This window comes from Coregonus clupeaformis, chromosome 21, assembly GCF_020615455.1.
Source record: "Coregonus clupeaformis isolate EN_2021a chromosome 21, ASM2061545v1, whole genome shotgun sequence".
NCBI classification, from domain to species: Eukaryota; Metazoa; Chordata; class Actinopteri; order Salmoniformes; family Salmonidae; genus Coregonus; species Coregonus clupeaformis.
In genome coordinates, this window is record NC_059212.1 from 38,688,445 (window position 1) to 38,760,533 (window position 72,089).

The 72,089-nt window shown below is 43.9% G+C and overlaps 1 protein-coding gene across 1 annotated transcript; it reads right to left on the reverse strand.

Moving 5' to 3' along the window:
- Positions 1 to 36,524: 36,524 nt before the first annotated feature.
- LOC121535543 (carbonic anhydrase 4-like) lies at positions 36,525 to 51,004 on the reverse strand. The gene is made up of 8 exons (XM_041842719.1): positions 50,938 to 51,004; positions 50,820 to 50,846; positions 50,461 to 50,631; positions 48,717 to 48,865; positions 40,523 to 40,618; positions 40,332 to 40,410; positions 40,007 to 40,170; positions 36,525 to 36,731 (listed from the first exon to the last, which is right to left on the reverse strand). Exons 1-8 carry the CDS (start codon positions 51,002 to 51,004, stop codon positions 36,525 to 36,527), a joined length of 960 nt encoding a protein of 319 aa, XP_041698653.1.
- Positions 51,005 to 72,089: the final 21,085 nt, after the last annotated feature.

The following is a 72,089-nucleotide window of genomic DNA, read 5'->3' on the forward strand; positions in this document are numbered from 1 at the left end:
TGGCAAAACCCTTGTTGGCAATCACAGAGGTCAGATGTTTCTTGTAGTTAGCCACCAGGTTTCACACATCTCAGGAGGGATTTTGTTCCACTCCTCTTTGCAGATCTTCTCCAAGTCATTAAGGTTTCGAGGCTGACGTTTGGCAACTCGAACCTTCAGCTCCCTCCACAGATTTTCTATGGGATTAAGGTCTGGAGACTGGCTAGGCCACTCCAGGACCTTAATGTGCTTCTTCTTGAGCCACTCCTTTGTTGCCTTGGCCGTGTGTTTTGGGTTATTGTCATGCTGGAATACCCATCCACGACCCATTTTCAATGCCCTGGCTGAGGGAAGGAGGTTCTCACCCAAGATTTGACGGTACATGGCCCTGTCCATTGTCCCTTTGATGCTGTGAAGTTGTCCTGTCCCCTTAGAAGAAAACTTCAATGAGTATGTGTGTATACTAAATACTGGTAGTGCATACTAAATAATATATGTGTGAAATTTGTTTTGATTTAGAATGGACAATTATCATGCCCCTATCTCGAAACAGGGGCAGCAGAAAGAATGCATGTCATCTATGCACTTAAATAGCTAATGGAGGACGCTTTTCCCATGGTTCATTTTCATTCCAGCCAGTTAGGCTATACTCCTGTTGTAAAGATAAGCAATGTGCTTAATATTAGGATAGTTGAGAAATAAATCTATATTTTCATTTCAGCCAGTTAGGCTATACTCCTGTTGTAAAGATAACTAAACTGTAACATGGAATTTGACTGCCTTCATGACTCGTGACCGCCGATGTGGCGGTAATGCGGTCACCGAGACAGCCCTAGTCTGACCCCAGATTCTATGGGATGCCACCAAAGGTTTTATTTTATGCAACTGTATTTGCATCTGGGTGAATAAATCACAATTAAAGAAGATATAACAATTGAAAATGTTGTTAACTGCGTTAGAGCGTTCTCCACAAACACATTTTTTCAGACCACGTAGCTATTACTCTTTCCAAAGTCAAGACAGAACTTAATTTATTGATAAGACAGAGAACAGGTTTTGCCTCAACCATCACTTCTGTTACAGGAGTGGGTCGCAGTTCCGGAGCGACCCACTAGGTGTCCTCCTCCGACAACCTTAGGCACCTCCTCACTAACAGTTTGGACTAATCAGTATCCTATTGGTGTCACCTGTGTCTACCTGTTCACCTTTGTATTTATGGCCTCACTTCCCTGTGTTCCCTTGCTCAGTTTTCTCTGTTAGTTTCTCTATGTCCAGCAGTACTACTCAGTGTCTGATCGGAGACCTATGTACAGGTACTTGAGAAGTGTTCGCCCTGTTTCGTTATTTGTTTCAGTCGTAGGTAGTGTTTTGTATTTTGGCTGTCAGCTGGTTTTTGGAGACTTATTTGCTCCGCCTTTCTTTAATCATGATAAGTCCGTTATTTTGTATTCTGGCTTCGGGACCACCAGTAAAGATCCTTGTTTCACCATCTCTGCCTACTGCCTACTGTATATCGTGCACTGCACCTGGGTCACACCTCACACCAACCTTTACACACTTCCATGGTAATCGTCCCTGTCAAGGGCTGAGCGTAGATGTGGTGCAGAATTCAAGCGCAGGACAACAGAGGCTCTTCAACAGTCTTTAGTGAGGATCAAACAATACAAAAGACTCCCGGCAAAATCCCAGCCGGAGGGCAAGCGAAACAATTACGCACACAGGGAACAGTGCGTAACCCAAACTGCGCACACAGTGCGGACACTCTCTCAAAACAACAGAACGAGAGAGAACAAACTGACGCCTAGCTGACACGAAACAATTACACACATCACATGACAAAACCTAAGAGAACTTATAGGGCACATAATCAACACTAACAAAGAACAGGTGTACAAACAGACCAAACCAAACGAACATCGAAACATAGAACGGTGGCAGCTAGTACTCCGGAGACGACGACCGCCGAAGCCTGCCCGAACAAGGAGGAGAAGCAGCCTCGGCCGAAACCGTGATAGTACCCCCCCCCCTTGACGCACGGCTCCAGCCGTGTGCCGACCCCGGCCTCGAGGACGACCAGGCGGACGCAGAGCAGGGCGCGTAGGATGACCACGATGGAACTCGGTCAGAAGAGACGGGTCTAAGATGTCCCTCCTCGGCACCCAGCACCGCTCCTCCGGGCCGTACCCCTCCCACTCCACGAGATATTGGAGCCGACCCATCCGGCGTCTCGAATCTAGGATGGACCGAACAGTGTACGCCGGAGCCCCCTCGATGTCCAGCGGGGGCGGAAGAGTCTCCTCTATCTCAAAGTCCTGGAGTGGACCAGCTACCACCGGCCTGAGGAGAGACACATGGAACGAGGGGTTAATATTATTGTAATCAATAGGCAATTGTAACCTGTAACACACCTCGTTCAACCTCCTCAGGACTTTAAAAGGCCCCACAAACCGCAGACCCAGCTTCCGGCAGGGCAGGCGGAGGGGCAGGTTTCTGGTCGAGAGCCAGACCCGATCTCCCGGTGCGTACACCGGTCCCTCACTGCGGTGGAGATCGGCGCTCGTCTTCTGTTGACGGATGGCCCGCTGCAGATGGAGGTGAGCAGCGTTCCACGTCTCCTCCGAGCGCCGCACCCACTCATCCACCGCAGGGGCCTTGATCTGGCTCTGATGCCAAGGTGCCAGAGCCGGCTGGTATCCTAAAACACACTGGAACGGAGTTAGTTTGGTGGAGGAGTGGCGGAGAGAGTTCTGTGCCATCTCGGCCCAGGGAACATACCTCGCCCACTCCTCCGGCCGGCCCTGGCAATATGACATCAGAAACCTACCCACATCCTGGTTCACACGTTCGACCTGCCCATTGCTCTCCAGGTGGTACCCCGAGGTAAGGCTAACTGAAACCCCCAAGCGCTCCATAAAAGCTCTCCAGACTCTGGAGGTAAATTGGGGGCCTCGATCAGACACTATATCCTCGGGTACCCCGTAATGCCGGAAGACGTGGGTGAATAGTGCCTCAGCGGTCTGTAGGGCAGTAGGGAGACCCGGCATGGGAAGGAGACGACAGGCCTTCGAGAACCGGTCCACAACGACCAGAATGGTGGTATTCCCCTGTGAGGGGGGAAGGTCTGTAACAAAATCCACCAAGAGGTGCGACCCGGGTCGTTGTGGAACGGGCAGGGGTTGTAACTTACCCCTGGGCAAATGTCTGGGCGCCTTACACTGGGCACACACCGAGCAGGAGGAAACATAAACCCTCACATCCCTGGCTAACGTTGGCCACCAGTACTTCGTGCTAAGGCAGTGCACTGTCCGACCAATACCTGGATGGCCAGAGGAGGGTGATGTTTGAGCCCAATAAATGAGTCGATCCCGAACCTCGAGCGGAACGTACGTCCGACCCACCGGACACTGGGGAGGACTAGGGTCGGTATGTAACGCCCGCTCGATTTTAGCATCGACCTCCCACACCACCGGTGCCACCAAACAAGACTTCGGTAGTATGGGAGTGGGCTCAACGGACCTCTCCTCTGTGTCATACCGCCGAGACAGGGCGTCTGCCTTTCCGTTCTGGGACCCAGGAATGTAAGTGATCTTAAACACGAACCTGGCTAGAAACATAGTCCACCGCGCCTGGCGAGGATTTAGTCTCCTAGCTGCCCGAATGTATTCCAGATTACGGTGGTCAGTCAAAATGAGAATAGGGTGTTGAGCCCCCTCAAGCCAATGCCTCCACACCTTTAGGGCCTGTACAACGGCTAACAGCTCCCTGTCCCCGAGTAAAAGGCACAGGGGTGGAGTTTAGGTGGCGTGCCGGACCGTTGCGAGAGAACGGCTCCGATACCGGCTTCTGACGCGTCCACCTCCACTTGGAATGATAAAGCGGGATCCGGGTGCGCCAGCACCGGCGCCGAAGTAAACAGGTCCTTCAGTCTCCCAAAAGCCCTGTCCGCCTCAGTTGACCACCGCAGGCGCACCGGACCCCCCTTCAGAAGGGACGTGATGGGAGCTGCCACCTGTCCAAAACCCCGGATAAACCTCCGGTAGTAATTCGCAAAGCCGAAGAACTGCTGCACCTCTTTAACTGTGGTTGGGGTTTGCCAATTACGCACGGCTGACACACGGTCAACCTCCATCTTCACCCCTGACGCAGACAACTGATAACCCAAAAAGGAGACCGACTCCTGGAAAAACAGACATTTCTCTGCCTTGACATACAGGTCGTGCTCCAACAGTCTCCTCAATACTCGGCGCACCAGGGCTACATGCTCGGCTCGGGTAGAACTGTACACCAGAATATCGTTTATATACACGAACAGTGCGTAACCCAAACTGCGCACACAGTGCGGACACTCTCTCAAAACAACAGAACGAGAGAGAACAAACTGACGCCTAGCTGACACGAAACAATTACACACAACACATGACAAAACCTAAGAGAACTTATAGGGCACATAATCAACACTAACAAAGAACAGGTGTACAAACAGACCAAACCAAACGAACATCGAAACATAGAACGGTGGCAGCTAGTACTCCGGAGACGACGACCGCCGAAGCCTGCCCGAACAAGGAGGAGAAGCAGCCTCGGCCGAAACCGTGACAGTCCCAGTCGTTTACTGGCCAACAAGCTACGTAGTAATGATCAATTAGCTGATATAGCAACTATTGAATCTGAAACAGGTGATCAAATTAATCAATCAAAGATTATCCCACTTCTATAAAGAACTGTACACCTCTGATTGTAAATTCCCACCAAGCCAGTCTGTCCTTTCGAAAATACAGTGAAAAAATTAATAAACGCAACATGCAACAATTTCAGACTTTACTGAGTTACAGTTCATATAAGGAAATTAGTTAATTGAAATACATTAATTAGGCCCTAATACGTTTAGCCTCAGCCCAAACTGTGTCGCCATTAACAGCTGTTGTCTTAGCTCTCTCAAATTACACCTGTGATTGCTTTATGCCTCTCTCCCATGTCAATATGGTTTGCTTATTGCTGTTTCGGTTATTTATTATTGTACTATTTCACTGTAGATCCCCCAGCCCAGCTAAACCTGCCTTAGATAGCTCCTTTGTCCCACCCCCCATACACGCGGAGACCGACTCAATCGGTGCCTCCAGTGATGCTATCTCTTTCATTGTTACCCAACGCTTAGGTTTACTTCCACTTTACTCATATCCTTCCATATCCTTGTCTGTACATAATGCCCTGAATTTTTTCTACAACGCCCGGAAATCTGCCCACTTTATTCTATGTACCCAACGCACTAGAAGACCAGTTCTTAAAGCCTTTAGCCGTATCCTTATTCTAGCCTCTGTTCCTCTGGTGATGTAGAGGCTAACCCAGGCCCTGCAGCCCTCAGTATCACTCCTACTCCCCAGGCGCTATCATTTGTTGACTTCTGTAACCGTAAAAACCTTGGTTTCTTGCATGTTAATATCAGAAGTCTCCTTCCTAATGTCACGGTTTCGGCCCGAGGCTGCTCCTTCTCCTTGTTCGGGCAGGCTTCGGCGGTCGTCGTCTCCGGAGTACTAGCTGCCACCGTTCTATGTTTCTATGTTTGATTGGTTTTGTCTGTTTGTTACACCTGTTCATTGTTAAGTGTTCATTATGCGTCCTATTTAATTCTCTTGTGTTTGGTCAGGTGTTGTATGTAATTGTTCGATGTCACGTGTAGTAGTTGGTTCGCTGTTCTGTGCTCTCTGTATTTCGTTTTGTTTGAGTGAGTCCTGCACGTTGTGCGCATTTACTTTGGTTCTTACCAGTGTGCGTATGTTTCGCCTGTGGCCTGTGGCCGTGTTTGGCTTGTATTCTCGGACTTCACTAAAGACATCTGTTTCGAATCTCTGTGTGTCCTGCGTGTGATTCCACGTTACCTCTACACTCAACCCTGACATAATTACACACCATCTCTATGGAATCAGCAGGAGCACCCGCACCCACAGAGATCATCGAGGAGCGCCTTCGTGGACAGGAGGACAGGATCAACCAAATCGGGCACGCCCTGGACCGAGTGATGAACACCCTCCATCGATGGGAGACCAGCGGGGTACCCACACCCCCACCTACCACACCATCACCATCGGTCAGCCCGCCTGTCCAACTTCCGGAACCCAGTGGGATTCGGCTCTCGCTCCCGAGGGCGTACGACGGCACCGCTGCCGGGTGTCAGGGGTTCCTGTTGCAAGTTGAACTCTACCTCGCCACCGTACACCCGGCGCCCTCGGGACACGAGAGCATTTCCGCCCTCATCTCCTGTCTCACCGGCAAGGCGTTGGAGTGGGCCAACGCCGAATGGAGGAGAATAGACGCCGCTACTATCACCTATGCAGAGTTCTCCCGCCGCTTCCGTGCAGTGTTTGACCATCCACCGGAGGGGAAGGCGGCGGGGGTGCGTCTATTCTACCTCCGGCAGGGGATGAGGAGCGCTCAGGAGTTTGCACTGGAGTTCCGGACTCTAGCGGCAGATGCGGGGTGGAATGAGCGGGCACTCATAGACCACTTCCGCTGCAGCCTCCGGGAGGACGTCCGCAGAGAGTTGGCGTGCAGGGATACCACGCTATCATTTGACCAATTGGTTGACATGGCCATTCGGCTGGACACCCTGCTCGCTACCCGCGGGCGTCCCAGGTGGGGGTCGCCCATTCCACCCTCCAGCACCTCCGAGCCGAGCCCTATGGAGCTCGGAGGTGCTGGCGCTAGAGGAAGGAGGAGAAGGAGCCCGAGGGGGGCCGTCCCCTGCACCAACTGTGGCCGTGGAGGGCACACCACGGCTAGGTGCTGGGGAGGGTCTCCTGGTGGAGGAGAAGGCAGGCCACACATTGGGGAGTCCTCCCAGGTGAGTAGGCGCCCCACTTACCCAGAGCTTTCTGTCGTACACATAACCATACCTGTTTGTTTTCCACAGGTTGCACCTCGTTCCCAGCATAAGGCGCTAGTAGATTCAGGCGCAGCTGGGAATTTTGTAGATCGCAAATTCTGTGTAGAGTTAGGGATTCCCCTCCTTCCGGTAAATAATCCTTTCCCTGTACATGCCCTAGATAGTCGTCCGTTAGGATCCGGGTTGATTAGGGAGGTCACGGTGCCACTTAGGATGGAGACGCAGGGGGTCATGAGGAGACGATTCAGCTCTATCTGATCGACTCTCCTGCGTATCCGGTGGTGCTGGGGCTTCCCTGGTTGATTACCCATGATCCTACTATTTCGTGGCGAGAGAGGGCTCTTAAGGGGTGGTCTGCTCAGTGTGAGGGGCTATGTCTGGGTGTTTCCGTAGGGGCGACCTCGGTGGAGAGTCCGAACCAAATGCCCGCATTGCACATTCCCCCCGAGTATGAGGATTTGGCACTCGTGTTTAGCAAGACGAGAGCGGCGCGGTTGCCACCTCATAGACAGGGGGATTGTGCGATAGACCTCCAGGCAGGAGCTGCGCTCCCGCGGAGCCATGTGTATCCTTTGTCACAGGAGGAGAAGAGGGCAATGGAGACATACATTGCCGAGTCTCTGAGACAGGGATACATACGGCCCTCCACTTCACCCGCGTCCTCGAGCTTCTTTTTGTGAAGAAAAAGGATGGAGGTTTGCGCCCGTGTATTGATTACCGCGGTCTCAATCAGATTACTGTGAAATATAGTTATCCACTCCCGCTGATTGCGACTATGACGGAGTCATTACACGGGGCACGGTTCTTCACAAAATTGGACCTCAGGAGCGCATATAACTTGGTGCGCATTAGAGAGGGCGATGAATGGAAGACAGCATTTAGTACTACCTCCGGTCATTACGAGTATCTCGTCATGCCATACGGGTTAATGAATGCTCCATCAGTCTTCCAATCCTTTGTAGATGAGATTTTCCGGGACAAGCAGGGGCAGGGAGTAGTCGTGTACATAGACGATATTCTGGTGTACAGTTCTACCCGGGCCGAACATGTAGCCCTGGTGCGCCGAGTATTGAGGAGGCTGTTGGAGCATGACCTGTATGTCAAAGCCGAGAAATGTCTGTTCTTCCAGGAGTCGGTCTCCTTTTTGGGTTATCAGTTGTCTGCGTCAGGGGTGAGGATGGAGGTTGACCGTGTGTCAGCCGTGCGTAATTGGCAAACCCCAACCACGGTTAAAGAGGTGCAGCAGTTCTTGGGTTTTGCGAATTACTACCGGAGGTTTATCCGGGGTTTTGGACAGGTGGCAGCTCCCATAACGTCTCTTCTGAAGGGGGGTCCGGTGCGCCTGCGGTGGTCAGCTGAGGCGGACAGGGCTTTTGGGAGACTGAAGGACCTGTTTACCTCGGCTCCAGTGCTGGCGCACCCGGATCCCGCTTTACCATTCCAAGTGGAAGTGGACGCGTCTGAAGCCGGTATCGGGGCTGTTCTCTCACAACGGTCCGGCACACCACCTAAACTCCGCCCCTGTGCTTTTTATTCGAAAAAGCTCAGTCCGGCGGAGCGTAATTATGACGTGGAGGACAGTGAGCTGTTAGCCGTGGTACAAGCCCTAAAGGTGTGGAGGCATTGGCTTGAGGGGGCTCAACACCCTTTTCTCATTCTGACTGACCACCGTAACCTGGAATACATTCGGGCAGCTAGGAGACTGAATCCTCGCCAGGCTCGGTGGACTATGTTTCTAGCCCGGTTCGTGTTTAAGATCACTTACATCCCTGGGTCCCAGAACGGGAAGGCAGATGCCCTGTCTCGGCGGTATGACACGGAGGAGAGGTCCGTTGAGCCCACTCCCATACTACCTAAGTCTTGTCTGGTTGCACCGGTGGTATGGGAGGTCGATACGGAGATCGAGCGGGCATTACGCACCGACCCTTGCCCTCCACAGTGTCCGGTGGGTCGGACGTACGTCCCGCTCGAGGTCCGGGATCGGCTCATTTATTTGGCTCACACGTCACCCACCTCTGGGCATCCAGGTATTGGCCGGACTGTGCACTGCCTTACCACAAAGTACTGGTGGCCAACGTTAGCCAGGGATGTGAGGATTTATGTCTCCTCCTGCTCGGTGTGTGCCCAGTGTAAGGCGCCCAGACACTTGCCCAGGGGTAAGTTACAACCCCTGCCCGTTTCACAACGACCCTGGTCTCACCTCTCGGTGGATTTTGTTACAGACCTTCCCCCCTCACAGGGGAATACCACCATCCTGGTCGTTGTGGATCGGTTCTCGAAGGCCTGTCGTCTCCTTCCCATGCCGGGTCTTCCTACTGCCCTACAGACTGCTGAGGCTCTATTTACCCACGTCTTCCGGCATTACGGGGTACCCGAGGATATAGTGTCTGATCGAGGCCCCCAGTTTACCTCCAGAGTCTGGAGAGCGTTTATGGAACGGTTGGGGGTTTCGGTGAGCCTTACCTCGGGTTACCACCCGGAGAGTAATGGGCAGGTCGAACGTGTCAACCAGGATGTGGGTAGGTTTCTGAGGTCATATTGCCAGGGCCGGCCGGAGGAGTGGGCGAGATATGTTCCCTGGGCCGAGATGGCACAGAACTCTCTCCGCCACTCCTCCACTAAACTAACCCCTTTTCAGTGTGTGTTAGGGTACCAGCCGGTTCTGGCACCATGGCATGAGAGCCAGATCGAGGCCCCTGCGGTGGATGAGTGGGTGCGGCGCTCGGAGGAGACGTGGAACGCTGCACACATCCATCTGCAGCGAGCCATCCGTCGACATAAGACAAGCGCCGATCTCCACCGCAGTGAGGGGCCAGTGTACGCACCTGGAGATCGAGTCTGGCTCTCAACCAGAAACCTGCCCCTCCGCCTGCCCTGCCGGAAGCTGGGTCGGCGGTTTGTGGGGCCTTTTAAAGTCCTGAGGAGATTGAACGATGTGTGTTACAGGTTACAACTGCCCATTGATTACAAGAATATTAACCCCTCGTTCCATGTGTCTCTCCTCAGGCCGGTGGTAGCTGGTCCACTCCAGGACTATGAGATAGAAGAGACTCCTCCACCCCCGTTGGACATCGAGGGGGCTCCGGCGTCACACTGTTCGGTCCATCCTAGATTCGAGACGCCGGATGGGGGTCTCCAATATCTCGTGGAGTGGGAGGGGTACGGCCCGGAGGAGCGGTGCTGGGTGCCGAGGAGGGACATCCTAGACCCGTCTCTTCTGACCGAGTTCCATCGTGGTCATCCTACGCGCCCTGCTCCGCGTCCTCCTGGTCGTCCCCGAGGCCGGGGTCGGCGCAGCGGCTGGAGCCGCGCGTCAAGGGGGGTACTGTCACGGTTTCGGCCGAGGCTGCTCCTTCTCCTTGTTCGGGCAGGCTTCGGCGGTCGTCGTCTCCGGAGTACTAGCTGCCACCGTTCTATGTTTCTATGTTTGATTGGTTTTGTCTGTTTGTTACACCTGTTCATTGTTAAGTGTTCATTATGCGTCCTATTTAGTTCTCTTGTGTTTGGTCAGGTGTTGTGTGTAATTGTTCGATGTCACGTGTAGTAGTTGGGTCGCTGTTCTGTGCTCTCTGTATTTCGTTTTGTTTGAGAGAGTCCTGCACGTTGTGCGCATTTACTTTGGTTCTTACCAGTGTGCGTATGTTTCGCCTGTGGCCTGTGGCCGTGTTCGGCTTGTATTCTCGGACTTCACTAAAGACATCTGTTTCGAATCTCTGTGTGTCCTGCGCGTGATTCCACGTTACCTCTACACTCAACCCTGACACCTAAGTTTGAGTTATTCACTGCGTTAGCACACTCCGCCAACCCTGATGTTCTAGCAGTGTCTGAATCCTGGCTTAGGAAGGCCACCAAAAATTCTGAAATTTCCATCCCCAACTATAACATTTTCCGTCTACATAGAACTGCCAAAGGGGGTGGAGTTGCAATCTACTGTAGAGATAGCCTGCAGAGCTCTATCATACTATCCAGGTCTGTACCCAAACAGTTTGAGCTTCTACTTCTAAAAATCCACCTTTCCAGAAATAAGTCTCTCACTGTTGCCGCTTGCTACAGACCCCCCTCAGCCCCCAGCTGTGCCCTGGACACCATATGTGAATTGATTGCCCCCCATTTATCCTCAGAGTTCGTACTGCTTGGTGACCTAAATTGGGATATGCTTAACACCCCGGCGATCCTACAATCCAAACTAGATGCCCTCAATCTCATACAAATTATCAACGAACCTACCAGGTACAACCCTAAATCCGTAAACATGGGTACCCTCATAGATATCATCCTGACTAATTTACCCTCTAAATACACCTCCGCTGTCTTCAACCAGGATCTTAGTGATTACTGCCTTATTGCCTGCGTCCGTAACGGGTCCGCGGTCAAACGACCACCCCTCATCACTGTCAAACGCTCCCTAAAACACTTTAGCAAGCAGGCCTTCCTAATTGACCTGGCCCAGGTATCCTGGATGGATATAGATCTCATTCCGTCAGTAGAGGATGCCTGGTTGTTCTTTAAAAGTAATTTCCTCTCAATCTTAAATAAACATGCCCCATTCAAAAAATACAGAACTAAGAACAGATATAGCCCCTGGTTTCCTCAGACTTGACTGCCTTTGACCAGCACAAAAATATCCTGTGGCATACTGCATTAGCATCAAATAGCCCCCGCGATATGCAACTGTGGTGTCGAGAAAACGTTGCTAATTATGCTGTGAAAATAAGGAAATCCGCTGACGCTGTACTTTGATTATAAAGGTTTATTTATATCAAAGGGTTCCAGCATCAATTTACAGATATCTGCAGACATTTGGAGAATAATCGCCCAATCTCAAATATGATTATTCTGTCCTCCTTTGTCTTAACTGTGGTATTTATATCCTATGCCCTATGTAACATAATATGGGTGGTTTTTCCTACCGACTAATCCCAGGAGGCCACCTAACAGACTTCCTCGGCTTTAGGGTGCCCCTATAGAACTCCTCCCCAGATGCTCCCTTTAAGCTGAGTCAACATCCTCTAAAACCATTTTAAACCATTAGCAAAGTCATAAATTACTCAGATACCACATATTCCCCCCTTCGAGACAAATTAAGTCTCGAAAACAAAAAGAAGAGGTTTATGACAAATAACAATTTTTCTCTTATTGAGTAACTTTTAACAATAAACCAAAAACTCATTTTTCTATGGAGTGTAAATAAATGTCTATGAAATATGCACACATCTTTATGGAGTGTGAGAGCGAAAAACCTGTCTGGCAGCCTTCTTTCCAAATATCCATCAATCAATCAAGACAGTAAAATTCTCTCACGGCCCCTCTGCCCCAGGCAACCACTTAAGTACTCCAGATCAATTCATACATCTTTATCAATGCATTTTAAACTATGATGCAATTAAATACACATGAAAGCTTCAGCAAACAAATTACAATCAAAAATGTCCACATTTAGGCTGGTCAACCCATCGGACCCTCATGTGGATTCTCTCTATCCCTGCCTAGACCCAATATCCCTAAGCTTCAACAAAATAAACAAAAACATCTGAGATCCCCACATGTATCCCATAACAGCAAATATCATTCTACAAAAATTAATACATAAAGAATATGACACAAATTATGTATTACACATGCAAATATGTCTATATATCATTGCAGACACTGGAATGTAGTCCACTACACTTCATCTCCTCAGCAGTGTCGACTTTCAATGCATCGTTGATGATGGAATCGGAACATTTCCACACCTTCCTTGTTCCACTTCCTCCAGTCCATTCATATTGTCCCTTCATTTTGTCCCTTCATATTGTCCCTGTTTGAGTATTTGAATCTCCTCTACACTTTCCCCCATATGCTTCTGGAAGAAAAGAAAAGACCAAACAGTATATTTTGCAAAACAACACATTCAAATTAAAACATAAATATCAACTAAAAATATAAAAATGATATATAAAATGAATCACATACCATTTCCCCCCTTTGATTCATCACAAAATACTAACTATCACCATAATATTTAAACCAATTTGAAAAATTCAAAATTGATATCTATCTATCAATACTCCTTTGAGTCTTGACAGAAGGTTAAACCCTCTTATCGTTTCATTTGCAACACCCTTCAAATTATAGGTAATATTATCTATGTTATCTTCCAAAATTTTACACCATACCATGGAAAAATCCCCACTTCTCTCCTAGACTTATCCTCCAATTGTAGGCTTCCCAGACTATGAAACTTCTCTCTTTCAGAATCAGATTTATCTCTTTCCCTGTGCTTCCCCTCTTTTAATTTTAAAACCCTCATATGGAAGCTTCAACTTCAACATGTAACAACATCCTATCCATCCATAGGGTAAGAATATATTCTCTCTCACCACAAACCCCTAAATATCTCTAAAATCCCCAATAGTCACATTACCATGCAAAACTTCTCTCTCCATCAAAGTCCTTCTCTTCTTACTAACTTAAACATCAAAAGTTACATTATATTTCTCATTACTAACCTTATGTTCCTGCTTACCCCAAAGTCATCATATAATCATCACCATCTGATATTCCCCTAAACATCCTCTTTCCATCATATGTTTTATTTCAACAAAAACAGCTTTTAGCCCTCACTGGTTTCCCCTCCAATGCTTCATGAAGCGCTGTTAACTGATTTTCCTTCCCATCTAACAAATTCACATAGGTTAATTCACTTAACCAATAACACTTAAACCTAGGCCTAAACAAATGTTTCCACAACAACATTATTATCTCTTAATGATTGTTGCTGATACAACAGCCATTATAAAGCATTAGATTGACACATACTTGATAGAGGTTGAGCTACCTTCTAAGATTCAACCCCATGTTCCTTATGCTGAAATTCTCAACAGACATTTACCCTCAAGACTCCTCACTGATCTTACAGAATGAGTTAACTTCTTGAACCAAAGATTCCTACCTGCCCATCCATCTTTAATTTCCAAACAGAATAATTAAATCCATATGCCTTCCATTTAGTTTCTCTCTTCCCTAACGAACTGTATTGATCAGATATATCTTCTTGTCTTCCATTAAAATCAAAGAACTCATCCTGTACCTCCATGGTAGTATTCTCCCTCTAACATTACTCAAAATAAGTTAGCAATCACTCATAACCCTCTTCCACTTCATATCATTTTACAAAATATACTTCCTTTCACTAGGTGAAACAGCTTCTACTTCTTATCCTCATAACAACACTTCTTCTCCATAATTATCTCTCCACATGGGAGGAATCTCACCTCTACACATTCCTTCTCTCACATCTACAAGGAAGATGAGCTGTACCATCCATCCTAACCCTAATGACAGTCTTTTCCTCTAAAATTGGTGCTGGAGCAATTGGCTCCCTTGTAATCAAATGTGATACATTTATAGCTTTAATAACTGTCAATGTTGAAAGAGTTGAATTGCTTCTCACTGTTGTCATAATAGGCTGAAGTGTTGATGTCATTGTTGTTGATTCATCCATTCTCCCTAAAGCTTTGAACTCTTTACTTGTATTTCCATCTATCACCACTAGTGTCACTACATTAACTCTCAGTCCCAACTCTAATCCCTCACTTTCAAACTGTTGATTATAAAAAATACATTTACAATCACCTGCTGGGAATTGTAAACATAGATACTACAATCATCCTCAATCTTCACTCTTCTCTTATCATTCAACAACGCATACTTTCTCAATGCATCTGCTCCTAACAGATCTAAACTCCTACCATATCTATCTATCTATTCCCACTGAACTCTAAATTTTCCTTCACCACTGTTCTCTCTCTCTTACTACTAACATTGAAGCTTAGCTGACTGTCCTAGAGTTCCTTCAACCCTAGTTTTCTTAACTTTTTAGTCTGACTTTTCTCCAAATTTTTCCCAAAAACCATTTCACTGATTTATCCACAAATTCCTCTCCTACTAATTAAAAAAAAACAATTTAACTGATTTATCCACAAAATCCTTTTCCACTAATTTTAGGATATTTAATCCGGAAGTCCCCACCTGCTTATGACTTCTTTACACAAAAACTTGGCAAACGATTGAGCATTTTTTAGCTTAGTTTGAAATCTTATTCCCCTCTTGGTGTAGGAATGTAACCAAGAATAACAGTCACCCCTGTAAACATCACTTTTCAGACAGATTGTCCTCCTTCCTATGATATAGTCAATATTTTCAAGCAAATCTGATTCCCAAAAACCCTACTCCTTTGTAATCTTTCTCCTTGCAACATTAGCTAACCCCTAGCTTCCTAAATCATCAGACCTAATAGGTCCAGAGGCACTACTATCAACCCCTCATGGTTTCTCCCCAATAACAATTGATTCCTACTCTAAGGATTTTTTCTATTGTCTTCAAAACACCTGATTTTGAAAGTTCTTCAATTTCTTGTTCAATCCCTTGGATTGCTTCATCTTTCAATGGATACTGATTCTTCCAAGGAGGTCTGCCTCCTCGTCGAAGTTCAACTTTCACCTCAAATGGGCTGATTTCACAAATCCAATATCAGTACTACTTTGATATCACAAACATTCTTGAACTTTTTGCAACATCTCCTCTTTAATAGATTCTCAATCCATCTTCACACTTCAAATAGATTCATTTGTCTTCCGTACAGCTTATGACTCTCCTTGTCCTTGAGCCAAAATCATCATTTTCAGAAATCGCTGAACTTCACTCCTCCAAATCCCCCTCCTAATTAGTTGATTTGACATAGTGAGATGTGTAACCTCTTCAGGCTGAACACAGATAAAAGCTGTTCCGCTATTCACCATCACTTCTCATAGTCCTTTGTTTTCACTTCAATTGTTGGATCTTTTTTCCCTAACTGGTGCTACCAGCTGACACCCCCCTTTCGGATCTTCTAGGCACCTCTACAATCCTTGCTCCTTGCCCCTATAAGGGTTCACCTGTCCTCCAGATGATCTTCACTTGCTCCTGTATCTTCCTCTGAAATTCCCTCTTGTGTTTCCTTCTGGCCCATTACACTCACAGCAAAGTCACCAACCTGTCCACAATCATAACACACTTCTTAAGATTGTTGGAAGTATGGCTTAAATGTTCCTCCTCTTCCTCTTCCTAAGTCTTCTCGTCCTCTTCCTCTCCAATTCTTTCTCAGTCCAGAAACTATCTATGGATATGAAACAACTTGTACCACTAGTTGTGGCTGGTACAATTGCATTTGACCTTGTTCAGTTGAAGCTGTGGCAGTGATTGTTGATTTGGTGCACACTGATTCTTCATAACGAAAGCTTTTCTTCTCCTTCTTATTCTCCCCCCAGTTGTATTTCGTCAAGTTTTCGGAGAGTTTCTTGGTCCTGTTCTTTCTAGTTGTTGACATATCGGTATTCTTCAAAGGCTTATATTCTAAGTTCTGTCCTCGAAATATCATCTTCTTACTGGTGCCCTCTTTCCTTTCCTCAATGTATACTTCTTCTCCTCCAATTCTTGGGATCCTTTTCTCAGCAGTTTTCTTCTCTTCTGTATCTTCAGCTTCTTGAGTTGTTCTTTCAGTTCTCTTTGTCTCTTCTAAATTATTCCCCTTATCCAGGCATAATACGCATCAGTCTATATCTCTTTCTATTTCTTCTGTGCTAGTCATTGTAGGATAAAATCCTCTTGAATATGAAGCACCTTTAATCTCCAAATCTTCATTGCTGTCTCCATCTTCACTTTCATCAAAGATCGAATCTCTAGTATCCTTCTTCTTCCTTCAACTTCCATCAGAGATCAAATCTCTAGTATCCTTCTTCTTTCCTCTCTTGCCAACTTCCTTCTAATCACAGAGTCATATCCACCCATGATCTCCTCTCAATCACTCTGATCATCATCATCATCATCATCTTTATCTTCAAGTTCCATCTTCCTTAACCTCACTCCACCCTTAGTTTCCAGACATCTCGTTTTCTTCCTACTTTTGGAGTTTTGATTCATCTTTATGGTCATTTCTGCTTCTCCTCTCTCTATTATTCAATCACTTTCATCATGTTGATGACGTCAGGGTTAAGAAGTCCCTTCCACTAGCCATGGTTGTTCAATGTCAGGCCAACGTTTATTCCCTTTTCCAGAAAATTTGCAATACCATTAACTAAAGGATTACTATTTTCTACTACATCAACAGGAGTAATTACTTTCATAGTTTTTATGTCCTTTTCCCCCCTTGTAACAACTATTTTATATTCCTTTATTGTAAATTATTTCATTATTTTAGACTATGTAGCCTATTGTTCCCTCTTTTCTTTTTCTTCCCCAAATTAATTAATTAATGCATTTATTTATTAATTTATTCATCAATTTACTTATTTATTCATTTTATTTTATTTTACCAAATTATGGATTAGTGGCAATCTTACCACATCCAATCAGGAAAGTAAATAAAAGTAGTCACCTTCAGAGCAATCCAAAAAATAAAGACCTCTAATCCTGCAACACTACAGCACTTACAAATCCCTTGCTTAATAAGCACCCAATTACCTTAGTTTTACAGAATAATGTCAGTACTCGATTCCCCCTCAACTCTAATCAAACCCACTCATGCACAAAAACTCCAAAATGCAATTCTTATTTTCATCAATTGATCAGTCTGTTGCCAAGTCCTTGTCAAATTGTCATAACATCAAATATGCTAGGCACACAAAATATCCTGTATGGGAAGGTAAGTTTTGTAAATAGAACAGTACTGGCCTTAGTTTGACATGATCCTGTTGCAGCACACCCTGTCGCATCCTCCTCCTTCTCGTCTCTCATATGACAGAATAACAAAGAAACAGACAATAATTTAGTAGTTTATGCACTCACTGGGTTATTACAACCATTCAATACCCCTCTAGTCACATTCACTCTAAGAAATAAGCAAAGAACTTAACTCAAGAATAGTATAAATAGCTCAATAACATATTTTTTTTTTTTTTTTTTTTTTATCCGTCAACATATCTCTCTCATTTATCAATTCAATAGATCTCAACAAATAGTTTCATCATTAAGCAACAGCCTATTTAACAAACAGAACACTATTAGTGTCTAAAATCTCCCCCTCTGTCTGTTTTGAGTCTGCGTCACCCAGCAACTCAGTGCAGGCAGAGGAGTGGCACATTTGCTCTTACGGAACTCTAAAGTCATAAAATCACACGCATGCGTAGTACATTCACCAGTGCGATTTCAGAGTGGAGGGAGCTCTCTCCCAGCTCTCTCCAAGCCTAAACAACAGAAAGTAGACAGTCCCGCTGTACTTCCTCTCTTTTACCCCTCATAGACAAACAGTAACAATTTAACAGAGCTCACAAACCAACATAAAACATTGAACACAAATCCTACTTTCTTCTACACACATACACATACATACATACAGTTTAAGAGGCTTATCCCATTCCTATGGACCCCTAAGGCAGTATGCTACCTCCATTGCGGCGTATAATTCCATTGTTCCTAAATTTCTGCTACCACTATTTCCGCGGACATCCGATGAGCGGTCACATCAATCATATACTTCGTCAACCATATGTTGAGCAGTAACTTGCAACCGAATATATATACCACAACCTCAAGCCCCCTAGGACTTACCTAAATACACCTAACGTGCTTTTAGGATTTTCGGCCCATCCTAATGATCGCCTCCTTAGAGGGCTTCCATAGATTCGCAATGTCCTAATTTGTATACATTTACCTTAGTTCCTGGCCTTATTCCTTCATTGTATTCTTTTTGAATTTTATTCAAGCAAAATATCCCTATAGACACTCCCCCCTTTTTGCGTTGTTTACCAGCGCAAACAAATTTAGAACGGACTCCTATCCCACAGCAAATAACAGCAAAGCACACACGCAGGTTCTTAACGGTGCATTCATTCAACGCACACACACAGACACACGAACTGACCAGTGCCCAAAGTAGTGAGAAAACTCACCCTTATCTGCCGGACTCTGGAGCTAGAGTCAGCTCGGCGCCCATGAATGGAACGCTGAGAAAAGATGCATCACGACAAAATACCTCGTCGCCATTTTGTGGTGTCGAGAAAACGTTGCTAATTATACTGTGAAAACAAGGAAATCCGCTAACGCTGTACTTTGATTATAAAGGTTTATTTATATCAAAGGGTTCCAGCATCAATTTACAGATATCTGCAGACATCTGGAGAATAATCGCCCAATCTCAAATATGATTATTCTGTCCTCCTTTGTCTTAACTGTGGTATTTATATCCTATGCCCTATGTAACATAATATGGGTGGTTTTTCCTACCGACCAATCCCAGGAGGCCACCTAACAGACTTCCTCGGCTTTAGGGTGCCCCTTTAGAACTCCTCCCCAGATGCTCCCTTTAAGCTGAGTCAACATCCTCTAAAACCATTTGAAACCATTAGCAAAGTCATAAATTCCTCAGATACCACACAACTTTTCAGGGAAGTTAGGAACCAATATACACAAGCAGTCAAGAAAGCAAAGGCTAACTTTTTCAAACAGAAATTTGCATCCTGTAGCACTAACTCCAAAAAGTTTTGGGACACTGTAAAGTCCATGGAGAATAAGAGCACTTCCTCCCAGCTGCCCACTGCACTATCACCACCGATAAATCTACAATAATCAAGAATTTCAAAAAGCATTTTGCTACGGCTGGCCATGCTTTCCACCTGGCTACCACTACCCCGGCCACCAACTCTGCACCCTCCGCTGCAACTTGCCCCCCGCTTCTCCTTCACACAAATTCAGACAGATGATGTCCTGAAAGAGCTGCAAAATCTGGACCCCTACAAATCAGCTGGGCTAGACAATCTGGACCCTTTCTTTCTAAAATTTCTTTCGAAATTGTCGTAACCCCTATTACTAGCCTGTTCAACCTCTCTTTCGTAACGTCTGAGATCCCCAGAGATTGGAAAGCTGCCGCGGTCATCCCCCTCTTCAAAGGGGGTGACACTCTAGATCCAAACTGTTACAGACCCATATCCATCCTGCCCTGCCTTTCGAAAGTATTTGAAAGCCAAGTTAACAAACAGATCACCGACCATTTCGAATCCCACCGTACCTTCTCCACTATGCAATCCGGTTTCCGAGCTGGTCATGGGTGCACTTAAGCCACGCTCAAGGTCCTAAACGATATTATGACCGCGATCGATAATAGACAGTACTGTGCAGCCGTCTTCATCGACCTGGTCAAGGCTTTCGACTCTGTCAACCACCGCATTCTTATTGGCAGACTAAATAGCCTTGGTTTCTCAAATGACTGCCTCGCCTGGTTCACCAACTACTTCTCAGATAGAGTTCAATGTGTCAAATCTGAGGGCCTGTTGTCTGGACCTATGGCAGTCTCTATGGGGGTGCCACAGGGTTCAAATCTTGGGCCGACTCTTTTCTCCGTGTATATCAATGATGTCGCTCTTGCTGCTGGTGACTCTCAGATCCACCTCGATGCAGACGACAACATTTTGTTTACATCTGGCCCTTCATTGGACACTGTGTTAACAAACCTCCAAACAAGCTTCAATGCCATACAACACTCCTCCAGTAGCCTCCAACTGCTCTTAAACACTAGTAAAACTAAATGCATGCTCTTCAATCGAACGCTGCTGGCACCCGCCCACCCGACTAGAATCACTACTCTCGACGGGTCTGACCTAGAGTATGTGGACAACTACAAATACCTAGGTGTCTGGTTAGACTGTAAACTCTCCTTCCAGACTCACATTAAGAATCTCCAATCCAAAGTTAAATCTAGAATCGGCTTCCTATTTCGCAACAAAGCCTCCTTCACTCATGCTGCCAAACATGCCCTCGTAAAACTGACTATCCTACCGATCCTTGACTTTGGTGATGTCATTTACAAAATAGCCTCCAACACTCTACTCAGCAAATTGGATGTAGTCTATCACAGTGCCATCCGTTTTGTCTCCAAAGCCCCATACACTACCCACCACTGTGACCTGACACTCTTGTTGGCTGGTCCTCACTACATGTTCGTTGTCAAACCCACTGGCTCCAGGCCATCAATAAATCACTGCTAGGCAAATCCCCGCCTTATCTTAGCTCATTGGTCACCATAGCAGCACCCACCCGTAGTCTGCGCTCCAGCAGGTATATCTCACTGGTCATCCCCAAAGCCAACACCTCCTTTGGCTGCCATTCCTTCCAGTTCTCTGCTGCCAATGACTGGAACGAATTGCAAAAATCTCTGAAGCTGGAGACTCTTATCTCCCTCACTAACTTTAAGCATCAGTTGTCAGAGCACCTTACCGATCACTGCACCTGTACACTGCACAATATAATAATATTATTATTATTATTATGTTATTACACAGCCCATCTGAAATTAGCCCACCCAACTACCTCATCCCTATATTGTTATTTATTTTGCTCTTTTGCACCCCAGTATCTCTATTTGCACATCATCTCTTGCACATCTATCATTCCAGTGTTAATACTAATTGTAATTATTTTGCACTATAGCCTATATATTGCCTTACCTCCATAACTTGCTACATTTGCACACACTGTATATATATTTTCTGTTGTATTTTTTGACTTAATGTTTTTTTACCCCATATGTAACTCTGTGTTGATGTTTTTATCGCACTGCTTTGCTTTCTCTTGGCCAGGTCGCAGTTGTAAATGAGAACTTGTTCTCAACTGGCTTACCTGGTTAAATAAAGGTGAAATAAAATAAAATAAAAATCAATGGATTTCACAACTGGGAATACAGATATGCATCTGTTGGTCACAGATACCTTAAAAAAATAAGGTAAGGGCATGGATCAGAAAACCAGTTACTATCTGGTGTGACCACCATTTGCCTCATGCAGCGCGACACACCTCCTTCGCAAAGAGTTGATCAAGCTGTTGATTATGGCCTGTGGAATGTTTTCCCACTCCTCAATGGCTGTGCTTTGTTGCTGGATATTGACGGGAACTGGAACACGTTGTCGGAAACGTCGATCCAGAGTATACCAAACATGCTTAATGGGTGACATGTCTGGTGAGTATGCAGGCCATGGAAGAACTGGGACATTTTCAGCTTCCAGGAATTTTGTAAAGGTCCTACCGACGTGGGGCCGTGCATTATCATGCTGAAACATGAGGTGATGGCGTTGGATGAATGGCACAACAATGGGCCTCAGGATCTCGTCACGGTATCTCTGCGCATTCAAATTGCCATCGATAAAATGCAATTGTGTTCTTTGTCCGTAGCTTATGCCTGCCCATAACATAACCCCACCGCCACCATGGGGCACTCTGTTCACAATGTTGACATCAGCAAACTGCTCGCCCACACCACGCCATCTGCAGGTACAGTTGAAACCTGGATTCATCCGTGAAGAGCACACTTCTCCAGAGTGCCAGTGGCCTTCGAAGGTGAGCATTTTCCCACTGAAGTCGGTTACGACGCCGAATTACAGTCAGGTCAAGACCCTGGTGAGGACAACGAGCAAGCTTCCCTGAGACGGTTTCTGACAGTTTGTGCAGAAATTCTTTGGTTGTGCAAACCCACAGTTTCATCAATTGTCCAGGTGGCTGGTCTCAGACGATCCCGCAGGTGAAGATGCCGGATGTGGAGGTCCTGGGCTGGCGTGGTTACACTTGGTCTGCGGTAGTGAGGCCGGTTGGATGTACTGCCAAATTCCCTAAAACAACGTTGGAGGTGGCTTATGGTAGAGAAATGAACATTCAATTCTCTGGCAACAGCTCTGGTGGACATTCCTGCAGTCAGCATGCCAATTGCACGCTCCCTCAAAACTTGAGACATCTGTGGGATTGTGTTGTGTGATAAAACTGCAAATTTTAGAGTGGCCTTCTATTGTCCCCAGCACAAGGTGCACCTGTGTAATGACCATGCTGTTTAATTAGCTTCTTGATATGCCATACCTGTCAGGTTGATGGATTATCTTGGCGAAGGAGAAATGCTCACAAACAGGGATGTAAACACAATAGTGCACAACATCTGAGAGAAATAAACTTTGTGTGCGATATTGCCCCTGCTATTTGCCATATCTTCAATCTAAGCCTACTAGAAAGTGTGTGTCCTCAGGCCTGGAGGGAAGCAAAAGTAATTCCACTACCCAAGAATAGTAAAGCCCCCTTTACTGGCTCAAAAAGCCGACCAATCAGCCTGTTACCAACCCTTTGTAAACTTTTTGAAAAAATTGTGTTTGACCAGATACAATGCTATTTTACTGTAAGCAAATTGACAACAGACTTTCAGAACGCTTATAGGGAAGGACATTCAACAAGCACGGCACTTACACAAATGACTGATGATTGGCTGAGAATAATTGATGATAAAGAGATTGTGGGAGCTGTTTTGTTAGACTTCAGTGCGGCTTTTAACATTATTCATCATACTCTGCTGCTGGAAAAACATATGTGTTATGGCTTTACACCCCCTGTTATCTTGTGGATAAAGAGTTACCTGTCTAACAGAACACAGAGGGTGTTCTTTAATGGAAGCCTCTCCAACATAATCGAGGTAGAATCAGGAATTCCCCAGGGCAGCTGTCTAGACCCCTTACTTTTTTCAATCTTTACTAATGACATGCCACTGGCTTTGAGTAAAGCCAGTGTGTCTATGTATGCGGATGACTCAATACTTACACGTCAGCTACTACAGCGAGTGAAATCACTGCAACACTTAACAAAGAGCTGCAGTTAGTTTCATAATGGGTGGCAAGGAATAAGTTAGTCCTAATTATTTCAAAAACTAAAAGCATTGTCTTTGGGACAAATCATTCACTAAACTCTAGACCTCAACTAAAACTTGTAATAAATAATGTGGAAATTGAGCAAGTTGAGGTGACTAAACTGCTTGGAGTAACCCTGGATTGTAAACTGTCACGGTCAAAACATGTTGATACAACAGTAGCTAAAATGAGGAGAAGTCTGTCCATAATAAAGCGCTGCTCTGCCTCTTTAACAACACTATCAACAAGGAAGGTCCTACAGGCCCTAGTTTTGTCGAACCTGGACTACTGTTCAGTCGTGTGGTCAGGTGCCACAAAGAGGGACGTCAGAAAATTACATTGGCTCAGAAGAGACATTGGCCCACAAGACATGCCACCAGAGGTCTCTTCACAATCCTCAAGTGAAGAACAGACTATGGGAGGCACACAGTACTATGTAGAGCCATGGCTACATGGAACTCTATTCCACATCAGGCAACTGATGCAAGCAGTAGAATCAGATTTTAAAACCAGATAAAAATACACCTTATGGAACAGCGGGGACTGTGAAGAGACACACACACACACAGGCACAGACACACGCTTACACAAACACATGATAAGACACACACTCTACACACACGTACACATGGATTTTGTGTTCTAAATATGTGGTAGTAGAGTAGTGGCCTGAGGGAACATAATGTGTTGTGAAATTTGTTATGAAATGTAATGTCATGTAATATTTTAAACTGTATATAACTGCCTTAATGTTGCTGGACCCCAGGAAGAGTAGCTGCTGCCTTGGCAGAAGCTAATGGGGCTCCTTAATAAATACAAATACAAATAAAGGCAAATCACCTGAATGCGATGGTATTCCCCCTGATTTTGGAATTCATTTTGGAATCAATTAGGTCCACTATTGCTCAAAATGATTAACACAGCCGTTCACAATGGTTAATTTGGGGAGATGTGAATACAGCACTAATTTCCCTTCTAAATGTATTTTTTTTTAAAGGTAAGGATGCCACCCAGTGTTCTCACTATCGCCCCCATGGCGTTGATAAACAGAGATATTCAACTGTATTCCAAATGTTGCCGTCCCGTCTCGAAACTTTCTTACCCTTTTGGTCCACACGGACCAAAGCGGGTTTGTTAATTAAAACATGTTTTATCCTCAGATATCCTCCGTCTACTATTACACATCTTAAGTGCTTCATCAGAAACAATACCCGCTTGGGCTGTTTTATCTCCTGACGTAGAAAAAGCTTTAGATAGACTAGAATGGTTGCATCTCGGGTCTGTCTTGGAACATATGGGAAATGGCTCTAATTTCATGAATAGTTCACAGGAGAGGCATTTGAACGTAAACATTTACTTTTTATCAAAATGCATCAAAATGTGAACTTTCATGTGCCTTAATAACAAACTTGTACGCCATCTGTAAATACAAATAAAATTGTTACATTACGAGCCTAGTTGGTTTAGCCACGGAAAAAGACAGGAACCTTCCCGCTAGCCATGATTGGCTGAGATAATGGCTGGGCTAGACATGCAGAGAGATAAGTTCGGATTGGTCTGCCTTGTAGCATGCTTCTGTCTATAAAATGAGCTGCTCAGTATGTGCAGGTAGTCCTTTCTAACACAGCTTTTTTGAAAGATAACACGAAGAACTGCAACAAAGAAGTTGACAGAGTTTTGAAATCAGTGGAATGCCCGGTGGAAGCAGAGTATGATAGCTAAGGAGATAGAAAAAATTCTGGCGTTTGATTGCAAATATGCAGAGTTGAAAAGAGAACACACAGAAGGATTACACCTTCAAACTAAGGAAAAACATTGGCATCTGTGACAGAGAGGGAGAAGCATTCATCCATGTATACAGGTAAGATAGTCTAGCTAGCTACATTTTCAGATATTATATGTTTCTAATTTTGTCAGAAAGTTATTTTCATTGCAAGTTAAAGCGTACTGTTAGCTAGCTAGCTAACAGTAGCTGGCTGGCTCGTTAGCTAATGTTACATGTATGATCTGTGTAGTAATGTTTTCGTATCTCAGAAAGCGATTTGCAACGCTAGTTAAAGCCTAATGTTAGCTAGCTAGCTAGCATTGATTTAACTTTAGTTACCTGCGGGTTCATGCATGGTAGTAATGTTATGAGTTGGGATTATGGTTCATTGTTTAGCTAGCTAGCTACATGTCTAAACAACTCTCCTATGCAAGTAACCACTCCACTGCACCGTTCACACCTTCTGTATCCTGTGCATGTGACAAATAAACATTGATTTTATTTTACATAGTGTGTGTTTACCAGAGATGGTAATGCGAAGAACAGCATAACCTGCACCAAAGTCAAATTGACTATAGCATTAGGCCAATGAGACAGTGTCCAAGTTCTAAAATTCTCAGGTAGAATGCCCTGCTCTTATTTCTTCACACTCACAACTGTAAGCTATTTTCTGTAATTAGCTCGCCATTAACTTGTAAATAATGATCTTATTGTTAATTTATTTTCCTGTAACAATGAATTAAAATGTGCTAAAGTTAAGACGTTGTCAGCTATGATATGGTCATTATTTGAACTGGCTAGCCAGCTAACTTAACGTTAGCTAGCTAGCAAACTAGAAACACACCAAAACATTGTTTGGTTGCCTGGTTTGCTGGATTGACATATGCTAAATTCATTTTTAAACAGATGGGTTTGTTGATGTTAAAATACACCAGTTATGCTATTTTGGACCACCAGGCTGCTGATGTCATGCAGCCTGTCGTTTTTGTGTTTATACTTTTTCATAACGATAACGACAAGTTTGATGTCGGACGACAATGGAATGTTCATGATGTCACTGCGACAACTGTCTACAGACATGTCGATAGACGTTGTATAAACCAGCATTTTAGTCTTGAAATCTTTGGTTGTTTAGCACATGGCCTCACATGTAAATCCTTAAAGAGATGGGTGGGGCTAAGGCTTAAGAGGGTGTGAACGATGCTGAATGGGTGTAGACAAAGAAGAGCTCTCCAGTAAGTGTACGAAAACATTAAAGGGCCATTTCCTCAAAAGTGGGGTTACACGTTTATTAACTTTCAAAGCAGAATTACTTTCCCATTGTTCCTCAACTGTAGTGTATGATATACAATTTTCTAGCTCTGAGTCTCTACTTTTATCCAATGTAAAAAACACAAATTCAAAGTTTGCTACATAGGACTGAATCCAGGTGGTAGGACACATTTGGTGGAATTTTTTTAAACAAGGTAACTGGGAATCAAAATGGCATGCCCATACTCCAATATTTCACAATAATGCCTTTAGATTTTGAGGGCGACCTTTTGCATCCCCCCAATGGTCCAAATGTGGAATCCATACCCTTGCCGATATCATAGATAGTGATGGTTTTAGAACATTCCAAGATTTGAATGACACAAACACATTACCAGGCAACTCCTTTTTTCTAGATTTACAACTTAGGTCAGCTAGGCTGGCCTATGGAGTCCATTGGGAAAACAAACTACCGAACCATCCAACAATGGGATTTATACATAAATTATCTGGGCTCATGAAAGGACTGATCTCTATAATATATAAACAACTTTTGGAAAGCTCATATTCTGAGCTAGCCATTAGAAAATTATGATCCACAGATCTAAGTGAATCTGAACAACCCTTTATTTGGATCAGAATATGGAAAAATATTACTTCGGCATCCCATAATCCGAACCATCAATTTATACATTTCAAATTTGTTCACAGACTGTATTTAACACAAAGGAAACATTTTACAATGAAATTGGCCCTATCTTCCAACTGTGCACTGTGTCCCCTAAATCAGGTAGGCACATTCCTTCATATCATGTGGGAATGTTGGCAGGCAGCACTGCCGCAAAAAAAGATGTTGTCTCTTACATGGCAATTACCTCACTGTTTCCCAATTCGCCAGTGGATACAATCACTATTAGAAGTTATAACATTTGAATTATCGACAGCTAGAATAAATGACGCTAATCAAGGAACAATTGAGGCCTGAACAAATATACTTGACTCTGTAAAGAATAATCTCAGCTAAAGCCCAACACATACAAATAAACAAAATTAATATATACAGTATATTAATATGTTTTACTTTCTTTGATTTCAGACCCACAGGGAAGGGGTGGTATGGGGAGGGTTTTCAGGGGGAATGGGCTGGGCACCAGAATGAGGCTTCTTTACATTTAAGAATCCGACTTCAGATGCAACATGTAATATTTTGGTTATTTTCCTTTCTTTTCCTTTACATACTACATTTATTATATATTTTTTATAATAAACTCTGTAATGTGATCATGAGGGTCAATACTTTATATTGTATTCATGTACCTTTTTATGTTTTTTCTTTGTGAGTGTTAGCCCACAGGTGAATATGAAGTGATTATATAATCCTATGAATGTGAATATTATACCTGTAACCCCCCAATTTAAAAAAAGGACACAATAACTAAAAATGGGTCACAAAAAAATGAAAGGATGTTTGCGAAAAAATTATTTACATTTGGACACATTTCTGTCAGGTAGCCTAGCGGTTAGATCATTGGGCAAGTAAACTTAAGGTTGCTGGTTTGAATACCTGAGCCGACAATGTGAAAAATCTGGCAATGTGCCATTGAGCAAGGCACTTAATCCTAATTTGCTCCAGCGGTGCCATACTACTATAGCTGACCCGGTGAAACAACATATTTCAATGCACCTATCAGGTGAATGTGACAGCCCCCCAACATTTTTGTTATGGATTACATTTAGAAAGTAACATACCCAAGCATGGCCTCCGTTTCCTCAAGGGATATTGGTCTTTGATGTCTGGGTTAATTTAATTGAGTGTGTTTAATTGCAGCCTTTTGTTTCAAGACAGGTCTGAGTACAGTGAGGAATACACAGACAGAAGGCCCGTCCCAAATGACACCCTATTCCCTATATAGAGGACTACAGGGCTCTGGTCAAAAGTAGTGCACTATTATAGACAAATTTCCCGGCACATTATGAAAAGTTGCGCGTGCACCAGAAAAAGGCTTTTTTGCATTTAAGAATCCGACTTCAGATGCAACACGTAATTAAATGCTTATTGTCTACAACATCGCAGATGTCATTGTAGGAATGATTACTTAGCAAGCTAGCGAGCCAGCGAGGCAAGGTCAAATATCACAAATAGAGCTAGATCGAATAGGCCAGAAGAATAATATATCCCAATGGGCACACATGTCATTTCAATGAAATTAAGTTGAACCGAAATGGAATTGACATGAATTGACGGCGCTGACGCTGGTCAGATGTGGCATGTCTTGCAAACTATTTCGGACTACAAAGGGAAACCCAGCCGCGAGCTGCCCAGTGACGCAAGCCTACCAGATGAGCTAAATGCCTTTTATGCTCGCTTCGAGGCAAGCAACACTGAAGCATGCCTGAGAGCACCAGCTGTTCCGGACGACTGTGTGATGGCAAAACCCTTGTTGGCAATCACAGAGGTCAGATGTTTCTTGTAGTTAGCCACCAGGTTTGCACACATCTCAGGAGGGATTTTGTTCCACTCCTCTTTGCAGATCTTCTCCAAGTCATTAAGGTTTCGAGGCTGACGTTTGGCAACTCGAACCTTCAGCTCCCTCCACAGATTTTCTATGGGATTAAGGTCTGGAGACTGGCTAGGCCACTCCAGGACCTTAATGTGCTTCTTCTTGAGCCACTCCTTTGTTGCCTTGGCCGTGTGTTTTGGGTCATTGTCATGCTGGAATACCCATCCACGACCCATTTTCAATGCCCTGGCTGAGGGAAGGAGGTTCTCACCCAAGATTTGACGGTACATGGCCCCGTCCTTCGTCCCTTTGATGCGGTGAAGTCCTGTCCCCTTAGCAGAAAAACACCCCCAAAGCATACTGTTTCCACCTCCATGTTTGACCGTGGGGATGGTGTTCTTGGGGTCATAGGCAGCATTCCTCCTCCTCCAAACACGACGAGTTGAGTTGATGCCAAAGAGCTCGATTTTGGTCTCATCTGACCACAACACTTTCACCCAGTTCTCCTCTGAATCATTCAGATGTTCATTGGCAAACTTCAAACGGGCCTGTATATGTGCTTTCTTGAGCAGGGGGACCTTGCGGGCGCTGCAGGATTTCAGTCCTTCACGGCGTAGTGTGTTACCAATTGTTTTCTTGCTGACTATGGTCCCAGCTGCCTTGAGATCATTGACAAGATCCTCCCATGTAGTTCTGGGCTGATTCCTCACCGTTCTCATGATCATTGCAACTCCACGAGGTGAGATCTTGCATGGAGCCCAAGGCCGAGGGAGATTTACAGTTATTTTGTGTTTCTTCCATTTGCGAATAATCACACCAACTGTTGTCACCTTCTCACCAAGCTGCTTGGCGATGGTCTTGTAGCCCATTCCAGCCTTGTGTAGGTCTACAATCTTGTCCCTGACATCCTTGGAGAGCTCTTTGGTCTTGGCCATGGTGGAGAGTTTGGAATCTGATTGATTGATTGCTTCGGTGAACAGGTGTCTTTTATACAGGTAACAAGCTGAGATTAGGAGCACTCCCTTTAAGATTGTGCTCCTAATCTCAGCTCGTTACCTGTATAAAAGACACCTTGGAGCCAGATATCTTTCTGATTGAGAGGGGGTCAAATACGTATTTCCCTCATTAAAATGCAAATAAATTTATAACATTTTTGACATGCGTTTTTCTGGATTTTTTTGTTGTTATTCTGTCTCTCACTGTTCAAATAAACCTACCATTAAAATTATAGACTGATCATTTCTTTGTCAGTGGGCAAACGTACAAAATCAGCAGGGGATCAAATAATTTTTTCCCTCACTGTATATGTTTCAAGCAGACCACCATAGTCCCTGTGCCCAAGAAAGCGAAGATAACCTGCCTAAATGACTACCGCCCCGTAGCACTCACGTCAGTAGCCATGAAGTGCTTTGAAAGGCTGGTTATGGCTCACATCAACTCCATTGTCCTGGAAACCCTAGACCCACTCCAATTCGCATACCGCCCCAACAGATCCACAGATGACACAATCTCAATCGCAATCCAAACTGCCCTTTCCCACCTGGACAAAAGGAACACCTATGTGTGAATGCTGTTCATAGACTACACCTCAGCGTTCAACACCATAGTGCCCACAAAGCTCATCACTAAGCTAAGGACCCTGGGACTAAACACCTCCCTCTGCAACTGGATCCTGGACTTCCTGACGGGCCGCCCCCAGGTGGTAAGGGTAGGCTACAACACATCTGCCACGCTGATGCTCAACACAGGGCCCCTCAGGGGTGCGTGCTTAGTCCCCTCCTGTAATCCCTGTTCACCCACGACTGCGTGGCCAAGCATGACTCCAACACCATCATTAAGTTTGCTGACTACACAACAGTGGTAGGCCTGATCACCGACAACGATGAGACAGCCTACAGGGAGGAGTTCAGAGTCCTGTCAGTGTGGTGCCAGGACAACAACCTCTCCCTCAATGTGAGCAAGACAAAGGAGCTGATCGTGGACTACAGGAAAAGAGGGCCGTACAGGCCCCCATTAACATCGACGGGGCTGTAGTGGAGCGAGAGTTTCAAGTTCCTTGGTGTCTACATCACCAACAAACTATCATGGTCCAAACACACCAAGACAGTCGTGAAGAGGGCATGGCAACACCTTATCCTCCTCAGGCGACTGAAAAGATTTGGCATGGATCCCCAGATCCTCAAAATGTTCTACAGCTGCACCATCGAGAACATCCTGACCGGTTGCATCACCGCCTGGTATTGCAACTGCTCGGCTACAGAGGGCGGTGCGTACGGCCCAGTACATCACTGGGGCCAAGCTTCCTGCCATCCATGACCTATGTACTAGGCGGTGTCAGAGGAAGGCCCAGAAAATTGTCAAAGACTCCAGTCAACGAAGTCATAGACTGTTCTCTCTGCTACCGCACGGCAAGTGGTACCTTGGTAAGTCTAGGTCCAAAAGGCTCCTTAACAGCTACTACTTCCAAGCCATAACACTGCTGAACAATTATTATCTGTTTATTATCTATGCATAGTTCCTTTACCCCTACCTACATATACAAATTACCTCGACTAACCTGTATCCCAGAACATTGACTCGGTACCGGTACCCCCTGTATATAGCCTCGTTATTGTTATTTTATTGTGTTACTTTTTGTTTTATTTTTTACTTTAGTTTATTTAGTAAATATTTTCTTAACTCTATTTCTTGAACTGCATTGTTGGTTAAGGGTTTGTATGTAAGCATTTCACGGTAAGGTCTACACATGTTGTATTCGGCCCATGTGACAAATACAATTGTATTTTATTTTATTTGATACTTGTTGAGCATAGCTACTGTATAGCCATCAGTCTTGTGTGTTTTCATGATCATCATTCACTCACTGATAAGTTTGTCAATGTCCCGACATCATTGTATATCTGTATCTGCTACAGGGATTTTTGCAGTGAGCATGCGTGCGCTCCACTCGAACGTGACGTTTGCTTGAAAACAGAAAAGGGCTCTATAGTGAATAGGGTACCATTTGGGACAAAGCCAGAAAGCATACTATAATTGAATAAACCAGTTTGTAACAGTTTGTTTCCATGGTTTTGGTCGAACTCGGTCTTAATCTATGGCAAATGACAGTTTAAAGTGACCACTGTTAGAGAAGAGAAAGACGTAGCATATTGCCTTCAATAGCAATTTACCCCTGAGCTCCCAATTATTTTGTCAGGATGTTAGATGTGCTGAAATTCAGAAATTCATTTGAATGGTGAATGAAATTGAATAGTGTCGAAACCATTTAAATTAGCTGGACATCATTATCCTTGCTGACTTTTCCTGTTAGAAATGTTTGAAAGAAAATTAACTATAGCATAAAACATAAATGTAATGATGTAACAGCAACATACATTCACAGTGACAGGCTTCACCCACCATGTCTCCACTTGACAATAAACCCTTTCTCCATCTCTCTCTCATGCTTACTATTCCTGTAGATCTATTTTTCCATTTTATGTGCAGACAAAATCTCCATTGTATTACACAAATATCAGTGTTGTACAATAGTTGTTGCCTGGATTCTCCTCAAATATCAAAGATAACAAAACTGCCCAGATGACTAGGAAATTCATATTCTAAACATTGTTCTACAGTGCTGATCAAAGGAGGGTAGAATATCCAGCTTCTCTCGTTGCGTCTGAAAATGTGCTCTGCTCTCTCTATTTTTTAGTTTTTTTGTTACCTTAGTTAAACTTGATCATTATCAAATTGTGAAATGTGTCTAAAGTATGTCAATCAACAACTGATCAGTTCACCCAAATGATATACTGACATTTTGTTAATTCCTGCCCATTTTCATTCCATATTGTTTTTAAACAGTTTAATTTCAAGTGCCAAACCACTGGCACATACATTTTCTCATGAATCTCATGAATGAAAAATAAAAAACACAATGTATTGTATTGACAAGCACGAAGCCCAGCTCTGTTCTTTGATGTTCAAGACTAGGAATAAAAGTTTTAAAATTCAAAAACATTGATACATTGTTGTTGTATTGTATAATTATTTGGCAAGTTGGCTCTTAACATGTAGTCCATTCTTATTCATTTCATCAAAGGGATCTAGTGCATGAAAACAATATATTTTCAAGCAAACAAAAACAACAATGACAAACGAACCACCCACTATTGTCAATATAACAGCAGACAGGAATCAGTTTTCGTGGTTTGAAATTCAACACCTTCTTCTTCACAATATATACCTGGTTGTCATGGGAGCTTTTGTTGAGGCAGTGTTTCATGAACGTTTAACATTCCCTTCTTTGAAAACGTATATCAAGTATCTGGGTCATCCTGACCTGATGCCGATACCGACTCGAAAAGATTAACTAATGCATTTAGATTAACAATGCCATTCAGATTATAAATGCCATTCAATGAATTAGCCCATTGAAGTTGGGGATCCAACCAGATAGAGCTAGTGTGAAATATCTTTGCCACAATGGTATTTTATGATGAGCAGCCATGTTAGAAATCTTGGCCATGAAACCAGGGTTAAGAGCCCTACTCTTGGCATGGGATGTAGAAAGACCAGAGACAGGAACTCAGTTTAATGTCAAATGAGGACAGTCTTTGCAGGGCAATGTCCCCAATCACATAATATTTAGATCAGAGGGATGAGTGCCCCCTACTAACCCCCCAACACTACTTTCAGTAGCATCTGGGTCGTATTCACTACTACTGTAGGCACCAAACGGAATACAAATTGAATGAAACTAGGAACAACTTTCGTTTAGTACCTGGGACAGATTACTCGAGACAAGAGTCAACAATCAATTACATAATTATAATAATTTTTTGAATCATTTTCACTTGTTTGTGTACCATAATAATTGTATATACAGTCAAATACAGTAAACAAGTAGTGCTGGTGTGGTAAGAAAGATAATAACAATAAACATCAGCACCAACCTATCTCTGGCAGGCTCACAGGCATTGCCACCTGGCCAGCCCACTGGGCACAGACGTCAATTCAACATCTATTCTACGCTGGTTCAACATAATTTAATTTAATGGACTAGGAAACAATTTTGATTCAACCAGTGTGTGCCCAGTGGGAGGTGACTCAAATGATCCCTCTGAACAACAGGTTTGATCAGTGATTCACATAAAAGGGAGGAGAGTCTGAAGAAAAGTATAATAGTCCCTCACTAATGCTGTGTTCATAACCAAGGGGGAAGTGGGAATTTACCACGTACGAATGGGAAAAATCCACTTGAACGGCCCCCAACTGGTAATTACGAGTGGGAAAATCATCTATCATCCCTGAGCTCCGACTTCTCCCACATGCTGACCTCTGACATCACCTAATATATAAATATATAATATATGCCATTTAGCAGACGTTTTTATCAAAATTTTACATATGGTTGGTCCTGGGAATCGAACCACCTATCCTAGCGTTGCAAGCACCATGCTCTACCAACTGAGCTGCCGGAAGGAAATTACCTCAATAATAGCCTTTTCGGCAGTTCAACGTAACAACAAAACATTCTTTATAAAAAGCAATCTATCAATGGTTTTCATTACTCTATAATTTGTTTACAAGCATGATAGATGTACTTTTAGTTTATGGTTGACACATCTTGTTGGCAATTAGCCAATCGGCATTTATCAACAAGTTCAAAGCATGTGAATTTATCCAACTGGTATTCACGATTTCACAACTGGTAAATTCCCACCTCCCACTTGGTTACAAACGCAGCATTACTAAATATACATAATTCATGGAGGCAATTGTGCAAATGTTGCAAATTAATTTAGGCACATTGAGGTATATAACTGAAGTCTACCGCCACCCTAAGGCTTCTACACTGCTGTTGACATCATGACTGTTCATGACAACTGGCAAAACTGCAATGACTAAAGGAATGGCTAAAACCCATTTTGCCCATTCCACTTCATGAGAAATGGCAGTTTGTAAATGTTCATCAATTGACTTGTCATTCTATGGCAGACACCGTTTCAACATGCCTTTAATCCTCAAGCTACCTGCTGGGGTAATTTGACCTAAGAAGCGTATATATTTTTGATCAAAGCCCAAAGGTGGTTTATTAAGTTCTTCAAATGTTTCATGACTTTGTCAATCAACTTGTTATTAACAAATCTATATAAGTGTATGGTGTTTCTGTATCAATATGGACTTTTAAAAAATTCAAGTCCTTTGGGGTTATTTTGACCCCAGCACAAAACACACTAATTCCACCTATAGTAATTTGATAAATAGGAACTTTATTTGCATCAAGGTTTTTCTGGAGACAAACTGTAATTACAAGTTATCCAGACCACCAGAGGGTGGAGGGGGATCTGTATCAGTAAGACTGCACAGCTATAGCTCCCCATGTACTCACCTAAGATTGTACTTTTATATACCACGTATCGTAAGACTGTGTACAAAACCAAAATTATCTTATTTTTGTGTAAATAAAAATCGCCCAATGGTATGCAGAATCTGCCAATGGTATAACTATTTGATAGAAATGCAATACAGAACAGATATGCTCTGAATCTACAAAGAGAACGGTATTAGTGTGTATACTCCGAAAATTAGCTATTCTATGGCTATTCTAGGGCAAATAAGTATGTATTTTAATCCAGGTTTCTCTGGATACATAATATTAAGTTATACATATCATCAGAGGTTGGAGGTGGAACTGTATCAGTGATTTTGACCAGATAGACAGATCACCTGCAGAGATGGAGCACCTTATGTACTCGCCTATGGTTATAACTGGTTATAACTAGGTAAGACTGTGTACAAAATCAAAACGACCTTAGATATATGCTTAGTTACAGTCAAACCAGCTCATAAATGTCTGTCAGTGTTATGAATACTTGGTAGAACTGTAATACAGAAATTCGCTACCCTCTGAATGGACACATAGTGTGTATTGGTGTGTATTCTCTGAAATAGTACTATTCTACTGAAAAGGTTATATAAATACCAGAATTCCTATAATATCCTCCAATATTCTATATGTACAACATATTATGACATTGTGGATGCTATGCTAAAATGCTGCCATAGCACCTACCACTCCCATTGTTTCACCAACAGTGATGCTGGTGCTGGCTGTGTGGTCAGTAAATAAAGAAAACTAAGCAATATTTTAGGTAAATGTCTCTCAGGATCACTTTTTGAAGTGAATTGAATGACTTTTTGTCAGTCAAATTAAGTATATTTAGAATGTTGGTGTACTACCCCTTAAATGGCAGTTGTTTTTACCAGATAAATATGACAACATTAATATTTACTTTAAAATTCTGAAAACTAAATAATACTTTAATCAAATTATGGTAAATTAGCTTTTTAGTACTAATGTGGATTGTACATTGGAAAAAAGCTGCACATTATATAAAGGATAATTTTATGTTTGACCCAAGTTGGTAATCGGTGTATGTAAAATACGTTGGTAGCTTGAGGGTTAATGGAGATATGGCAGAGCACTTCAGGTGAGACTAAACCGTCAGCAGCATGCAGGCCAGGGCCACGATGCCCAGAGAGGAGCTCGTTGTGGAGGCTCCCGACACTGGCAGGGCTGTGGTTGAGCTGGGCTGGGTCGTCACCACCCAGCCGTTGACAGTCTGGATGTTTCTGAAGATGTTAGTCATCAAGTCAGAGGTGGAGTTGTGTTCAATGCGCACTGTTGTGCTGAAGATATCAATCTGAGGGGAGAAGGTTAATTAATTGCATATTGGATCACAGACATAAGTGTGACATCAGGCTGACCCAATGGCTTTACTCACTGGGCATGGACGTCAGTTCATCATCTAATTTTTGTTTAGCTGCCAAGTAAAGTGAAATCAACTCAACTTTGAGGCAAATTGCTCTCCAAATAAATACATAGAAAAAAACACCTTTAATACATGTCATTGCATTTTGGTTAAAAGTTGGATTAAAACAAGACACATTTCTGAAATGTGTACAGAGGCCATATCTTAATTTGATCATTCTGTTGTTGCAGGAATTTTCCTGCACAGCAAGAAATGCAAACTTGTACTGTATTCAATATTTTAAAAGGCTTCTAAAGTTTGTAATTTCCACCTAAAAATGTCAGACTTGATTTGCCTTAACGAAAATGTACCAACCCCTATACAAAATGTCCATGAATTAATAATTAATAATTCCTGTTGCTGCAGGACTATTTTCCTGCTGGCGAAACTGACTCAAATTAAGATATGGGATCTGCATGTTCATGACTTCTTGCAGAGGCAAAGAATACAGTACATCACATAAACCAGGTTTCCATCCAACCTACAACAAATGTCAGATAAAAAATGTCACGACCGGCAAATTTGTTGGTAAACTTTCCAAATGTCGACAAAACAAAATATGCTAGACAAGGTGGGATCTTTTTGTGTCGGTAAAATGTATTTTGCGAGAAATGGTGGTGGAAACGCTTTTATGCGCAAATATTGATATATATAATAACTATCATATTAAAGTAAACTTGGAGTCACGCGATGAAAGCATGCAGGTTATTAAGCTACGGATAAAATAAGTTATGATGAACTTCACAGGGTGATGAAAGTGCACGGTGATGAGCTTGATGGTGCTTTCCAATAAATATTGAGGGTCTTATTCTGGTGACATGATGATCGATGCTTGGATGCCATTTGACAAATAAAAATAATCGGTCTCTTTTGTCCATAATAATCTCATCATGTAGGCTATACCCGCCCTGTATATGCGAACCATGCATGTGCCATTATCAGAGTGGGCACATTCGCTACATAATGCAATTAAATTGTGACAAAACCATCAGCGATGGAAACCCATTTAACTTCTATTTGTTATTCGGTACATGGGATTTAAATCGTAAAAGTTATTATTATGTGCACTACGTCATCACACAAAGCCTTTATCAAGTCAATTTGATGGAAACACATCTCTGTTGGGACAATTTGCATATTGTTTAAATGCAGATTTTAGAATATTCGTATGAAAATCTATCGCCAATTGGATGGAAACCTAGCTATAGAAATTATATTTTGTTGTACTACCCCAGTGGAGATGACATTTTCACCCTTCCTGTGTAATCCCTTACAAAGCTCATGTTGAGTAATATTTCTGAATCAGTACTTTTATGTTTCAAAAGCAGATATGGATGAGGAAAATAGTCCATAGTTTCATGTTGGAGTCCATATATTTATTTTACTTGATAATAACACACACACAAACACACATACATATATATACATATATAAAAATATATATATATATATATATATATATATATATATATATATATATATATATATATATATATATATATATATATATATATATATATATATATATATATATATATATATATATGTGTGTGTGTGTGTGTATCTATAACAAGTCAAAAGTTTGGACACACCTACTCATTCCAGGATTTTTCTTTATTTTTACAATCTTCTATATTGTAGAATAATAGTGAAGACATCAAAACGATGATATAACACATATGGAATCATGTAGTAACCCAAAAAGTGTTAAACAGATAAAAATAGATTTTAGATTTTAGATTCTTCAACCTAGCCACCCTTTGCCTTGATGACAGCTTCGCACATTCTTGGCATTCTCTCAACCAGCTTCATGACGTAGTCACCTGGAATGCATTTCAATTAACAGGTGTGCCTTGTTAAAAGTTAATTTGTGGAATTTCTTTCCTTCTTAATGCGTTTGAGCCAATCAGTTGTGTTGTGACAAGGTAGGGGTGGTGTACAGAAGATAGCCCTATTTGGTAAAAGACCAAGTCCATATTAAGGCAAGAACAGCTCAAATAAGCAAAGAGAAACGACAGTCCATCATTACTTTAAGACATGAAGGTCAGTCAATCCGGAAAATTCCAAGAACTTTGAACGTTTCTTCAAGTGCAGTCGCACAAATCATCCAGCGCCATGATGAAACTGGCTCTCATGAGAACCGCCACTGTAAAGGAAGACCCAGAGTTACCTCTGCTGCAGAGGATAAGTTCATTAGAGTTAATTGCACCTCAGACACATCTCAACATCAACTATTCAGAGGAGACCGTGTGAAACAGGCCTTAATGGTCGAATTGCTGCAAAGAAACCACTACTAAAGGACACCAATAAGAAGAAGAGACTTGCTTGGGCCAAGAAACACGAGCAATGGACATTAGACTGGTGGAAATCTGTCCTTTGGTCTGATGAGTCCAAATTTGACATTTTTGGTTCAAAACGCCATGTTTTTGTGAGACGCAGAGTAGGTGAACGGATGATCTCCTCATGTGTGGGTCCCAACATGAAGCATGGAGGAGGAGGCTTGACGGTGTGGGGGTGCTTTGCTGGTGACACTGTCTCTGATTTATTTAGAATTCAAGGCACACTTAACCAGCATGGCTACCACAGCATTCTGCAGCAATACGCCATCCCATCTGGTTTGCGCTTAGTGGGACTATCATTTGGTTTTCAACAGGACAATGACCCAACACACCTCCAGGCTGTGTAAGGGCTATTTGACCAATAAAGAGAGTGATGGAGTGCTTCATCAGATGACCTGGCCTCCACAATCCCCGATATCAACCCAATTTAGATGGTTTCAGATGAGTTGGATCTCATAGCGAAGGAAAAGGAGCCAAGTGCTCAGCACATGTGGGAAGTCCTTCAAGACTGATGCATTCCTCATGAAGCTGGTTGAGAGAATGCCAAGAGTGTGTAAAACTGTTATCAAGGTAAGGGTGGCTACTTTGAAGAATCTCAAACATAAAATATATTTTGATTTGTTTAACACTTTTTTGGTTACTACATGATTTCATATGTGTTATTTCATAGTTTTGATGTATCCACTATTATTCTACAATGTAGAAAACTGTAAAAATAAAGAAAAACCCTGGAATGAGTAGGTGTGTCCAAACTTTTGACTGGTACTGTATATATAAAAATATCTAGTTGGTAAAAATGTTGTTCAGTTTATTGTTTCACAAACTCACCAAGTCCTGGCTGACTTTGATAGGGTCCTTGAACACGGTCCATACCACGGCTTCGTTGCAATTTGGAGTGGTCAGGGATCCATGGTAACGGTAGTATTTGGTACGGTCCACACCTTCCAGGAGCTCATCCAATGAAATAGCATGAGTAATGTTTACATACTCATCTTGAGGAAGAGAGAGAAAAATACTAAAATCATATACTACTGAAATGGAACAAGAACATTTCTCATTTTGAATCCATAGAAAAAAAGAATCCCTTTTCCAAACTTTATTTTGAGGAAGTAGTTCTTGATCAAATCAGAACCAGTCAAATCTCTCCACTCACCTTTTAGTGTGATGTTGGCCAAGTAGGATGTCAGAGTTTTCCAGGCTGCTGGTGAACCAGTCACATTGCCCGGAATGGCCTGTTGCAAAAAATACAGACTAGTAATAAAAAACTGCAATAAAACATTGAAATATCCAATCTACTGTGGAAAAATGGATGCCATTTCTAGGAAGGTTAAAGCATCCACTCACCTCTATGAAGAAGCCAAGAGCTGCGAGTCCAGTGCCATCTGTAACGGCCGTGGTCGTGTTACCGTTGTGCGAAGACTTGGCATTTACTATGTGCAACTGAAAGGTGAAGCATAACAGTTGATCTAAAAAGTTCTGAATCCTTTGGAAAATTCAAACGTTGTAATGATACATTTAAAAAGGTAGCCTACAATCTGTCATATTTACAGCTGTTCAAGGGTCATTTCAATTAATGATATTGTAATGACCCTGCTGGGTCATAAAGTAAAAGAGAGACGGGCACCAGGTGTACAGGCAGAACACAGGTTTATTCCTGAATGGGCTATTGTTCAGGCCACAACCCACGCCGCTAAACCTCGAACATACACAAATAGAACATGTCAAATCAAGGGTCCCGAACAGAAGCGAAGAGAGATGAGACCGTAACCCCTATTTAAGCCTTTCAAAACCCCGCGGGATTACCCATCATACCCCCCCAACCTTTCCATCTGTCCTGGCATATTTAACCCCTGCTAGCACCCATGAGAACGATAACACACCCATGAACACAGAACACAATACAGGGTCGTTACATAGCCCCCCCCTTTCTAAACCCTAGCCCCTAGGGTTACAAAACAAAATCCTTAAAACGACCCGGAGGTCGCATCAGTCTCTTGTGCCTCCCCTTGACTCTCACTGGTGGACCCCCAGAACACTCATCTGCCCCAATGTCATTTCCAGCGCCCTCCGAAGAGGCAGCCCCCGTCCCAGGCTCAGCTTGCACTAGAGTCTCCTCGCTAGACTGTCCCCGTGTGCTCACATCAGAGTCCTCACTTCCATTCCCTACCGTTTTCCTCCTTCTGTAGGGCGCCAATCGGTCCCGGTGGACCACCACCTTCCTGCCCCGTGGGGGAACCTCCACCCGGTACGTCACCTCCCCCACTCTCTCTATCACCAGGCACGGACCCACCCAGGCACTGTCCAGCTTTGGGCACCGCCCCTTCTTGCGCGTGGGGTTGTGAAGCCACACGCGTTCTCCCGCTCCAAAGTGCCTCCCCCTAGCGCGTGAGTCATAGTGGCGCTTTTGGCGCATTCCTGCGTTCTCGAGTTGCTCTCTTGCAAAGGTGTGAGCCGCTTCTAACCGGTTCTGCAGTCGACGAACATAGTTCGGGCCAGGCAAAACCCCGTCGTCGTTATCAGGAGGGTGGCCAAACGTCAGTTCGGCTGGGGTGCGCAACTCACGACCTAACATTAGTAGCGCTGGGGAGCACGCAGTCGATTCCTGAACAGCCGACCTACATGCCATAAGAATAAACGGTAAGTGGGTGTCCCAATCTCTCTGGTGTTTTGAGGTAACGATAGCCAGCTGTTGTGCTAATGTTCTGTTAAATCTTTCCACCAGCCCATCACTCTGGGGGTGAAGCGGAGTAGTGCGCGTCTTCTCCGCGCCTAACCGTCTACACAACTCTGAGAACACCCGTGAGTCAAAGTTTCTCCCCTGGTCGCTGTGTATAGACTGTGGCACCCCGAACCGACTGATTATTCCCCCTACCAATGCATCAGCTACTGTTTCTGCCTCCTGGTCTGGGAGAGCGTAAGCCTCTGGCCACTTGGTGAAGTAGTCCATAGCAGTTAGAATCCACCTGTTACCGCTGTCTGTGGTTGGAAACGGTCCAACTATGTCTACCCCCAGTCTCTCCATGGGCTCCCCTACTGGGAATTGTTGTAGGAGGGCGTGTGACTGACCTGGAGGTCCTTTCTTAGCAGCACACTCATCGCACTGCCTGCAAAAGTCCTCCACATCCCTCCTGTGCCTGGCCCAATAGAAGCCTTTACGTACGCGCTTTAACGTTTTGGAGACCCCAAAATGCCCTGCGCCTACTCCCCCGTGAAGCTGCTGTAACACGCTCCCTTGCAGCCTTTTGGGAACCACTACCTGCCACGTCATTTCTCCAGTAGCTGGCTTTTTCCACCCCCTCTGGAGCACTCCCTCAGCCACTCTAAGGACTGAGAATTTAGCCCAGGGTCCTTTGGTGACTGGTGATAGAGGGGCTACTTCCCCCCATGGCGGTTGTCTTCTCTCTTCCACCCACCCCAGCACAGGACGCAGCTCTGCGTCCTCCTCCTGGCGACGCCTCCACTCCCCGACGTCCACAGCCTCAAGCTCCCGGCACTCTGTCACACTCAGCTGACTCACCGTGGCGGTGACTCCCTCCTCCATGCACAGTTCCCTCTCTCGCTCCACCCGTTTGGCACAGTACCCACAGCCGTCCTCAGCACACGGGCGGCGGGACAAGGCGTCTGCATTGCTGTGGCGAAGGCCGGCCCTGTGCTCCACCTGGAAGTCGTAGGGTTGCAGCTCCTCCAACCAGCGGGCGATCTGACCCTCTGGCTCCTTGAAGGAGAGAAGCCACTGCAGGGCGGAGTGATCCGTCCGCACCACAAACGGCAGGCCCCCAGGTAGTACTTGAAATGGCGTACTGCTGCCACGACAGCCAAAAGCTCCCTCCTTGTCACGCAGTAGCGTTTTTCAGCCTTATCAAAAGTTCTGCTGTAATAAGCTACTACGTGCTCCCCGTCAGAACCACGCTGAGCCAGCACGGCCCCCAAGCCCTCATTGCTTGCGTCGGTGTCCAGGATAAACGGACGGTTTGGGTCTGGTGAGGACAGGACAGGGGCCTCCACCAGGGCACGTTTGAGGGCCTCAAACGCCCGCTGGTGCTCTTCGGTCCACTGAAAAACAGTGTCCTTCTTGAGAAGGTGGTTCAAAGGAGCTTCTATCCCCGCAAACCCTTACGATAGTAGGATGCCAGACCCAGGAAGCTCTTAACCTCTTTTTTTCCCCTTGGAATTGGCCACCCCCTCACAGCCTCCACTTTGTCTGGCATCGTGCTGATACCCTCACCACCCAGCTGATGACCCAGGAACGCCAACTCCCTTTGCATGAAATGGCATTTTTCCGGGTGTAATTTTAGCCCCGCCCCCGAGATCCTCTCCAGCACTCGCCTAAGTGCCCCCAGTGCCCCCTCAAACGACGTGCCGTGTACCAATATGTCGTCTAGGTACACGACACACTCGTCTCTCGGAACCCCCGCCAGCACTCTGTCCATGAGCCTCTCAAAGGTGGCAGGAGCATTACAAAGCCCGAAGCACAGCACCTTGAACTGCCAATGGCCCCTATCCGTGGAGAAGGCCGCTTTTCACGTGCCCCAGGCGAGAGGGGCACCTGCCAGTAGCCACTGCGCAGATCAAGGGAAGAGAACCACGAGGACCCTCTGACGTGGTCTAGCGACTCATCGATCCTCGGTATGGGGTAAGAGTCTTTAATGGTGACAGAATTTAGGCCCCTGTAGTCCGCACAAAACCTAAGTTTACCCCCTTTCTTAGGCACCATGACGACCGGCGCGGACCATGGGCTATCTGATGGCTCAATGAAATCAGCCCGCAACATGTCAGCAATAGCTGTGGCTGCTGCTTCCCTCTTGGCAAGGGGAATGCGACGGGCCGAATTTTAATGGGTTGGTTGTCCCCAGTGTCGATGTCGTGCTGAACCAGGTGCGTTTGCCCTACCTCATCTTCCCCCCAAGCGAAGCTATCTTTAAAGTCAAACAGCAGCTGCTTTAACTGTCTCTGTTGTCTCTCGTCCAGACCTTGACAGTTTTTCAGCCACACAGCCTCAACGGGCGTCGATAACTTCCTCCTTCCCCCGTCGGGCTGATGGGGTGAAGGAGCCAGTGTGTTTTGAGCTACTGGGATGCCTGTGCTTGCACCATTATGGGGAGTGAAGGTCGTTGCCGCCGGAGACAGCTGCTGGGATGGCACAACGACCAAGGAGCAGCCGGGACGACCAGTGGAGTTTCGGCAAGCTTGGAGGAAGACGGAGGGACAGCCCTGCCCCCTGCTGGCCCTCCCGAAGGCGACATTCCCACTGTGGGCCCCCCGACAGCCTCAAAGTGCCCGAAGCTAAGTCCAACTGAGCCCCACAGTTTTTCAAAAAGTCCATTCCCAGTATACAGGGGTCCTGTACCGCTGCTACCCACACCGGACACCCCACAGTTCTCCCCCACAGTCACAGACAACCGACACTTCCCTAACATGGGGGCTAGCTCCCCGTGACAGTCCGTAGCTGGACAAGGGTCGGCTCCACCCGCACCCCAACAGGTAGTATGTCTGGTCTCACCAGGGTTACTGTAGAGCCCGTGTCGACCAGGGCCAAACATTCCACCCCCTCTACCTTGACGATGACATTGCAGAAGTCCCCAATGGTGGTACGTCCCACCACAACTACCGGACTAGGAAACACGGTGGCAGCTACACCCTGGGGAAGCAGGTCCCCACCCTCTTGCCTGCACTGCTGGGTACCTCTTCTGCTTACTGTGGGTTCGGGGGCGGAGGAATGGGCCCGCGCTGCCCCCTGCGCGAGAACCCGCTGTCGTCTCCTGAGTGGCGCAGTGGTCTAAGGCACTGCATCGCAGTGCTAACTGTGCCACTAGAGATCCTGGTTCGAATCCAGGCTCTGTCGCAGCCGGCCGCGACCGGGAGACTCATGGGCGGCGCACAATTGGCCCAGCGTCGTCCAGGGTAGGGGAGGGAATGGCCGGCAGGGATGTAGCTCAGTTGATAGAGCATGGTGTTTGCAATGCCAGGGTTGTGGGTTCGATTCCCACGGGGGGGCCAGTATAAAAAAATATGTATTCACTAACTGTAAGTCGCTCTGGATAAGACCGTCTGCTAAATGACTAAAATGTAAATGTAAATGTTTCCCTGTTGACTGGAGAATCTGCCACACTCCCGCTGAATGTGGCCAGGCTGGCCACAACCCCAGCAGACAATGGAAGTTGAGCTGACACTGCGATGTTGTCTGGAGCCCCTCTCAATGACAAGCGAAGCGGTCTTGACTAACCCTCCCAACTCGTCGACCCACTCTGGTTTGGTGACCCCCGGCACCCCGGCCGCCGCTGCTCTCACCTCTGGTTGACTGGCAACCTCCACTCTCACTCCCTCACCCCAGATCAGCTCCCTCTTCCTGGCTATCTCCACTGCAGCCCGCAGAGATGCTGGGTCCGACATCTGCACATGCTTACCCAGCTCGGTGGGGGAGAGCGCTCTAATAAAACTGTCCCGTGCCAGCTCGTCTTGCACCCCAATCGGCATAGTTGCATAAGCCCGCCTGGTCAGGCTCAGAATATCACTTGCCAACGCCTTTAATGATTCCCCCTGAAGTCTCTTTTTGTTATTCAGTTCAATCCGCAGCATGTTGGGCTGTGCATCGCTGCCGAAACGGCCCCCAATGCCTCCACTAGCGCACCGTAGTCGCCCCTCTCGTCCGGGGCTAGCGTTAGCAGGCATTCCGACGCCTCCTCTGACAGGCTCAGGGCAAGCTGTAACCCTTTCGTCTCGTCAGACCACCTCCCGGCTCTAGCCAACAACTCGAATTGAGTGAAAAAAACTTCCCATTTACCTTGTCCATTGAACTTTGGAAGTTTAGCCGCTACCGTGGCTAATGGCAATAGGGCGCTGCCACCTCTGTTTACATAAGGGGGCCCAGCCATTTCCGCACGCGGTGACGTCGATATCTCCGTCGCCGTGACGTCTGTTCTGGTCGAGCGGTTTGAAGGAAAACCCGCCCGTTCTGCCATCTTGCTGACTGACAATTTAACTCCAGCCATGTGGCTCTCCAGCTCTTCTACAGCCGTCATCGCCTGACCCTCCCGACCGGGTACACCCGAGCCCACAACGGACACTTTGTCCGACTCTTCCTTAACTTTCCGCCTCGCCCCGATCATCATGACCGTAAATGCGAGTCACGCTAAAGCTAACCACGGCCTATACTGAAACAGCTAACTCGCCTAATCTCGATCTATCCCGTCGTTCGAAAGCACTTCTGACACCAATGTAATGACCCTGCTGGGTCATAAAGTAAAAGAGAGACGGGCACCAGGTGTACAGGCAGAACACAGGTTTATTCCTGAATGGGCTATTGTTCAGGCCACAACCCACGCCGCTAAACCTCGAACATACACAAATAGAACATGTCAAATCAAGGGTCCCGAACAGAAGCGAAGAGAGATGAGACCGTAACCCCTATTTAAGCCTTTCAAAACCCCGCGGGATTACCCATCATACCCCCCCAACCTTTCCATCTGTCCTGGCATATTTAACCCCTGCTAGCACCCATGAGAACGATAACACACCCATGAACACAGAACACAATACAGGGTCGTTACAATATATATGCCCCCTGATTATTGACCAATAGGACTTATACATGCCTCATAAGCTCAGTACAACCGTCAGACTTGAGAGTAGTTACATTTCCCCATTCGTCAGTTTTCTAGTAAACCAAGTGGCGGGGCTGCAGTTTGGCCGGGGGGAAATCATTCTGACTGGACTAAGCCTAAACGAAGAACATGACATTGATCCATGGCAGTACGGTATATGTACATCAGTGGAGGCTCCTCAGAGGAGGAAGGGGAGGACCATCCTCCTCAGTGAATTTCATGAAAATAAAAATAGTGAAACATTAAAAAAGTTATCCTTTTTAGATAAAACGATACAAAATACAGTATATTCACGTCACCAAATAATTGATTAAAACACACTGTTTTTCAATGAAGGTCTACAGTAGCCTCAATAGCACTCTTTATGGTAGCACCATGGTGTAGCCAGAGGACAGCTAGTTTCCCTCCTCCTCTGACTTCAATGCAAAACCTAGGAGGCTCATGGTTCTCACCCCCTTCTAACGACTTACACAGTAATTATGACAACTTCCGGAGGATATCCTCCAACCTATCAGAGCTCTTGCAGAATAAACTGACATGATGTCTACCCAATCAAAGGATCAGAGAATGAATCTTGTACTGAAAGCATACGCTACAGCTAGCTAGCACTGCAGTGCATAACATGTGGTGAGTAGTTGACTCAAAGGGAGAGAAAGACAATAGTTGAACAGCTTTGAACAAATACATTTTTACAAAAATGAAGGAGAAGAAAGAGAGAGAGAGAGAGCTAGCTATATTTTGTTGTATTTTTTTTACTTTCACTTGCATAGCTAGCTAATCTAGCTAGCAAGTTTAGCCTACTCAAACAGAGAGGGGTGCTATGTTAGCTATCTGGCTATGGCTATCCAACACTGGAACTCTTCCAAGTCAAGGTAAGCTTTTGGTTTTATTAATTTATTGTAACTGCTCAACTGCTTGCTGACTATACACTGTACTGCATGATTGTAGCAGGTTTACTAACACTTTAGTTCTAGTAGCTATGTTGACTATGACGTTAGCTATGGTGACAACGATATAGGCTGTGTGTAGCGGTTAGCTGTTATGATATGAAGGTTTGGCTTGGAATTTTTTTTCCGCCTGGTTACAGACAGCTGATGTGTTGTCCACTGATGTCCACAAGCAAATGGAGAAGGTGAGAGGAGGAGAGTGCGTCGATGTGAGAAGGAATTATACAACGAGCAAATGAGTCATGCTGTTTATGTGGCTGCTATGAAAGTGAACTGTGTTTATATGTGATCAGGGGTTTATTCATTCCGCCGATTCTGTTGAAAAACGCTTCTTAAACGTAAGCAAACGGATTAAAACAGGGATAAACATACCTGAATTTGTCCAATAGAAACTCTCGTTTGTAACTGTTGTACTAATGATTACACCCTAGATCAGCTAGATGCAGGCAAGAGTGTGCAAGGCGGTATTGAATGTGTCACTGTCTGTCACATTGATTACTCAAAATTGTATCTCGACCTGTGCACCTACATTGTAAACTTTCATTCATAGGCTAGGTTGTAGCAACCTCATGATGTGTATAGGGAAAATTTGAGTATCATGTAGTAGCCTAAACCTATCGATGAGCTGGGTGAATTGAATATGAATGACAGTCATCCAATATGCTGTAATAGAAATAAGGCCATGCTCATAAAAATAAAAATCGTCATCCCTCATCTTAAACGGCACCAACCGCCACTGATGTGCATCAGTATGAGAAGTGTCACCCCATGTGACATGGGCTACATTCAGATTCTCTACCTTTCTCCCTAAGTGTACGCATACACTTCCTTTCATGAATTTAAAAGGAATGGACTAGTGTTTGGCATATGGTGGAAACTCCCTCCAGCCATGCTTGCATCAATCCATGAAAGGGGGAGTGAATGAAGGGACACTTCTGGAGAAAGGTAGAGAATCGGAAAGTAGCAATGTTGTGTTGAACCTTCCCATACCTCCATGGGGTAGCGGGTTCCATCCACTGTGTGCTCCGACCCAGGGACTGAGGTACCGTTGCCCCAGTGCAGGTGAAACTGCAGGCTGTCATAGGCCTCAGACAGGGCCCCGCCTGTAATCTGGACTCCACTCGTCAGCTCGACTATGACTGAAATAAAGAAAAGACCAACAAAACTAAATTGGTTCCATTTCGAACCAGTTCCTGGTTTGGTACATACAGTGCATTCGGAAAGTATTCAGAACCTTTGACTTTTTCCACATTTTGTTAGGTTACAGCATTATTCTCAAATAAATTAAATAAACATCAATCTACACACAATACCCCATAATGACAAAAAAAACAGAAATACCTTATTTACATAAGTATTCAGACCCTTTGCTATGAGACTCGAAATTGAGCTCAGGTGCATCCTGTTTCCATTGATCATCCTTGAGATGTTCTACTACTTGTTTAGAGTCCACCTGTGGTAAATTCAACTGATTGGACATGATTTGGAAAGCCACACACCTGTCTATATAAGGTCCCACAGTTGACAGTGCATGTCAGAGCAAAAACCAAGCCATGTGTCCCCAAGAACACAGTGGCCTCCATCATTCTTAAATGGAAGAAGTTTGGAACCACCAAGACTCTTCCTAGAGCTGGCCACCCAGCCAAACTGAGCAATCGGGGGAGAAGGGCCTTGGTCAGGGAGGTGACCAAGAACCCGATGGTCACTCTGACAGAGCTCCTGAGTTCTTCTGTAGAGATGGAAGAACCTTCCAGAAGGACAACCAACTCTGCACCACTCCACCAATCAGGCCTTTATGGTAGAATGGCCACTCCTCAGTAAAAGGCACATGGCAGCGCTTGGAGTTTGCCAAAAGGCACCTAAAGGACTGTCAGACCATGAGAAACAAGATTCTCTGGTCTGATGAAACCAAGATTGAACTCTTTGGCCTGAATGCCAAGCGTCACATCCAGAGGAAACCTGGCACCATCCCTACGGTGAAGCATGGTGGTGGCAGCATCATGCTGTGGGATGTTTTTCAGCGGCAGGGACTGGGAGACTAGTCAGGATCGAGGGAAAGATGAACGGAGCAAAGTACAGAGAGATCCTTGATGAAAACCTACTCCAGAGCGCTCAGGAAGTCAGACTGGGGGCGAAGGTTCACCTTCCATCAGGACAACGACCCTAAGCACACAGTCAAGACAACACAGGAGTGGATTCGGGACAAGTCTCTGAATGTCCTTGAGTTGCACAGCCAGAGCCCGGACTTGATCCAATCAAACATCTCTGGAGAGACGTGAAAGTAGCTGTGCAGCAACGCTCCCCATCCAATCTGACAGATTTTGAGAGTAACTGTAGAGAAGAATGGGAGAAACTCCCTAAATACAGGTGTGCCAAGCTTGTAGCATTATACCCAAGAAGACTCGAGGCTTTAATCACTGCCAAAATGTGCTTCAACAAAGTACTGAGTAAACGGTCTGAATACTTATGTAAAAGTGATATTTCCATATATTTGTTTATATAAATCTGCAAAAATGTACACAAACCTGTTTTTGCTTTGTCATTATGGGATATTGTGTGTAGATTGATGAGGGGAAAAAACAATTTCAATCATTTCAGAATAAAGCTGTAACATTACAAAATGTGGAACAAGTCAAGGGGTCTGAATACTTTCCGAATGCACTGTAGATTTTCCTCAAGTGGGGACTTTGTGTGTATGGATTGAAAAGGCAAGGCATCCATCCATTCTCCTCACCGGTTTTGCCAGTGTTCTTGATATTCTTCATCGTAGTGATGTCTCCGTATTTGGTGAAGGTGAAAGTAGTCAGGGTTGCATCGCCCCGTGCCGATGCGGAGACGATGTTGATGGGAGACTGTCGGGATCCGTTGCAATTACCAGAGGCAATGGTGGGCCAAGTGGTGTCATCTTAACATATAATCAATCATACCATGGTGTCAATGTACCATAATTTTATAAGGGTCATATTATATGCTAACACATTAATTCTATAGTCTGTTATCCACCGCCATCACAATAATTTCAAAGCAAATGCTTCACGTCCAATTTGTGAATAAAAATTACACTGTAACCAGGGGGGTAAAACCAATACTTACCACAACTAGAATCATGGTAACACCACGCTGATAAGAAGGGGAAAAGTTATGCAAAGAGTCACAAAATTAATAGTAGAAGACAGTCACAGGCCAACAAAATAATAAAATAATCACTTACAACCGCCTGCAGCACTGATTGCAGTGAGGACAAATATAGCCGCATCGATAACCACGAGTCGATTCATCTGAAAGCAAGGGAAAGGCAATTATAAATGGAGAGCCCACTGAACACTGACGCCGGATGTCCATTTGACCTTGAGATGTAGAGTTTTGATCCGGTCTGGACCAGCCTTGATTTCAATGTCCACAACATCCACAACGTCCAAAAAACATAGACGTCTTTGATTGGTTCAGATTTGGTCCAGTCCGGACCAGACCTGATTTGATCCAAACATAGACGTCTATGTTTGTGGACGTTGTGGACATTATGGACGCTAAAATCAAGGCCAGTCCAGACCGGACCAAAAATCTACTAATCTGTGGATGTTGAAATCAAGGCCAGAGTGGACTGACCGAATTTCAACCACTTTTCAACATCCTTGGCAAGTTTGGACTCTACTCTACTATGCTCTACTGTACTGTACTGTACCCTCCAAACTTTTTAAACACAGATATATATGATTGGTTCAGATTTGGTCCGGCCAACCAAATTTGGTCTTGTTTGGGGGGGGAGCTCATTAGTATAATACCCAGTGTACTTTGCAAGTTTTCATTTTACATTTACATTTTGGTCATTTAGCAGACTCTCTTATCGAGAGTGACTTACAGTCATTGCATTCAATGGTAACGCTTCATTTTAAGTGGTCCTTATTACATGTGTAATTACCCTTTAACAAGTAGCGTAGATAATTGAAATAACTCCTAGTTACACTGTAATAACAACATGTAACTGGTGGAAATTGCAGTCAGTAATTACAGAGGTGTAACAACAAATGCTTGTTACCAGGCTTATTACAAAATTCACCAATTTCATGTTTAGTTTCTTCTCAGCTGCATCTGATTCAGTAATAACTTTCACAAGGTTGTAATCTCTAGTGGACAAATGCGCTGCATGTCCGAGATAACAAAGGTTGGAGGCTCAATATGCTCTAATTACCTACCAGGGAATGTGCAATCTTTAAAATCTCCACTCTATGTTGTTGCTAGCATTTGCCCCAAAAAAGTATAAATCAAATCAAATCAAAAATTGTATTTGTCACATGCGCCCAATACAACAGATGTAGACCTTGCCGTGAAATGCTTACTTACAAGCCCTTAACCAACAATGCAGTTCAAGAAATAGAGTTACGAAAATATTTACTAAATAAACTAAAGTAAAAGATTGAATAAAAAATAACACAAAATAACAAAGGTGGTACTGGTACCGAGTCAATGTAAATAGTCTGGGTGGACATTTGATTAATTGTTCAGCAGTCTTTAGGCTTGGGTGTAGAAGCTGTTAAGAAGCCTTTTGGACCTAGACTTGACGCTCCGGTACTGCTTGCCGTGCGGTAGCAGAGAGAACAGTCTATGACTTCGGTGACTGGAGTCTTTGACAATTTTTTGGGCCTTCCTCTGCCTCTGCCTAGTATATAGGTCCTGGATAGCAGGAAGCTTGGCCCCAGTGATGTACTGGGCCGTACGCACAACTCACTGTAGCACACTACGGTCAGATGCAGAGCAGTTGCCATACCAGGCAGTGATGGAACCGGTCAGGATGCTTTCGATGGTGCAGCTGTAGAACCTTTTGAGGATCTGGGGACACATGCCAAATATTTTCAGTCTCCTGAGGGGGAAAAAGTGTTGTCCTGCCCTCTTCACAACTGCCTTGGTGTGTTTGGACCATGATAGTTTGTTGGGGATGTGGACACCAAGGAACTTGAAACTTTCAACCTGCTCCACTACAGCCCTGTCGATGTGAATGGGGGCGTGTTCGGCCCTCCTTTTCCTGTAGCCAACGATCATCTCCTTTGTCTTGTTCACGTTGAGGGAGAGGTTGTTGTCCTGGCACCACACTTCCACGTCTCTGACCTCCTCCCTATAGGCCGTCTCATCATTGTCTGTGATCAGGCTTACCACTGTTGTGTCGTCAGCAAACTTAATGATGGTTTTGGAGTCGTGCTTGGCCACGCAGTCATGGGTGAACAGGGAGTACAGGAGGGAACTAAGCACGCTCCCCTGAGGCGCCCCCGTGTTGAGGATCAGCGGATGTGTTGGCAGACGTGTTGTTGCCTACCCTTACCACCTGGGGGCGGCCAGTCAGGAAGACCAGGATCCAGTTGCAGTGGGAGGTGATGAGTTTTGTGGGCACTATGGTGTTGAACGCTGCGCTGTAGTCTTTGAATAGCATTCTCACATAGGTGTTCCTTTTGTCCAGGTGGGAAAGGGCAGTCTCGAGTGAGATTGAGATTGCGTCATCTGTTGATCTGTTGGGGCTGTATCCGAATTGGAGTGGGTCTAGGGTTTCCGGGATGATGGTGTTGATGTGAGCCATGACCAGCCTTTCAAAGCACTTCATGGCTACCTACGTGAGAACTACAGGGCGGTAGTCATTTAGGCAGGCTACCTTCTCTTTCTTGGGCACAGGGACTATGGTGTCTGCTTGAAACATGTAGGTATTATAGACTCGGTCAGGGAGAGGTTGAAAATGTCAGTGAAGACACTTGCCAGTTGGTCCGCGCATGCTCTGAGTACACGTCCTGGTAATCCGTATGGCCCTGAAGTCTTGTGAATGTTGACCTGTTTAAAGGTCTTGCTCACATCGGCTACGGAGAGCGTAATCACACAGTCGTCCGGAACAGCTGGTGCTCTCATGCATGCTTCAGTGTTGCTTGCCTCGAAGTGAGCATAAAAGGCATTTAGCTCATCTGGTAGGCTCGCGTCACCAGGCAGCTCGCGACTGGGTTTCCCTTTGTAGTCCGTAATAGTTTGCAAGCCCTGCCACATCCGACAAGCATCAGAGCCGGTGTAGTAGGATTCAATCTTAGTCCTGTATTCACGCTTTGCCTGTTTGATGGTTTCTCTGAAGGCATAGCGGGATTTCTTATAATCGTCCATATTAGTGTCCCGCTCCTTGAAAGCGGCAGCTCTAGCCTTTAGCTTGGTGCGGATGTTGCCTGTAATCCATGGCTTCTGGTTGGGATATGTAAATACGGTCACTGTGGGGACGACGTCGTCGATGCACTTGTTGATGAAGCCGGTAACTGAGGTGGTATACCCCTCAATGCCTTTAGATGAATCCCGGAACATATTCCAGTCTGTGCTAGCAAAACAGTCTTGTAGCGTAGCAGCCGCGTCATCTGACCACTTCCGTATTGATAGAGTCACTGGTACTTCCTGGTTTAGCTTTTTCTTTTAAGCAGGAAAAAGGAGGATAGAATTATGGTCAGATTTGCCAAATGGAGGGCGAGGGAGAGCTTTGTATGTGTCTCTGTGTGTGGAGTAAAGGTGGTCTAGAGTTTTTATCCCTTTGGTTGCACATGCTGGTAAAAATGTGGTAAAACAGATTTGAGTTTGTCTGCATTAAAGTCCCCGGCCACTAGGAGCGTCGCTTCTGGAAGAGCAATTTGTGGTTTTGTTTATATATTTTCTTTTTTAGGGGGTAGATCAGCTTTAATATTGCAGATAGATTGTAACTCCCATCAATGTAATTGTCTGCATCACTTCCAATCCCCTATATATATTTTTTCTTGCAAATATTTGATACACTGCCGATTTTGCAGGTTTTCCTACTTACAAAGCATGTAGAGGTCTGTAATTTTTATCATAGGTACACTTCAAAAATCCAGAAAATCACATTGTGTGATTTTTAAGTAATTAATTTGCATTTTATTGCATGGCATAAGTATTTGATCACCTACCAACCAGTAAGAATTCTGGCTCTCACAGAGCTGTTAGTTTTTCTTTAAGAAGCCCTCCTGTTCTCCACTCATTACCTGTATTAACTGCACCTGTTTGAACTCATTACCTGTATAAAAGACACCTGTTCACACACTCAATCAAACAGACTCCAACCTCTCCACAATGGCCAAGACCAGAGAGCTGTGTAAGGACATCAGGGATAAAATTGTAGACCTGCACAAGGCTGGGATGGGCTACAGGACAATAGGCAAGCAGCTTGGTGAGAAGGCAACAACTGTTGGCGCAATTATTAGAAAATGGAAGAAGTTCAAGATGACGGTCAATCACCCTCGGTCTGGGGCTCCATGCAAGATCTCACCTCGTGGGGCATCAATGATCATGAGGAAGGTGAGGGATCAGCCCAGAACTACACGGCAGGACCTGGTCAATGACCTGAAGAGAGCTGGGACCACAGTCTCAAAGAAAACCATTAGAAACACACTACGCCGTCATGGATTAAAATCCTGCAGCGCACGCAAGGTCCCCCTGCTCAAGCCAGCGCATGTCCAGGCCCGTCTGAAGTTTGCCAATGACCATCTGGATGATCCAGAGGAGGAATGGGAGAAGGTCATGTGGTCTGATGAGACAAAAATAGAGCCTTTTGGTCTAAACTTCACTCGCCGTGTTTGGAGGAAGAAGAAGGATGAGTACAACCCCAAGAACACCATCCCAACTGTGAAGCATGGAGGTGGAAACATCATTCTTTGGGGATGCTTTTCTGCAAAGGGGACAGGACGACTGCACCGTATTGAGGGGAGGATGGATGGGGCCATGTATCGCGAGATCTTGGCCAACAATCTCCTTCCCTCAGTAAGAGCATTGAAGATGGGTCGTGGCTGGGTCTTCCAGCATGACAACGACCTGAAACACACAGCCAGGGCAACTAAGGAGTGGCTCTGTAAGAAACATCTCAAGGTCCTGGAGTGGCCTAGCCAGTCTACAGACCTGAACCCAATAGAACATCTTTGGAGGGAGCTGAAAGTCTGTATTGCCCAGCGACAGCCCCGAAACCTGAAGGATCTGAAGAAGGTCTGTATGAAGGAGTGCAGTGTGTGCAAACCTGGTCAAGACCTACAGGAAACGAATGATCTCTGTAATTGCAAACAAAGGTTTCTGTACCAAATATTAAGTTCTGCTTTTCTGATGTATCAAATACTTATGTCATGCAATAAAATGCAAATTAATTACTTAAAAATCATAAAATGTGATTTTCTGGATAAAAATTACAGACCTCTACATGCTTTGTAAGTAGGAAAACCTGCAAAATCGGCAGTGTATCAAAATACTTGTTCTCCCCACTGTATATATATACACATACATACATACATACATACATACATACATACATACATACATACATAAATATACACTCACACACACACACACACACACACACACACACACACACACACACACATACATACATACATACATATATACATACATACATACATACATACATACATACATACATACATACATACATACATACATTACATACACATACATACATATACATACACATACATACACACATCCTTTAAAAAAATACATTTCCCTTTATTACTTTCCAACCCCACCACCCCTTCCCTAATTGGAGTGAACTAGTGAACAACAATGCTTAGGCCTCTACTTCCAGCTTATACATGGACACAGTCAATTTTACAATAATTTTTGAGTTTCTTTGCCCATGGGAAGTATATTTTGCCCCCCCATTCCTTTTTCCACACAACTTTCATCTAGAATTGTTGTATTATATTCCTTCTCTTTGAGCCATGTAAATATTGTTCTTCTTTTGTCATTATCTGCTAAGCCATTACAATTATAACTGGCTATACTTATTACACCACATACCATAATGAGATACAAGTTTCAAATCTATTTATCATTATATATGTTTGTAAATCTACCAATAAAAAATACCATAGTGATTGAGTGTCCATATAGCTGTACCATGATATCTGCATTGCTACTAAGTAACCATCCAATTGTTCTCCACTAATTCCCCCGCTAAAGCCCCTCCCCATCCCAAATTGGGCCGTCATCCCAGTGATCGGCATACCACCCCCGTCCCCCCGGATCCCTAAGCCCCCGAAAGGCCAGGACCCATCCATCGAAAACAGCACACAGTGCCACCCACAAAACAGAAGCAGGTCAACCGCCACAAGCATTACCAATGCTCTCTCCTCAATATATATAGCTATTTAAAAATATATATCTATTTTCTTGTTTGCTTATGGCCTTTGAGTGCGGTCTTAGCTCGTTGAGTGCGGTCTTAGTGCCAGCACCGGTTTGTGGTGATAAATAGACAGCTACGAAAAATATAGATGAATACTCTCTTAGTAGATAGTGTGGTCTACAGCTTATCATGAGGTACTCTATCTCAGGCGAGCAATACCTCGAGACCTCTTTAATATTAGACATTGCGCACCAGCTGTTACTGACAAATAGACACACACCACCACCCCTCGTCTTACCAGACATAGCTGTTCTGTGCTGCCGATGCACAGAAAACCTATCCAACTGTGTATTATCCGTGTCGTCGTCCAGCCATGACTCAGTGAAACATAAGATATTTCAGTTTTTAATGTCCTGTTGGTTGGATAGTCTCGAGCGGAGATCATCCAGTTTATTTTCCAGTGATTGCAAGTTGGCCAATAGCACGGATGGTAGAGGTGGGTTACCCACTGGCCGACAAATTCTCACAAGGCACCCCGATCTCCGCCCCCTGTATTTCCGTCTTTTCTTCAAGCGAATGAAAGGGATTTGGGCATGGTCTCGTAAAAGCAATATATCCTTCGCGTCGGACTCATTAAAGAAAAACTCTTCATCCAGTTCGAGGTGAGAAATCGCTGTTCTGATATCCAGAAACTATTTTTGGTCATAACAGACGATAGCAGCAACATTATGTACAAAATAAGTTACAAACAATGCGAAAAAATACACAAAATAGCACAGTTGGTTAGGAGCCCGTAAAACAGCAGCCATCCCCTCCCGCACCATACCATCTGGGTTAACTTGATTGAGTTTATAAAAACAGATAAGATATAGGTCAACCTCACTGACTGGGGTCTACTATACAGGTGTCATCACATATTATAATCAAATGTTTTACTCATAATGAATGTGTACCTTACACATTATGACAACCTGACCCTCTTTGCCATCCAAGTGAGAGGATAAACCCAAAAGTACACCACAGGGTACGTGTAATACAATGCAATTACTTGGTGTTACACTTCATTTTAACTAGCTAAATCCTGTGTATCTTGAGGGGTACTTGTAATTAATGTGTACTTATATAATACTTTACCCATCCTAACAACCCGGACCAAATTTTAAAGCTTCTGGAGCACCTTCCAAGTGAGAAAATAAACACAATAGTACGTCACAGAGTACATTTAATATCTGCATAAGTACAAAGTACAGCTAGCTAACGTTATCATGCCGGGTGTGTCTCACATACTACCCTTGGGGTAGGGATTCCCTGAGAGGGTTCAGGGAAGATAGCTAACTACCTATGCTAAATTGTCCAGCAGAATTCATGCATCTAAAAAGCTAATTCAATTCATGGAAAACTTACTTTCACTCTCCTGTGTTGACGTTTTTGAGCTACAACACTTTATTTATTTTGCAGCAATCTTTCATGTCTGGATTTTGCACACTGACCTTCTTCTCGACCCCAGTTCTTTGCGCACTGTCATATGACATCAGTGTCAACACATGTGGACACGTTCGAGGTCATTGTTATTTCGAGTGTGTTGCGCAGATGGGCAGGTCTTCACATAAGGCCTTAATAATTGCACCAATGCATCCCTTCCAAAAGTGAGAATGTTCCATCATGTAACCTTGCAAGGTTACATGATGGAATAAGAGTTTGTCTTATGACCATTTTAAGTGCATTTATAAACCATTATTCAACCAAGCTTAATAATAGGCTTACAATTTGGCAATCACAAATGACTAGCTCCCAATTTAAACCATAACTGTTTATTAATGTGTCAAAAATTATAATTGATGGTTAAAATAATTGGCCCATTGTCAAATGCACCATTAAATTATTTTAAAATGATGTCATTTTTTATGTGAACCATTTGTGAACGTGTTTTTTGCCATTGGGCATGGGCATCAGACTCCCTTTATTGCAGAGTTGTGTCAATGAGGTGGTCGGTTTTCAATTTGGCTAACAATTTTGTGCAGACTGAAATATGGGGTGTTGGGATGCTATCTGAAACTTTAAAATTTGTAACAAGCATGATAACAAGCATTGTTACACCTCTGTAATTACAGACTGTAATTACCACCAGTTACATGTTACTACAGTGCAAATATGAATTTTTACAATTAATTACAATAGTTGTTACAGTATAATTACATATGTAATTACACTGTAATAAGGACCCCTTAAAATGAAGTGTTACCCCTTCAATTAAGATAGATAAACAACCACATATCACAGTCATAGCGAGTAGGGGTGTTAACCCCAGTGTCCTGGCTACAGATGTAGGACCTTCATTTGACCTAGTTTGCTACAGCAGGAAAATAATCCTGCAGCAACAGGAAATGTGAATTATTATGTGGACTATAATAAATTGACATTTTTGTAGGGGTTAATACATTTTTGTAAGGGAAAATCTAATCTGACATTTCAAAGTGGAAATTACAAACTTTAGAAGCCGTTTTAAACCTAAATTACACTACAAGGTTTACATTTCCTGCATTACATTTTAAGGAACTGACTGTACATCTGTGTCTCTGTTTTCTTCCAACCGCCACTGCACTTGTCCGTGAGTTGTCTCTGTTAAGCCTAAAATCCTTTCTCATGGTCCTGGTACCAGAAGACCAGGGGACCACACTGCCAGTACTGAGCCCAGCAACATCAGAGTTGTGAATGAGTACACACATTTATTAGATAAAGAAAAAAAATTATTGAATAAATGCCTAATAGGTTACCAATGGCTCATAATATCTTATAAAAGCCTAACTACTTATCTTGCAAATTAGTGCCTGGCTGTCATCAAATCAAAGTTTATTGGTCACAAGCCCAGAATAAAGGAATAAACCTTGCAGCAAAATGCTTATTCACAGGCACTCCTCAACAGTGCAATACACACACACACACACATATATATATATATATATATACACAGTGGGGAGAACAAGTATTTGATACACTGCCGATTTTGCAGGTTTTCCTACTTACAAAGCATGTAGAGGTCTGTAATTTTTTATCATAGGTACACTTCAACTGTGAGACACGGAATCTAAAACAAAAATCCAGAAAATCACATTGTATGATTTTTAAGTAATTCATTAGCTTTTTATTGCATGACATAAGTATTTTCTACATCAGAAAAGCAGAACCTAATATTTGGTACAGAAACCTTTGTTTGCAATTACAGAGATCATACGTTTCCTGTAGGTCTTGACCAGGTTTGCACACACTGCAGCAGGGATTTTGGCCCACTCCTCCATACAGACCTTCTCCAGAACCTTCAGGTTTCGGGGCTGTCGCTGGGCAATACGGACTTTCAGCTCCCTCCAAAGATTTTCTATTGGGTTCAGGTCTGGAGACTGGCTAGGCCACTCTAGGACCTTGAGATGCTTCTTACGGAGCCACTCCTTAGTTGCCCTGGCTGTGTGTTTCAGGTCGTTGTCATGCTGGAAGACCCAGCCACGACCCATCTTCAATGCTCTTACTGAGGGAAGGAGGTTGTTGGCCAAGATCTCGCGATACATGGCCCCATCCATCCTCCCCTCAATACGGTGCAGTCGTCCTGTCCCCATTGCAGAAAAGCATCCCCAAAGAATGATGTTTCCACCTCCATGCTTCACGGTTGGGATGGTGTTCTTGGGGTTGTACTCATCCTTCTTCTTCCTCCAAACATGGCGAGTGAAGTTTAGACCAAAAAGCTATATTTTTGTCTCATCAGACCACATGACCTTCTCCCATTCCTCCTCTGGATCATCCAGATGGTCATTGGCAAACTTCAGACGGGCCTGGACATGCGCTGGCTTGAGCAGGGGGACCTTGCGTGCGCTGCAGGATTTTAATCCATGACGGCGTAGTGTGTTACTAATGGTTTTCTTTGAGACTGTGGTCCCAGCTCTCTTCAGGTCATTGACCAGGTCCTGTCGTGTAGTTCTGGGCTGATCCCTCACCTTCCTCATGATCATTGATGCCCCACGAGGTGAGATCTTGCATGGAGCCCCAGACCGAGCGTCATCTTGAACTTCTTCCATTTTCTAATAATTGCACCAGCAGTTGTTGCCTTCTCACCAAGCTGCTTGCCTATTGTCCTGTAGCCCATCCCAGCCTTGTGCAGGTCTACAATTTTATTTTATGGTCTTGGCCATTGTGGAGATGTTGGAGTCTGTTTGATTGAGTGTGTGGACAGGTGTCTTTTATACAGATAACGAGTTCAAACAGGTGCAGTTAATACAGGTAATGAGTGGAGAACAGGAGGGCTTCGTAAAGAAAAACTAACAGGTCTGTGAGAGGCGGAATTCTTACTGGTTGGTAGGTGATCAAATACTTATGTCATGCAATAAAATGCAAATTAATTACTTAAAAATCATACAATGTGATTTTCTGGATTTTTGTTTTAGATTCCGTCTCTCACAGTTGAAGTGTACCTATGATAAAAATTACAGACCTCTACATGCTTTGTAAGTAGGGAAACCTGCAAAATCGGCAGTGTATCAAATACTTGTTCTCCCCACTGTATATATATATATATATATATATATATATATATATATATATATATATACAGTGGGGGAAAAAAGCATTTAGTCAGCCACCAATTGTGCAAGTTCTCCCACTTAAAGAGATGAGAGAGGCCTGTAATTTTCATCATAGGTACACGTCAACTATGGCAGACAAACTGATAATTTTTTTTCCAGAAAATCACATTGTAGGATTTTTTATGAATTTATTTGCAAATTATGGTGGAAAATAAGTATTTGGTCACCTAAAAACAAGCAAGATTTCAAGGCTCTCACAGACCTGTAACTTCTTCTTTAAGAGGCTCCTCTGTCCTCCACTCGTTACCTGTATTAATGGCACCTGTTTGAACTTGTTATCAGTATAAAAGACACCTGTACACAACCTCAAACAGTCACACTCCAAACTCCACTATGGCCAAGACCAAAGAGCTGTCAAAGGACACCAGAAACAAAATTGTAGACCTGCACCAGGCTGGGAAGACTGAATCTGCAATAGGTAAGCAGCTTGGTTTGAAGAAATCAACTGTGGGAGCAATTATTAGGAAATGGAAGACATACAAGACCACTGATAATCTCCCTCGATCTGGGGCTCCATGCAAGATCTCACCCCACCACACGGGGGAACCTAGTGAATGACCTGCAGAGAGCTGGGACCAAAGTAACAAAGCCTACCATCAGTAACACACTACGCCGCCAGGGACTCAAATCCTGCAGTGCCAGACGTGTCCCCCTGCTTAAGCCAGTACATGTCCAGGCCCGTCTGAAGTTTGCTAGAGTGCATTTGGATGATCCAGAAGAGGATTGGGAGAATGTCATATGTCAGATGAAACCAAAATATAACTTTTTGGTAAAAACTCAACTCGTCGTGTTTGGAGGACAAAGAATGCTGAGTTGCATCCAAAGAACACCATACCTACAGTGAAGCATGGGTTGGAAACATCATGCTTTGGGGCTGTTTTTCTGCAAAGGGACCAGGACGACTGATCCGTGTAAAGGAAAGAATGAATAAAGCCATGTATCGTGAGATTTTGAGTGAAAACCTCCTTCCATCAGCAAGGGCATTGAAGATGAAACGTGGCTGGGTCTTTCAGCATGACAATGATCCCAAACACACCGCCCGGGCAACGAAGGAGTGGCTTCGTAAGAAGCATTTCAAGGTCCTGGAGTGGCCTAGCCAGTCTCCAGATCTCAACCCCCATAGAAAATCTTTGGAGGGGAGTTGAAAGTCCGTGTTGCCCAGCGACAGCCCCAAAACATCACTGCTCTAGAGGATATCTGCATGGAGGAATGGGCCAAAATACCAGCAACAGTGTGTGAAAACCTTGTGAAGACTTACAGAAAACGTTTGACCTGTGTCATTGCCAATAAAGGGTATATAACAAAGTATTGAGAAACTTTTGTTATTGACCAAATACTTATTTTCCACCATAATTTGCAAATAAATTCTTAAAAAATCCTACAATGTGATTTTCTGTTTTTTTTAAATAATTTTGTCTGTCATAGTTGACGTGTACCTATGATGAAAATTACAGGCCTCTCTCATCTTTTTAAGTGGGAGAACTTGCACAATTGGTGGCTGACTAAATACTTTTTCCCCCCACTGTATATATATATATATATATATATATATATATATATATAAAATAACAACTAATAGAAGAAAAAACAATCTAAAGAGTTAGGATGGGTAATAGGAATATGCAGAATATATTATGAATACTACAGAATATGCTGGGATGTGCAATAAAGTAAATAGTAGCAGCATTATTGACCATGTGTGTGTGTGTCAGTGTGTGTCTCTCTCGCTCTGTGTTTTCCTACCTCCACTGCACTTCATTCTGCTGCAGCAGCTGAGCTGTCTGTGCTACGCCTAGCATCATTGGGACCAGAAGATGAGGGGACCACACTGCCTGTACTGGGTCCAACAACATCTTAATTGTGAATGAATAAACACATTATTATTAGACAAAATAAGAAAATCACTGACTAAATCCTCTATACTGTAGATCAGTGGTTCTCAAAGTGGGGGTCACAAGGTTTTGGGGGGTCGCGATAGCCTACCATTTGTATTTTATAGTTATACCTTTGCCTATTCAATCTGGTCGCTAACATAGGCCTATGGCATTGCACCAAATTCTTGTCTCAAAAATATATAATCTGTGCTTCAGAACCCAAATATTGCGGGTCTTGACTGTTGCCCAATTACCAGTCATCAGTATTGGCGCGCAAGGGCGGGTGCCCATATCCAGATTAGTGACCAGAAAGCACTTGTTTACTTTTCTTCTGTTTTGCCTTGCAAAAACAGAGTATCCTATGTTCATACTCTGTAGCTCAGCTGGTAGAGCACGGCGCTTGTAACGCCAGGGTAGTGGGTTCGATCCCTGGGACCACCCATACACAAAAATGTATGCACGCATGACTGTAAGTCGCTTTGGATAAAAGCGTCTGCTAAATGGCATATTATTATTATTATATTATCCATACAAAATACAGTTTAGAAATCTGCTACTGACGCGTCATTGCCATAACAATAGGCTACTTGGCAATTTCATTGATTATTTTCCCATTTCAGATCCAATACAGACATTTATATATCAATAATAGCAAATCATTTCTGGGTAACATCTAAGGACCTTATTGTTTTCAATTAAAATTGTCAAAAATAAACAAACATAGCTTCTTAGCAAAGAGCAATTTCTCAAGCAATAATTTTTCCTGGACTATCTGGGAGTGGTCTGAGTGGGGAGGGGAAAACAGAAAACTAGCTGTTATTGGCAGAGATTTGGAACTCTCTTTCTTATAGATGACCATTGGCTTATAATACCTTGTAAATGATAGTGCAGGTCATGTTCCCCCCTGCCCACTTATCGTCATAAAACGATGTGACCAGTTTATGTGGATGCGGACAGATTTCCAGCATTGTGCTTTGTATGCGTATCCTTCCGCCAAGCAGTGACTGACCTTCCGATGAGCAAATACAATTTTCAGAGGGACTTGGCAGTCTCCAACGGCGGTGGATATGTAATGTAATCCGACACCAGAGTCCCTAGTCCCTACAGTCAAATATGATCTATTATATGGATATATAAGTTGAGTGACCCCTCCAACAATGGAACTACATGTCCTCAAAGATGGAAGGCAGGCGGGAGGAGGCAAGATCAGGTGTGACCATTCTAACCAATGAGAGGGCAGAGACACAGCTCTTCCTCTCCGCTACATTTCAAAACCCCTAGTTGCCTCCCTAGCTGAAGAAACACTGAAATTTAGAAGCGGAGCAAATAGCCTTAATATTGATAAAACAATTAAAATACATAGACAGCCCCCAGCTTCTACTTTAACAGATTAACTAGGATTATTAAGCATTTAGGCATTCATTCAATGTTTTATTGTAATACATGATGACTTCTGTTTAATAAAAAGCATTGTATAAATGTTGAGTAGATGGCTATACCTAGAGTACCTTAAAAAAGTATTCATGCCCCCTTGCCTTTTTTCCTATCTTGTTGCATTACAACCTGTAATTTAAATGGATTTTTATTTGGATTTCATGTAATGGACATACACAAAACAGTCCAAATTGGTGAAGTGAAATTATATTTTTCTATTTTTTTATTCAAAAAAATAAATAACGGAAAAGTGGTGCGTGTATATGTATTCACCCCCTTTGCTATGAAGCCCCTAAATAAGATCTGGTGCAACCAATTACCTTCAGAAGTCACATAATTAGTTAAATAAAGTCCACCTGTGTGCAATCTAAGTGTCACATGATCTGTCACATGATCTCAGTATATATTAACCTGTTCTGAAAGGCCCCAGAGTCAGCAACACCACTAAGCAAGGGGCCATGAAGACCAAGGATGGATAGATGTGCCATGCTTATAGAGACATACCCCAAGAGACTTGCAGCTGTAATTGCTGCAAAAGGTGGCTCTACAAAGTATTGCCTTTGGGGGGTGAATAGTTATGCGCGCTCAAGTTTTCTGTTTTTATGTCTTATTTCTTGTTTGTTTCACAATAAAAATACTTTGCATCTTCAAAGTGGTAGGCATGTTGTGTAAATCAAATGATACAAACCCCCAAAAAATCAATTTTAATTCCAGGTTGTAAGGCAACAAAATAGGAAAAATGCCAAAGGGGTGAATACTTTCGCAAGCCACTGTATAAAAGCCAATTTAGTGACATTAGGCTATATTCAGGGGCGGACTGGGACAAAAGTTCAGCCCTGGTATTTCAGCCATAACTGGCATTTCAGGCAAGTATACCCCTTCCTAACTGTTTTACATTCCCTGAGACCAACCTGAAATGTTTCCTTTGCCAAATATTCACAGATTTTCATAAAACAGCCATACATGTGGTCTTTTGTTTCTGCATTTTTTTGCATAGTTTGTTACTTATTTGGTACATAATGTTGCTTTCTCTTTTGAGCTAACAATAGCAGATCTAAGAGTGTAGTTCAAACTAATGAGTACAAGATTACAATGACAACACCCCTCTCAGTATAGACAACAGTACGACGATAACACTTAGAAAGGATGGGAGGTATTACCTGAGCGTGGCTTGGTCTGTCTCTGAGTCGATCTCTTAACGTAGCCTTGAAATGTGAAGAGAGGGTCCATGATCATTTGATTTATGCATTATGGCATTTTATTGATTGTTTGTTCTCTGATTTTCATTCCAGCACATGCTGAATAAATTAAAACTCTCCAAGAGTGAGACTAAGGAATAGCCAACTTTCAGTGTCCTTCCTTCAGCCAAACCATCTTACCGTGGTTCACCTGTTCACCGATTTTCTCCTCCTGGCCTAACCAGTCACACGAGTACCCATGCTCATTTTCAAAAACATTTCTGTAACCGTTCCTGAGAATGTTGTTGTAGTTGAATTGTTCTGTTGTTTGTGTCAGAAAACTTTGAACATGACCACTGCCAGTTTGATGCTTTTTGAAAAAGGCAAGTTACAGATGGGAGCAATTATAAATATTCCAAAAAGGTCTACTGTAATCTTATTTGTTATTCCATACTACAAGTTTTTATTTTATGTTTTACCCCCTTTTTCAATCTTGTCTCATTGCTGCAACTCCCCAACAAGCTTGGGAGAGGTGAAGGTTGAGTCACATGTCCACCGAAACATGACCTGCCAAATCGCACTTCTTAACACCGTTCAACTGAAGTCAGCCTGCAGGCGCCATGCACATCACAAGGAGTCGCTAGAGCACAATGAGCCAAGTAAAGCCCCTCCAGCCAAACCCTCCCCCAATCCAGACGACACTGGGCCAACTATGCACCGCCCTATGGGACTCCCAGTCACAGCCAGTTGTGACACAGCCTGGTATCGAACCCGGGTCTGTAGTGATGCCTCAAGCACTGTGATGCAGTGGCTTAGAGAGCTGCGCCACTCGGGAGGCTTCTGGAATATTATTTTAATTGGAAATACAACTTTTGAATGTGACGTAATTGTTTCTCCATTGACGTAGTGAAAGTGAAATTAGATATGGCTACAAGTAGGCTACGGAAACAATTACCACCCACAAAACGTATTTTTAACATCTGGAAAAGTATTTTAAACGTCCAAAAACAATGTATTATCAACGTCCAGATTAGACGTCTTCTCAACTTTCATTCAGAACTGAAAATGTACGTGTTTTTATGTCCAGAAAATATATATTTTCAACATAATTTCTCTTGGGAGATGATGAACATGCAGAGCTACATAATTGTCTATATAGGCAAAAATAATTCCAGACTCCATAATTTATCAGGAGTATATACGACTGTATGAGTAGCTACAACAAGGGGTGCGAAATGCCATTCCTATTGTAACCATAAAGCAATGAATGAAGATGTGAAAAAGGTATGCTAACCCTTATTCATGACTCCAATTCCATTGCATTACATTGAGCCATTGGATGTCCCCTTTAGCCTTGTGAGGAAAATGCCTCGACACTCAGACTCTGCCCAAATGCTATGTCTAAATGCAAATACTCCTCCCACACGATACAGTTTTGGAAACATTTGGAACTTAACTTTCATATAAGCGAGAAAATATTTTTCGAATACAAAAGATACACTTACTACACGCAGTTTAGGAAAGTTGCACCCGGCTGTATTCTCAAGAACACCGCCTCCAACCCAAACTTTACTTCCTCCCCTCCAATTTCCGCTTCAAACGTCTCCAATGGAGCATAACTGGGGAGGAGGTTTCATACCTTGGCTGTGGGGAGTGTTTTTGTTTTAGTTCTGCCAGTTGCAACCAGGATGCAACTTTGCTAAACTGCCTACAGTAAGTGTATCTCATTTCTAAATGTTAAAACAGAGCATCAGGATTGTAGTTCACATGTAGCCAGCTGTCCTCCATACCATCAGCTGAGAACCCAAGACAGGGACCGACTGTAAGCCCACATGGGTTCTCTAGAGCTAGGTTTCCCAAACTCGGCTTCCCATCATATGATTTGGCCTAAATGCAGTGAAACAGCTCTACCTGATTAGCCCAGCCTAATCAATGAGATGTGTGCCACCTCAAACATGTCATATATTAAAAGCAGGGCATATTGTGCCATAAATGTCTGTTTGCGTCAATGCCAGAATCATCTTACCTTGAAGCCGCACCTGTCTTCACCTCTCTGTCCTGTACGCTCAGCCTCCGATCCTCACTCTATTTATTTAGTTGCACACCTCAACTGGGTAAGCTAAACACGCCTCCTTTTTCCACCCGGCCGGAGGGTTTCAAGTTGTGGGTTCAAAGTTGTGTAATACTGTAAAAAGAACGCCCATTTGACAAGGCAGAAAGTTACGTGAGTTTTGCCAGGAAAGTTTTGCAGTTCCTGTGGCATTAACAGTATTTCAATACTAAATGGGACCTTAAGAAAAGTGAAACAGTGCAGCTTTAGCAAACTCCAAAATCTTGACTTCAGAGTAGTCCTCATAGCGGCACAACCAGTCAACCTAAATAAAGTGACATGATTCGACAGTAGGCTATTTGGGCTAAAGTTCATAATAGTGTTTTAAACAATACAGTTGCTCCAGAAAAAATACATCCAAAATGGCACTTTATTTCCAACCCAACATAGAGACAAACTAAATAGATTAATATAGATTAAGGGAATATCTTCACACTCCTTGACTCCCTATTGGATAAAAGCATGTTTGCTCTCTTCAGAAGAAAAACTGTTCAGCTTCAAAGGAAGCAATCCTTCCTCCTTTCCTCTCTTCTTCTATTGAGAAGAAAATAACATGTTGTTAATTCTTCTTTCACATTCTATGGTAAAGGATGACCACAGTATGTGTCTTGCCACGCACTGTTGCATGCAATCAATAGAAATCATGCAACTTCGATTTTCTTTCCTTCCCAGCTAGCACATTTTATTCCTTGGAAGTTGTGGGAACGAAGTCATACGTTTCCTGACTGGTAAAACTGGAACGTTTTTTATAAACGTCCTGAGAACAGAAGTGAACATTTCACCTGTTCTAGGAACATTTACTTTTAGGTTGCAGGGATAAAAAAACATTTCTGTTTCTTTCAAAGTTTTCCTGGGAGGTTTTATTTACGCTCTGAGAATGGAAATTATAGGTTATTTTGAGGTTTTTGCATAACTTCCTTAACACCTTCACTGAATGTTTCAATAAGACGTAATAACACTGTTCGATTATTTGGGGTTAACCTTTTTTGAACTCCAAGCACAGATAGGACACATGGAATTAATTTCCTTGGCATTAGTCATGCAAACACATGTATTTTTTATTGTGACAGTGAGATTCTGTATAATCTTCTGTTCTCTATCTATGACATTATTCAGGATGGAGCTAGTATGCCATGTTTTTTTTTTCATACAAAGCATTTAATTTTAGTCTATTCCATTTGATGTTGTATTTGTGCTGTTGCCAGTGTCTTCTGTCTGTGTTGTCTGTTTTGTCTTACATAGTTTTTTATATATATATTTTTTATCCCAGCCCCCGTCCCCTCAGGAGACCTTTTGCCTCTTGCCAGGCCGCCATTGCAAATAAGAATTTGTTCTTAATTGACTAGCCTGGCTAAATAAAGGTTAAATAAATAAAATAAATAATATAACCTCCACTTGCTCTTGCGCTCTCTGTCTTTACCCATTCATTCCCCTCGCTTTCTTCAATATCATCATAGGTCATAGGGGTAGATAGAGTACATTGTTTGTTAAATATGTTTCACATTACCTTATAAAAATACTCAATCTCATTGTTATACTCAATACATATAGTGATTAAGTCTTTCTTTGAATTAAGAAGTAATTTCTTGGAGAAAGTCAGTTGCTCTACCAGCAGTTACAGTAATTAACCTTTCATATTATCTTGCCGAACAATACTGCTCTGAGCTGGCTCAGCTATTTCACATTCACATGATGCATAAACAGGCCAGTGAAGCACAGCTTCGCTCAGCTCTGCACAGCATAGTTCAGTAGTGAGAAAATGTACAAATGTGACACCGCACGCGAACGGGGGCGGAAGACGGACGTTACTACTTCACAGGAGAGGTATTTGAAACAAAATAAATGTTATTTTATTTATCTAAATGCATTTTTTTGGTAGAAATGCCTTCTTTAACGTGAACATTCATGTGCCTTAATAACAATCTCATATGTGATTTGTATTTATGAATCAAATGTAAAATCACAAAGCTGTTTAGCCACAAAGAAAACACAGACCAGCCATGATAGGTTGAGATAATGAGGGGACCAGGACATTCATGAGAGAGAAAATCTGTCACTCTAGCCTTCTGTCAAATGGCATTGCACACTTCTACCACAGTTATTTAAAAAATCCACAGATTATTGGAGTTATTCACATTTTCATCATGAACAACATGCAAAGTGTAGCTACAGCTTTCAATAACAGTGTTGCCCTGAATTCTGCTGGTGCTGGTATCATGCAGCTCTGACTGTGGAAGGAATTAATCATCTGGTTGATGCCTAGTGGGAAGGATGTTAAGAAAGTGTTTCAGTCTGCCATGATTAAACATAATCTATAGCTATGCAGGTAAGATTCTACAGTTAAATAGCTTGCTAGCTGTTGTGTATTATGTAGTAGTAATTGAAGACTTTACTCGGTAACAGAGGTCCAGGCAGAGAGGTACGTTTTAACATGGCTTTACTCGCATCCATCTTATCATTTTCCAGTCTGCATTGCTTCACCTCTTTATCTATACAAGTCATTAATCTTGGCCTTTCTAACAGCAACACCTTGTGGTGAACATAGTAAGTGAATGTAACATCTACCCTTAACTTAAAACATTTACATTTACATTTTAGTCATTTAGCAGACGCTCTTATCCAGAGCGACTTACAGGAGCAATTAGGGTTAAGTGCCTTGCTCAAGGGCACATTAACGTCATTTAGCAGACGCTCTTAGCCAGAGCGACTCACAAATTGGTGCGTTCACCCTATAGCCAGTGGGATAACCACTTTACAATTTGGGGGGGGTTAGAAGGATTACTTTATCCTATCCCAGGTATTCCTTAAAGAGGTGGGGTTTCAAATGTCTCCGGAAGGTGGTGAGTGACTCCGCTGTCCTGGCGTCGTGAGGGAGCTTGTTCCACCATTGGGGTGCCAGAGCAGCGAACAGTTTTGACTGGGCTGAGCGGGAGCTATGCTTCCGCAGAGGAAGGGAGCCAGCAGGCCAGAGGTGGATGAACGCAATGCCCTCGTTTGGGTGTAGGGACTGATCAGAGCCTGAAGGTACAGAGGTGCCGTTCCCCTCACTGCTCCATAGGCAAGCACCATGGTCTTGTAGCGGATGCGAGCTTCAACTGGAAGCCAGTGGAGTGTGCGGAGGAGGGGGTGACGTGAGAGAACTTGGGAAGGTTGAACACCAGACGGGCTGCGGCATTCTGGATGAGTTGTAGGGGTTTAATGGCACAGGCAGGGAGGCCAGCCAACAGCGAGTTGCAGTAGTCCAGACGGGAGATGACAAGTGCCTGGATTAGGACCTGTGCCGCTTCCTGTGTAAGGCAGGGTCGTACTCTCCGAATGTTGTAGAGCATGAACCTGCAGGAGCGGGTCACCGCCTTGATGTTGGCGGAGAACGACAGGGTGTTGTCCAGGGTCACGCCTAGGCTCTTCGCACTCTGGGAGGAGGACACAGCGGAGTTGTCAACCGTGATGGCGATATCACGGAACGGGCAGTCCTTCCCCGGGAGGAAGAGCAGCTCCGTCTTGCCAGGGTTCAGCTTGAGGTGGTGATCCGTCATCCATACTGATATGTCTGCCAGACATGCAGAGATGCGATTCACCACCTGGTTATCAGAAGGGGGGAAAGGAGAAGATTAGTTGTGTATCGTCAGCGTAGCAATGATAGGAAAGGCCATGTGAGGATATGACAGAGCCAAGTGACTTGGTGTATAGGGAGAAAAGGAGAGGGCCTAGAACTGAGCCCTGGGGGACACCAGTGGTGAGAGCACGTGGTGCAGAGACAGCTTCTCGCCACGCCACTTGGTAGGAGCGACCGGTCAGGTAGGACGCAATCCAGGAGTGAGCCGCGCCGGAGATGCCCAGCTCGGAGAGGGTGGAGAGGAGGATCTGATGGTTCACAGTATCAAAGGCAGCAGACAGGTCTAGAAGGACAAGAGCAGAGGAGAGAGAGTTAGCTTTAGCAGTGCGGAGAGTCTCCGTGACACAGAGAAGAGCAGTCTCAGTTGAATGA

What these genes read in the sequence shown, in the direction of transcription:
- LOC121535543 (XM_041842719.1), bottom strand. Translation starts at nt 51,004, where the DNA reads ATGAATCGACTCGTGGTTATCGATGCGGCTATATTTGTCCTCACTGCA. An exon ending in AATCAGTGCTGCAGGCGGTT is followed by an intron (nt 50,847 to 50,937) that starts GTAAGTGATTAT and finishes CCTTCTTATCAG; the next exon opens with CGTGGTGTTACCATGATTCT. An exon ending in TTACCATGATTCTAGTTGTG is followed by an intron (nt 50,632 to 50,819) that starts GTAAGTATTGGT and finishes TTATATGTTAAG; the next exon opens with ATGACACCACTTGGCCCACC.